This window comes from Brassica napus, chromosome C7, assembly GCF_020379485.1.
Source record: "Brassica napus cultivar Da-Ae chromosome C7, Da-Ae, whole genome shotgun sequence".
Classification (NCBI taxonomy): Eukaryota; Viridiplantae; Streptophyta; class Magnoliopsida; order Brassicales; family Brassicaceae; genus Brassica; species Brassica napus.
This window is the reverse complement of record NC_063450.1, coordinates 28149977-28222065: the sequence shown is the minus strand read 5'-3', so window position 1 is coordinate 28222065 and position 72089 is coordinate 28149977. Positions and strand designations below refer to the sequence as shown.

The 72089-nt window shown below is 35.6% G+C and overlaps 2 protein-coding genes, 1 non-coding gene and 1 pseudogene across 3 annotated transcripts; 1 reads left to right on the top strand and 3 right to left on the bottom strand.

Moving 5' to 3' along the window:
- Positions 1-8655: 8655 nt before the first annotated feature.
- Positions 8656-10391, bottom strand: LOC106398107 (protein SHI RELATED SEQUENCE 7-like). The gene is made up of 2 exons (XM_048762473.1): positions 9632-10391; positions 8656-9032 (listed from the first exon to the last, which is right to left on the bottom strand). Exons 1-2 carry the CDS (start codon positions 10302-10304, stop codon positions 8656-8658), a joined length of 1050 nt encoding a protein of 349 aa, XP_048618430.1. The 5' UTR covers positions 10305-10391.
- Positions 10392-19680: 9289 nt separating this feature from the next.
- On the bottom strand, positions 19681-22554 carry LOC125590527 (annotated as a pseudogene).
- A 15270-nt stretch (positions 22555-37824) lies between these two features.
- On the bottom strand, positions 37825-37931 carry LOC125590922. The gene has a single exon (XR_007326921.1). It is a non-coding gene; the product is annotated as a small nucleolar RNA R71 (small nucleolar RNA).
- Positions 37932-61129: 23198 nt separating this feature from the next.
- LOC106409625 (auxin-responsive protein SAUR50) lies at positions 61130-61943 on the top strand. Its single transcript, XM_013850224.3, has one exon. It carries the CDS (start codon positions 61322-61324, stop codon positions 61661-61663), a length of 342 nt encoding a protein of 113 aa, XP_013705678.2. The 5' UTR covers positions 61130-61321; the 3' UTR covers positions 61664-61943.
- Positions 61944-72089: the final 10146 nt, after the last annotated feature.

Here is a 72089-nt window from a genome sequence, read left to right as displayed (position 1 = left end):
AGAAATTCTATTTTATTTTCGAAATCTATCAAAAAAAATATACTTGTTTCGTTCCTATTTTCATTCTTTTTTAGAAAAAAAGTAGGTGGACTTCAAATAAAATAAATGATTATTTCGTTTCTGATAGTCAATACATTTATCGGTGGATGAGAGCATACTCTGAATAGAAACGAGTTACAAATAAAGTAGAATAAGCAGAATATTCCGTATAGTCATTACATCTATACGGAATATCGTATGGATGGGAGCATACGATATACCATATCTATTTAGGATATATTCCAAGTCGGTTTAGTATATTTCCTATTATCTTGTTGTCTAGTTTGTATATCTCCTATATATTATTTGTGAAACATTACAACTTCTTTTTGTAGCCACATGTCATCACTAGGATGATTCTTAGAATTATTAGAGAAATAGGTTGGTCCATCTAATTATATAATAATTTTTTTATTAAACTAACCATAAATTCATTATTAATGTCATTTATTATTTCCTTAGATAAAGATTACGGAATTACCTAATATGGCTAAAGTATATATGACAATTAATGATTTTGAATAATAAAGATCTGATAAAAAAAATGTATCTTCTATCAAATTTTTTTAATTTAAAACTATTAAAATAATTTTTTTTTAAAACACAATAACCATATTATAAAAATTTAGATTTTTCTGTATATTTTATATTTTGAATTTTAAAAAATGACTATAAATTACTAAAACTGTTAAAAGTCTCACATTCAAATTTTGCGATCCATGGTTTAAAATTTTTGTTATGACAAAATACAAATGATTACAAAATCATATAAATAAAAGTCTAATTTAATTAATCATTAAGATTTAAAATATATATGTATATATATCATTCTAAATTAAACTATAAACCATATTGAATAAATAAATATTTTAGTTTCAAAATTTACTTTGAATAATTTTTTTTGATAAAAGTTTTGAACTAACATTGATAAAAATTTTTAAATTATCAATTACTAAAATTATTAATCCCACAATGAAAATTTTGTTATCAGTAATTTAAAGTTTTTGCTATTAAAAATACACATGATAAAAAAAACATATGAGTAGAAAGCATCATTAAAAAAAAAAGACATTAATATTAAAAATATACTATGTATGTTAATATCATTTAAATTTAATTACATACCCTATCAAATTTTTTTTAAAAAATGTTTTGATTAATAAAATTGATTTATACGTTCTCACCAATTTAATTATATATGTAATAGTTACTGACTTTTAATTATTCAATATATATTTATTATTTCATAATATGTAAGAACATATAATACATAAAATAATTTATATATATAATGTTTATTCCGCGCAAGGCGCGGGTCTTAATCTAGTATACATTGTAAAGCACGTTCATTGTCAATAAGAAAGTCTTCTCTAAATCATTGAGACCTAGTTTTACAATCAACTCCTCTTAATCGTGAGGCATCTCGGTATTTCCTCAAGTGAAGGGCTTCTATCTGTTTCTCAAGATCGCCTTGTCTGCTTAAAACATAGGAAATGATGACTCTTTCATTAAAAGTACTTGGACGTGAAGGCGAAGGAGGACGAGATTCCCTTGCATTTGGTTCATCACCCAGCTCAGCTCTAGCGCTCGAAGACATCAACTGTGAGTGGCTTATACCCTGTGGCAGAGCCAGATATGACTAACCGTTACTATTTTCCCCAAACTTACTTGATGTATTCCTGCAACACATTCCATAAGATGTCTGACATTCACCAGCTTTAGAAATTCAAGTCTTACATACCTTCAGAAGCATTTGACATCTCTTGGGACTCCCAAGCAACATCCACAACTTTGACAACCATTGGCACACAGTCTTCATACTCAAATAAAACAGTAGGACTTTTTTTACCATTGGCCTTGACATGTCAGGTCAGGTAAGAACTAAGAACTTCTACATTATTTTAATGCAACTATTACAAAATTGAGAAAGCCTACATTTTCAGAAACTGGAGTCAACTTAGCTACATAACTATTCATATTTGTTTTCGGTGAAGTCAACTCTTCCAATTCAGACCCTGACTCTGCTGTTGATGTGTCATTAGCTTTCATCTGAGCCAAGAGAGAATATAATATTACAGTTTCATAAAATATTAACCCAATGAACATATGTAGAAACGTTTTGTTGTAACTACCAAAATAAAACCCTTACCCCATAATAAGTTGGATTATCAGATGATCTGGGAATCACTACTTAGGACATCACCAGCATGCCTACAGCACGTCCCACAACCGCATCCGCATGAAGGCTGAGAAAATCATTAGAATGATTATATGCATAACAGAGACATAACAAACAATCAAGAAGAAAACACTCCATCTTTAGTATCTCAGGGTCTTTCCACGGCTCTTTATCAGACCTTATACAACCTCCCTGGTCTGCACAATTGCAAGTACCACCGATAAAAAAACCTGGTAGCTGGTTAAACAATTTCCAAATATGGTCACATATGTTTAATACTATTCATGGAGATGATAAGGAAAAAAAACACCGATAAGATTTAAAAAAACTCCCTACCTTTCATCAATCATCTCAAGAAATTTGTTCTGGTACTTCTTGCCAATAACCTATTAAGATGGCATAAATGCAACTAAGTCTTGTACAATAAAAACACATGTAGAAAGTAGAAACAAGGGTTTAACTTTTAAGTTAAATGAATCTTGGAGACGGTCTTGGATCAACAAACGATTTCACCGTGCCCCCAAAGTAGCTTAAAACCAGGGCTGGATTAAAATGATGAACATAGGGTGAAGTGTCTTGAAACATATATGAGGAATCTTGAAACATACAACAAAAGTCTCAAGATTATACAGAAACGTTGAGAAATCAGATTTTTTTTTCATGTAAACTGAAACGGTTTTCACACTTTTGCAAGTGTTCTTTACACCACCGTGAATTTTACACACATATCAAATTTTTGGCATTACAAGTATACTATAAACATGTCTACTTTCTATGCCACAGATATGGGTGTATTATATGCCTAACTATAAAATGCCAAAAAACACATTTCTTGTGCTTCAAGAATCATGTCCTCTGTTCCATGAACAATACTATTAAACAACAAAGTCGTGCAAACGATGGCCATTGGAGAATCTGCTCTCTTGCTGGTTGTTTCCGCCAATGTAACGGTGATCATCAACACCAAATCCTTGATAGTTCATTAAATTAAAGTTCGTAATCTGCTGACCTGTTCATATGTTCTTGTTGTGGCTCATCTTCATTAGATTCTGATGAGAAGTCAATGTTTGTTGTGTCTGCAGATGTATAAGTGAGATTTTTATTGTTGTTGGTGTTGTTCTCCTGCTGCTGATGCGAGGATGAGTCTTCTTATTTCGTGCTGTTGGGTTCTTGAGAAGACTTGGAGATCAGTAACTCAGACTCATCACCAAACTCTTCTTTATACATCTCTTCAATCATCGGTTTTCATAGACGGACTCTCGCGTTTATGAACCAATTAGCAACCTAATTACATAGCAGAAACTATGTGACTCAAGCGGAACGACTGTACGGGAAGACAAAAAGCTCAGTTTACCTGGTTTTTGGACAATCATATCTGTTTTGCAGCGTCATTTTCTCACATTCTTCCGGGTATCTACAAATAACCATAAAGTCTCTTAAAATGATCTGTATAAACTGAAAAAGTTGTGACCTGTGAGAGAAGAAAACACATACGGATGAAGGAAATGTTCAAAGAGCCAAACGCGAAGAACAGAGACAGAGTTTTTAGGGAGACCTCTTTGAGGTCTGCAAGAGGGTCTAACCATTCTAAGCTGTTGATGTAAAGCTCTTTGCTGTCTCAGCCGTTGATCTAAATACCTAAGTCTTGGTTTGGTATCCTCTCTCCTTGTTGCTCATCCAATGACAACTTTTTTTCTTTCTCCCCAAGTTTCTCTCTGATCAACTGAATCTGTTCCTTTATCGTGTCGAAGAGACAAACTGATATGCAAGGCTTGGCTGATCCAACTACTGCTATTTATTTAAATAATTATTTATTATATAAATATATATAAATAATGGTATAAGTGTCTTTTGCCACTCGGTGAATAAGATATTTTTGAAAATTTCTCTTTAATGGTGGTAAACATGAATAATGATATTAAAAAAGTGGTAAACATGAAAATTTCTCTTTAATATCGAGGGATTGAGTTTTTGGAATGTGAAATTTATGATTCTAATAAATATATAAATAAATATTTAAATTTTTTAAAAAAAATTAAAAATAGTTTCAAATATAGTTTTAGAAAAAATAATTCAAAAAAATTATAGAAAAGTTCGAATTTGAAAAAGTATAATTCGAAAACATAAGTTCAAATTACTTTATTTTTTATTTTGTTTTATTTGTTTAAATAATTATTTATTTGAAAATATTTATTTAGTGGTGTTAAACATGAATAGTGTCACCAAAAACATTTTCTGATATAAAATTCATATCAGATTTATCTGAATCGTTCCATATGTAAATCTTTCTCTCGAATTAAATTTAAACAATTTAAACAATCTAAGAAATTGTTCTGAGAATTATTCCGTTTCAAGCAAGAATATATATTTGACTAGATGAGTTTAGTTTTAGAAAATAGGACTTTTAGCAATAGTCTATTAGGCCCATCAGAATTTTAAACCTTAGAAATCCGTCAGCCCGCCGAAGAAACGTTACATACTGCTCTCTAAATACCTAAAACCGCGAGAAATGCGACCTTCTGTAGAGTCCATTGATTGTGCGATTTTCCGATCCAAGTTGTGACTTTGACAGTGAATATCCTTCTTCTTCTTACTCCGAAGAGGAGGATTGTCATTTTTTGAATGTAGAGAACATTTTTATATACCTTTTATAGAAAAGGATGTGATAAATAAAATGTCATGTCAGGCATAGTCGAATTTTATACAAATGTTGTGTAAGATGCATATGCATAGTCTATGCTTGTGACTGTATGTCACTTCAAGCGATAATGTTTTATCCTATGTTTGAAAACACGTGCGCCTAGCCGATTATTCGTCCGACTAGACATTAGGCGAGAGCCAACCGCGATTATTTTAGCCAAATCGGCTCTACTAATCAAAGCCCGTTTAATCAGCAAAAAGATCGACTAGGCGCTTAACAATCGGATTTAACCGATTAATTCAACATAATAATTGGACTTGTATTTACAAATTGTGGGCTTTAAAACAAAGCCTGTTTGTCTGAGAATTATTGAGATTTTGTTCTTTTATTTATAAGGGACTCCAAGATCATTCTTCTTCATTGTTAAACGATGTGGGATAAATGTAAGTGTTTTTAATTTTTTTTTAAATATTCGCACTGATAAAAGGATGGCAAAGATACATTTCAGGGAAATCGAATCCTCTTCCTCCTATAGTATCATATCCATCTCAAGCCATTGGACCATGATGCTTTGACGTTCATTTGTCTCGTATATTTGTATATATAAGTATGTATAAAACTTTTATTATCAGGTTTGTTACATAAACATATTATAAATATATTAAATCCTATTAAAAACTAGGTACCGATTAATTCTTGATTTTTTTATAATTCGCTAGGCCTGGAATTACCGTCCGACTAGCGTATAACGTAGTTCCGAACAGAGATTTATCTAAAAATCTATTCCACTCATTTCTGTTGGGAAGTTTAACAATCAGCTGAAATAGATTTTAATTATATTTTATTGATTTATTCTGGCAACTGTTTAAGGAAAGGCAAAAGCAATTTTAATGGTTGAGTTCTCAAATTGAGTATCCGACTAATAAAATTTAAAAGTAAAAGTAACACTAATAAAAAACTGACACACAAGCAAATAGTGTTGGAGAGGTCTTAAAGGCATCATTATTGCAAGTCCTTCTGGTTAGGTCCTTAATTAAGGAACTTTCGATTTGGATTTCCGTAAAGTCCTTAACCCGCAATTATATACGCATATATAATATATACATATACATATATGTGTATTAAGTATCCAAACACAAGGACTTGCAATAATGATGCCCTAAGAGTACAATTATCGCGGATAAGTAGAAGGGTTTTTAGGTGATGGACCCCATATTTTTAGTTAAAAATTGTGATAAATGAGAGAAATTAAAAATCGACTTTGGTGAGATTTTTGTACTGTTTCTAAGCCCTACTGATACCTGGCGGTCCACGATTGGTTTTCTTTTTAATTTTTTTTCTTTTTAAATCAGAGAAAACGAAAAAAAAAAAAATTTAAGAAACCCAAAATACAGACCTAACGATAATCATGGCCTAAAACTGCCCTTATTAAGATACTTTGGACTTTTGGTCCTTCTCTTATTTACTTTCTATTTTCTAATTTTTTTTTTTTTTTAAAACCCCACTTCCTCATACACACGTTGGATAACTCTTTTTCATTATGGTTCATGAGGAGAAATCACTTATGCTGACACAGATTTTTATTTATTATTTTATTTATATCACTACCTTTTTTTCCTTTTAACTCCAAAACTTTTACAGTAAAAGTTTTGTCATATTACTCTATTCTAATTACTCTAGTTTACTCCAAAGTTTACCGATCACTCCCTATGTTTTGAAAACCTGTGGTCTTTTTTACTTTGAGCATCGAATTTTACTATGTTTAATCTTTGACCCATTTCTTTTTTTTTTCAAAAATAATTTTATAAGTTATTTATGTACTCTCTAATAATTTAAAAGTAACTGTATTTTTTCGTTTTCAAACTTTGACGAAACTCTTTTAATGGTACTTATTGATTAAAATTAACAAATTACTTATAAATAAACATGTCCACTGTATAAAAATGACTTTAAAAATAGAAGTATAAGAAATGCACATACAGTAGAACCTCTATAAATTAATAATGTTGGGACTTTAAAATTTTATTAATTTACAGAGATATTAATTTATAAAAAATTCTTATTTAGATTTTTTATTTTAAAATATATTTATTCTAAGAAAAGAAAAATATTAGATTTTAGTATATATACATTAATTGTTACTTTTTGAAATTTGACATTTATATTAACTTTATTATATTATATGGTGTATATAATATATATTCCATAGAACTTAAATATGGTTTTAGATATAATATTACTAAATCTCATCAAAAATATATTAAGTGTTGAAAAAATAGAAAGATAATCCCATTGTGAATAAAAAATATAATAATAGATTATTACTTATATAAAATATATATACATATAAATTATTAATTTATAATTTTAATGGGACATATATTTACATAAAATTTTCTAAAGAAATATTATCTTATTATTTTATTGGTTTATGTCAAATTTTGAGCTGTCCTAAGTTGGGACCAGTGAAATTTATTAATTTATAGAAATTATTAATTTATCGAGTATTAATTATAGAGGTTTTACTGTATATAACATAATTGGGAAGAAACCTATAAACTTTTTAATAGCACATATCAGTTTAGTTTTCAAATGGAAGGTTTGGCTGAATAATATGACTAGCGACATAAAATTCGGATTAAATTCATTTTTCTGATTACCAATTGAAGCATAGGCTAGCCAGTCAATTAATGCTGCATTAGTGAAACAAGAGATGAGGAAGAATGAATACGCAAAATTAACTAGAGGAAAACTGTCAAAGTTAATAGTCAAATACATGCAAGTAATGTAGAGAAGTAGGTATAGTAGATTTGAAAATACATAAAATAATCTCGGTTTACCTTCATTACAATAGTTAATACTTCACATATAATGTATTGCCCTTATTAATTAATTTGATGATTATTCTTCACAATAATTAACGGTAAAGTCAGATCTTCCACAATAAGTGGGCATTTCCATGTGAGAACGACTTCTTGGATCACGATGAGGAAGCCGGTCAACAAAAACTTCCGACTATTAGTATTTATCAGATTACTGGAAGAAACTTGTTCCAATTTGTTTCGGGGTAACCTTGTCTTATGCATTTTTGCCAGAGTTGAAAATTTCATAGTTAAAATTTCACCCAGACTTTTCTTTGGAATAAAAATAATATTACTGCATAAATATAATAAATGTCCAATGGGGTTTGTGAACTAATGTTGGTTTCTACTGTTTTACACTGCGGAAGTGGATTGGGTAGCATAAAAGGGACTTCTATATATCTAGATTTGAAATTGTTTGTTCAACTGAACACGAAGCCTAGTTAAGTCCCTGTTTAGATCCGGCAAACAAACGGATAAACTGGAAAAGGCAGCTTCGAGTTCATCACCAGCCAGAAAGATAATCCACTATCGAACCCAACCCTATTTTATACAGAAGATCTAACTTAATATATATACATATATATTATAAGAAAATGTTGATGTTAGAAAAAGATAAATGAGTTATGTCGATCACGTTGGGAAGATCAAACATTCAAAAGAACAAGCAGATGATCCAACTTGAAACTATGACATTATCTGAATTGTAATAATATCTCCTTTCTCCAATTTTTAAAATAATAATTCTCTTTTATTTATCTCTAATAAACATACCACGTGCATGTTAATCAGCACAAACCCTAGCTAGGTACGGAAAGTTACCATATTGTCCGACAACAACAAAAACCTCAAAATAATCATTTTTTTCTTACTCGTAGTACTCGAATAATTATAAGAGTTATCAAAAACGTTTTAAAATATTTAATATTTCAGTCTCAAGACCTAGGAGGTGGAAAGAAGGGGGTACCGGTGGTGATACAAGTGCTGAAGGGAGCCGCCGTCGGTGTGTAAAGCGATGAAGGATCAATCGAAGCTTTAGTATTATTTGTCGCTGTAGTTGAAGTGCTGGCTAAAGCGGTTGAGGCCAAGAGGTTAATATGGCGTTGACAGGCTTCTGCGGCCGTAGGGCTTGAGCTGTAGGGGTGATCTGATGGACCTTGGTCGTAGAGAATGCCTTTGAACACGTGTCCTCCGATGTCCACAACCGTTTGATATGCATACTCTTCGTCGTCATCGTCGATCGAGCTGACTCTTATACACCGAAATACAGCCGGTGAACTTATCTCGGGTGGTAAGTGATTACTTTCTAACCCTAATTTCATTAAAATAAATTATTACTATAAAATCCAAGCAAAACATATATAGTTCTCATGAAGTTATGGTTCTTGCTTGACGACTCATGTAATCGAATAAAAACTTTTTTTAAAAAGAATAGTTTTTAAAATAAACTAAATCTTATAAAGAAACACCAGTCTTTCTTTATTTCACAGAAAGTTTTTATTTTAATTAACATATGGAATATAATAGCGTAAAATAAAATCCAAACTTTGTCTATTTTACATAAACTTTATGACTTTTCAGTCAAATACAGAGTAAAAATTGAATCTTTGATAGCGGGTTTTAAGTATAGTTTAATGAAATGGATTAAACCCTTTGGTGTCGTCATGTTTACCAAAGAACAGTAGACATGACTGGAAAAATAATAATCATCGATCAAAATCAAACAGCTAAAGAAAAAATATAAAGCAAAATGCAGTGCATGGACATAATGTTCATATCCATCCATTAACACTCAAGTGACATTTGACAAAAAAAATCAAAATCATTATGACCCCAAGAATTTTTTGATCTTTAAAAATATTCCAATGAAGTCGATCAGTCATTGTAAGATAATTAAAATAACCGTTATACCTGAAGAGCTAGCGTTAACTACACGGATGCATGCAAGAGCCGATCCACCACCACCGCCTTGACCTCCATTTTCATCATCATCTCTATCATCATCATAATCATCATCATCACCACCACCACCGCCGGAGCTAGGCTCTCTACTCCGCTTAGATGGCAAAGCAGCTAACTGAGCCCGTCTCTCACGACGTTTAGCAGCCGGGACCCATGTGCTCTTCACGTGGGTTTGGCAATCAAACCCTCGGCTCTTACAACAAGTACGACATCTCATATGAGGACAATCTTTCTTGGCTTGATTCCCACAGTCTTGGCAATTCATGTTTCCTTGCCTTGTTACCGTAAACCTTCCGGGAGAGGATCTAATCCGCTCATGGTCGGAGACTACGTTGAAATACAAACTCCGGTTACTACTCCGGTCGTTATTATTACTGCCACCACTTGGGACCATACCAAAAGAGAGGAAATTTGTAGGAGGAGCCACGTGGTTTTGTTGTTGTTGTTGAAAATATTGAGATGGCCAAATCTCAAAACCCCTATTGTTGTTGTTGTAGATCTCTTCTTTGTATAGATAAAGATGATTGCTGCTCTTATCTTCATTATGATCCTTGTCCATATGATGATGAAGATGATCTTGTTTGTTGTTATCTCTCCCTCCTAGATTGAACATTCCAGCCATTACTTCTACCTCCAGGTCCTCCACATCACAAACACATACCGACTAAAAGAAAGAATATTTATGAGACTGTTTTAGGGTTTGTGAATAAATGACTTTTGGGGATTCGAGTTTACCTTCTTTTTTCTCTTCTTCTCCCTAGCTCATTAATTTCTAGACTCCAAGATGTGTTATATATTTTTGTAAGGAGCAGATTTGGGAGCGGATGAGAGAGTAATGATGGTGATGACGAAATTAAGGAAATTTCTGCAAACGCCCCCCAGGTTTATCGCTTCTCTCAAATGATTAAAAACATTATATTAATTGATCTATCGCTTTCTCATCAAGAACTCGAGCAATTTACTGCTACTGTTGGTTTTCTCTGTGGAGAGAGAGATAGAGGGAGAGAGAGGAGAGAAAGAGGGAGAGTACTATGGAGATCTTCTATGGGGCACTTTTCTCTACAGTTGCCTTCCAGTTTCAATGAATCCCCATCACAATAAATATCACATAGTATTAATATATAATTATATACTGTTATATATTAGAGTTATTAACACAATAGATCAGTTTATGTCTTTTTAGTACATTGAAGAGCAGTTATGACTACTGAGGTAGTTTCTTCTAACTAAAATGCCTGAGCTAACTAAAGTGGCCTCACAATTTTTAAGAACTGGTCACATTTCTTTTTTCTTGGGACCACACGTTTGAAACCTAAAACCATGTTAGAGAAAAAACAGAAATAATCAAAGATGTTTGACCAAAAAAAAATCATCAAAGCTTTTTCTTTGCATCGTTGCAACTTCTTCACCGCATCCGGGGTTTGTGCTCACCGCCGTGCCTACACTGTCGTTGGCTGTCACCGCAAAGTGAACCAGTGGTGGTTTGAGCTCGGGATCCATCGTTGCTCGAGATTTCTTTTTCTTTAGTTTTTACCAGAAACTCTCGATCCGCCGCAGCGTGCCTCAGCTCATCTTTCCTTGTTGTGATTCATCATCGCCGTGACGTTCCTGCCTCTCCGACGCTCTCTGAAACTGGCATGACAAGTCTGAGAGCAAGAATGGTTAATTTGGGCATTTTTACACATTTGGTCCTAAGCTTATTTGTTATTTATTTTGTAACCCAATACTTTTAAAATGTACAAAATGGTCTTTAATGTTGCCCTAAACTTCAGAAATTAAATTATAACTAGAAAAATGAATACATCTATGAAAATACAATAAAAATAACTCAAGACACACCTAAATTACCTAAATGGATAAAAAACAAAATATTAAGTATCAATAAATCATAAGGTATGACTAAAATCATAAGATAGGACTAGATTCCCAAATATCCATGTGTAAATAATTTTTTAAAAATGTTTTAGCTACACATTATGTAGAAACAAAATTTTGATTTGTAAAAAATATATCATGATTTTGATTTTTGTCTTAGAAAATTTGTGATGTTTTTGTCAACAAAACAATCGGTTCAAACAAATAACAAAAAAATATATATTAGAAAATGGTATATGTAAACAGTATCCATACATAAAATAATTCTTGTATATTTATTTTATATGTACATGATACTATGTACACAACTGTGTAATTAGTTGTTGTTTGTTCGGGATGTTTTGTGGAAAATGAGTACCATAAATCTGGTTTTAGTGACATCTTTATGTACTCATATGTACATAATATGTTGTACATACAGTTTCATTATCCACATGTACAATGATTCACATGTACACTATATTTTTCTATCTACGTGTACACCGGATAACGATAATCCATATGTACATTGATTTACAAAGATCTACTTGAATATTTTTTTACCTTAAGCAGTAGGCCAGGAACCATTTACAAATTCTATAGTTACTAACATTTCATTGTGACTAACTCGCTTATTTCTAGCTAATTTTTTTGTGATGAACTTCCAACGGAAGATACCATTGAGAAATTCTCTCAAAAAATTTCAACAAAAAAACAGAGGTCAAGAATTCCATGTGTTCATATGTACATATTTACATGTACATATTATTAAAGAAATGTACATTTGCATAATGTAAATAAACTCTATATCATTAGAACAATGTATCATCAAATCGTGTTTGTCTGTCAACCTAACGAACTTCTAGTTTTCTTTTTTGTCTCCTACATATGAAGCCAATGTAAAAAACTTAAAGATGTAAAGATCCATGGCAGGTTACAACATGGTCGGCATCTTCGAGCTTTTCCTCCACCTGCAATAGCACCACCGCCGACTGCTGTCACATCTCTATCTTCCGCATCAGCAGAGAAAAACCGCGACCTAGTTTCCTCCTCCGCATTGTCGTCGTCATGACCTCCTACTTTTCGTCGCAACATGCTCACATCGATGCAACATTACTCTCCGTGGTGGTCATGCAATGGTTATATGAACACCCTAATAAATTTGTTATATATATACCCGTTTAAATATCATCACTATGTAGGCATAATTTAATTGTCCACATGTACAACAGTCTCACAAACAATTACATGTACACTGATTCATTTGTACATTGCATACAAACAATTACAATTTTTTACAAAATGAATAAAAGAAACAAAAATATAACTTTAAATGCATTTGATGTGTACATTATGCTACGTACACAATGATTTTACTATCCACGTGTACAATGATTTATATGTACACTAATTAACTTGTACAATAATACTTGGACACTGGATAATTTTTGTACATAAACTTGTGAGTTTCATTATTTGTATGGTCCAAAAGATACAAAAGTTGAATCTAAAGTGCACATTTAGAAGTTTTTGGTTAATTCAAGGGATTTATACGCAACTTTGGAAGTTTTTAGGCAACAAAAAAACATTTAAAATCACAAGGACTAAAGGTGCAAATTAGTGAAACTTGATCTCAAGGTTCAACAATGGCGATCTCGACCGGATGCAATGACGGCTTCGCTTTATCGTCCACCAGAGGTCATGGAAAGAGGGAAAAGATCACAGCAAAGACGTAGGATATGGCACGACGTTGAAGCTTTCCACCGGACTTGAGACACTGCGGAAGCGAAACCCCGTGGAGAAACGGTATTGCAGCGGTGGAGAGCTTGTCGACTTACATCAATCTCGGCGAAAATGGTCCACAACGGTGAATCAGCCATTGTGACCTGAGGTTGTGAATCAAAGTTTGAAATCAAAGTTCCTCTTGTATCTGGTTCATTTCTCGTCGGAAGATGTCGAATCCTCTGATTTTGTCGTCGTATTGGATAAACCGATAGATCTCTGTCGTTGACATTGTCATCGTATACGCTACCGTTTTACTATCATCAAAAATATAGCTTGACTTATCTCTAAAGATACATCAAATAATAGAGACAATGAATAACAACAAGTTTTCTTGAAATAAAATTTTGAAGCAACATAATTCATTTTACAAACATAATAGAGAACTTAGAAGAAAGCACCGAAGAAGACGAAGAAGAAACACAGATGGACCCACTTTATTTTGTCTTTTTATTAAAAAGTAGATAATAAATTTAGTTAGTTTAATGCACACTTAGTTACAAAGTTATTTAGTTAGTTTGTAACTGGAAAGGCTTTGATTAAGAAAAACTACCTTGTTAGATAGAAGTTCTCTATGATGTAATAATAAACTAGAAAAGTGTCTCTTAGTGTAAATGTTTTACAAGTTAACCTATCATGAATATGGTTTGTTTACATAAAAAATGTTTTGTTTTCCGGAACCATTATTACACGCCGTTTTTAAGTAATTTCTTCTAGATCATTACACTCTCATCAGGTTTACCAGGTTTCGTCATCACCAGCAGGTTTATCAAGATGTGTTTTATATTTTTTAAATGATACTATCATTCAAATTTATATTGGGATCCCATCCTAGTTACTCTTCTCCTCTACATGTCTTCCCTAATAATACATACAAACCCACATGAAAAGCTGTAAATAGTTATTTTTTTCAAAAATAAAATGTAAATGTTTGATGGATATTAACTAACAAAACCCTAAACTACTCTTCCAAACCAATAAAAATTTCGGATTTACAAATTCTAAATCTAGATGTATTTTTATTTCTAGCAATGATCCGATTCTCGAGGAGGACAAAATAAAAAAAGAATTTAATTTAACTTCATAAGTTTTTATTTATCGAAATTCCATACTAATTTTTTTCAAAAAAAAATAAAAAAATCCTTACTAATAGTTACAAACTATCAGTCCGATATACAAGAAGTTCTCGCTTAATCACTTAATCCAGTTGACTGGCTTTACCTCCAAACTAGTTTTTTCTGCTTTTTAGGAAATGCTCTTTTGGGCTTCATTCTCTCTAATATCCCCTGTTCGAAACTACGCTAGGCGCTAGTCGGACGGACGATATTAGCCTAGCGAGTTAACAATTAATCGGAGAGTAATCGGGGATTAATCGGGGCCTAGTTTTTAATTTTTTTTTTTATAAATATATTATGCATCATTAGTCAGTTTGCATGACAATAGACAATTAGTCGAAGTAGCCTGGTGGTTTCATAATCTTTGCTCAGCGTAAGAACCCGGGTTCGACCCTGGATCCACGCGTTTTTCTTCTTTTTAATTATTTTTGCCTTTAATGAAGGGTACTATCGTCATTTCGTCTTCATCTTCCCCATCTGTCTTGGTTTTCAATTTTACAGTTTTTCCATGACCGTAAAACGTTTATAATCACACATATCATCAGATTTTGGTGCGTTTTCATGTTTTTATACTTAAAACCTATAGATCTGTCATAGAAATACAAGATTTTAAGCATTCAAAACCCAAAAAGAAATTTTTTTTTGTTGTTGCCGATTAATTGGCCGACTACAGCCAACTCGCCACGGCCAAGCACCGTCGAGCGCCTCCTCGCCGAGTAATCGTCCGTAGTACCCGCATTTTTTAAATTCTTTTGTCAAAGAGGCCAAACAGTGGTTTTCAAATCCTAGTGCGTTTTTTAGATTCTTTGCTTCGACCGGATCTGATCTATGTAAAAGAAAACCGCTGCCTCGTGCGTTTTTTACTCAATAATTAATTCTTAATCAAGATAAGACTATTAATGTAAATATACTATTAGGCTGAAACACAAGTTATTTACTCGTAAGACCATAATTATCGCGGTTTTTAAAACCCGATTCTGTGTGATTTTAACGTGTGGGCTCCATGTGTTTTTTAAAAAACGGTCACGAAAGTCGCGAGTGAAGGATCGGTCGTGGGCTGGTGTTTTTACTGTTTATGGGCCTCACCGACACGTGGCGGTCCGCGATCGGTTCAATTTTTTTTTTTTTAAAGACAAAAAAAAAATAAAAAAAATTAAGTACCTCATATCGGGTATCAAGCGATAATTATGCTCTAAGATCTACCAGGTTTTAGATGTTATTATCTCAGATCATTTCGGTATGTTTCTAGAATTATTTTCATTTTTCACATTTTCTTTAGTTTATTTTGCAGTACATTAAAGTTGAATACTTAAAAGAATTAACTTAACAAGTGGAAATCATCAAGCTTATATGATTGTTTTTAGTCTATGTATGATTGTTTTTAGTCTATGTACATTATATATTATTTTCATATTTTTACGATTCTTAAAATATTTTATATGAAATTTTAAAATAACATAGGGGTAACAAAAAAGCTAAAATAGACCCCAAAAAAATTGTGGCAAAGAGATAATAGGATTATTTTTTGTTCTATTTTAGAAAATTTATCATATAGACTATAACCAATTTTCGTAACTGAAACTAATTAACAAATGCTAAGAAAATGCGGTTAAACAAAATGAACATGTTAATGTACTTTTCATTGGCTTTTTGCTAGCCAGCAAATCCTGTAGTTGTAGTAGGTCACGGGTAATAATTGGCAACTAACGGATTGGATTCGTTCTCCAACCAAACTACTCCATGAAATGGTTCAACGGTTTTAGAAATTCTTAAAACGTACAATCGATATAAATTATAATTTATCATAGTTAGTTAAATACGTGAGTTTATTGATTCGTATAATTATCCCCCGGACCATATCATTGTCTATAAACTATGTGAGAAAAGGGAACAAACACTTTTTGATTGGCGTGAGAGTATAAGACCAGACACGCAAATCCACTCAGGGTACTTTGCTCACGAGGAACCGCGTGATTAGCTGCACAATTTAATGTTAACTACTCGTTATGTTTCATAATAGATGATGTTTTGAAATTTTTTTAATGTTTCAAAATATACGATGTTTGATATTTTTTTAATTAGTTTATAGTTCATTGAAAACTGTGTGACTGATTGTTTTATACTCTTTCCATTTCCGAAAATTTTTTTTTAGAGTATTCATGCATATTAAGAATATAATAAATATTTACAATTAAATTTATTATTTATTACTATACATTTTCTAATAAATATCAACCAATAGTATTTAACCAATTCAAATGTTTTCAATTAATATTTTTTTAAAGTATACAATTTTTTAACATTAACTAATAAAAGTATTTTAATTTTTTTAGAAAATCTATCATTTTGGAACAAAAAATAAATATAAAAAATCTTACTTTCCGGAATGGAGAGAGTAATATTTTTGATGATTGGCTTAATTAGACTTATTTTATATTTTTAGTGTTATTTTTTAAAAAAAATGTATATCTTAATTCTTATATCTTCATCCAAAAATCAACTATTTTGAAACAGAGAGAGCGTTAAGTAGCGTCATTTGGTATTTATTAAATATTTGTACACTCTTGCGGCGTTATTTAAATGTGTTAAAAAAACTATACTTTTGCGGCGAAGGTCAATAGTTAAAACGTGAGATATTGAGTGTGATTGGCAAAAGTGAGAGTAAAATAGAGTAAAATAAATAGTGAAAAAAGGAGAAAAATAAAAAGGTGAAAAGTGGGGAGAGAATAAAACCACGTGCAAATTTTATTTCTCTTTTAAGTTGTAGAGTGTGATTGGAAAAGTTAGCGCAACTAGGAGGAATTAAAAGCGGAGTAACTGAGTGATATAAAAAATAAGAGAAAAAGTAAAATTTTAATATAAGAAAGATAGAAAAAGTAAAATTTTGAGTAAAACTTTTACTCAACAAAGAAGATAAGAAAAAATTTACTTTACTAAGCATAAAGACAAATATATTTACTCTGGCCAGATTAATGGTTTTCATCTTGATTGGATAAATATTAGTGTAACTAGGTGAAACTATATTTACTCAACAAAAATTACTCTGTAAATATTTTTCAGTCAGAGCCATAGAGTAAAAGTTAGATAGTGTTTTACTCTGGATGCACAATGAGTAGCTGAAAAAGTAATAGTTAGTAGTCAACCCTGATTGATATGTTTTTGGATGAATATAGAGTAAATGTAAATTTAGAGTAAATATTTACTCTAAAAGTACAATAGAGTCAAAGCCATCATCGTGTAAAACAACGTATAATACAATACTGTGTTAATTATTAATATACGCAAAATTATTTTCTCCTTTGTTTATAATTTTGCTGCTAAACTGTTTACAGATAAATTTCCAATTTTTTTTGTCAACATGTACTTTTCATTAAAGCATGAGCCCAATGAGCAATGATTACAAACAGACTCAAGTATTACTTATTTAACCCAACAAAGCCCAAACACAAGAGATAATGTTTACATGCATAGAGACACTTGGCTAGACTCGTGGCATCGTTTCCTTGATCGAGAGAAAGCAAAAGGCGAAACCGGAAAACATGCTAGAAATCTATCTATCTCCGTCTCCGATCGTTTGAGGCTGCTTGCACATTCTTTCTTCCTTCAATATTTGATTAATAAGAGATCTTCATTCCCAATTGGTAGAATATGAGTGCGAAGAACGTTTAATAGAGACGAGTAGAGAATCTTGTCGGAACGCAATCACAATGGATGCTCTAACTCATCTAAATTCTGGATAAGATCTCCTTAGTGTGTTCCAAAATCTCAGCTTCTTGACCATTGTGGAGACTTGCAGAACTTTAAGCGAAAGCTTGATACCACCTCTGAATATAAAAAAACTAAGTTTTTCTGACCAAAAAGAGAAATCAAATCTCTCAATCAACCGGCTTATCACCATAACCCAGAAGGAGAAGAACTAAATCCAAACTTTATCTAGGTTCAACCTCAAAATCAGAGAAAAGATTAGAGTGATAAGCATCTATGATTTTGGTTGACCATAACATACAACCAAAATCACCTATTGCAAACCTTATATCGCCAATGAGAAACGATAATCGATCCTTATGATAAGTTGATAAAACTATACATGAAATAGTGAAATGGCAATATATTAAATATGTTATAAGAAAAAATAACTTAGCTAATTATAACAAGTAAAAAATAAGTTAAAGCTAAACACTATTGCGTTTTTTGTGTTTTCAATTTAAAACCAGTTGTTAATCTAGTGTCCATTCCACTTTAAGTTCTTCTAGGATTTTGGGTTAAAAGAAAGAGGACTAACTTTTTGTGTGTGAAAACTTGCTTAAAATAGTACTGTAGTTTTTTCATGTTTATATAACATCAGCATGCGTTCTATGTTTTTCTTTCATGTGTTCGATTTTAGTTTTTAGTTTAAAGTATATCCCATCAATAGTTTACTTTGTAAGTGATGTCAAGTAAGTCAGAATCTTAGGCAATGAGATTGTAATACATAGTATTGTTTTGATTCTATGGATTTTGGGCATCAGTACTCTATAATTTTTTTCTCTATTTTATTCTAAAATAGCGTAATTCTATTATAGAATTAGTTTTGTTCCAATGATTTATTCTATAAAAAATTATTCTATAATAGAGTAAAATATAAAGTAATGTTGTTTTTACTCTATATACCATAATGTAATTACTCTATATTATAATGAAATATAGAGTAATGTTATTTTTTTACTCTAAAAATAGATTAAAAAAACAACATTCATCTTCCACTCTATTATAGAGTAACTCTATTATATATTAAACCATTAGAGTAAATCCAACTATATAATAGAATTATTCTATTTTAGAGTAAAATATAGATTAAATTATAAAGTAGCATTGGAGATAGTTTTAGGAATCTAACTTCTTGTTTCCAAAATATTTGATGTTTTCGGTATATGCATATATTAGGTAAATGCACAACTATTAAATAAATTAATTTTTATTTAAAAAATATTATTATAATATAGATTGAAGTAATATAGTTAATTATAAAAACATATAAAATATTATTGGTAACATAGTTTTAAATAAAATTAAAATTTATATAAAATATTTTGCATATTTAAATATTAAGAATTTTTTTAAACATCATATATTTTGAAATGGAAGGAATACATTCTAGTGGGTGTTAAAAAAAAAGGAATACATTATAGTGGTGTTAGACATGTTATTTTGTTTATCGAGCGGAAAATCAACAACTTTTTTTTTTTTTTTGTCGTCTACCCATCTAAGCTAGATCAAATGGAGAACAGACGAGCCAATCCTCAGAGGAGCATTTCCATCTGTCCGGGTATGTTCTATAGCGGAAAAAATATAACCTCTGGTCCTTGCATTTTTTGCTAATCCGTCTGTCCGGCCATTCTGACTTCGAGGAATATGAGACAGTCGCACATCCTCGAAGTCTTCCTGTAACCTCTGGAACACCTCGATCTCTGTCGCAAAAGCTGGCCAGTCCATCGGGTTTGTAGTCATATCCACTAAGTCCGAGCAGTCCGTCTCAAACCATACCAAAGTGATCATTTTGTCTCTCATACATGAGGCTGCCCAAAGTAACCCTTCCATCTCAGCATGCAAAGCTGAGAGGCTCCTGTTACACGCCCGTAATCCGAAGTATTCTAAGCCCATTGGATCCTTAAGACTCCACCCTAAGCCACTGACACTGCCATTATTGATCCATGATGCATCAATTTGACAAGTAGGGATTCGAGGTATCCAAGGGGGCACTGTCTCAATCTCTGTAGTAGGGGGATCGTCATGATCCTCATTTACTTCCTCCTTTTCGTTAGCCTTCCTCCAACATTCCGCCTCAAGAGACGCATGTTGGAGGGTGTCAATGGGGGATACGTCTTTCCCATTGAAGAGTTTGTCGTTCTTCGCCTTCCAAATGTACCAACAGATCCATGGGAAGGTATCGAATTGTGGTCTCCGAGGAGCCACCTCTTTTCTCTTCCAAAAAAGGAAGTTCATGTTTTGATATATGGATGTACTCGGGAAGTAACCCGGAGTGGACGGATAGTCCGATAAAGCCCAAACCTGAAGAGCTGGTGGGCATTCAAAAAGAAGATGATTAATCGACTCCACTGGGCCAGCACATCTAGGATAACTCCTATCGGTGCCCAGGTGTCTATACATGAGCCTCTCTTCTGTCGCCACGCAGCCCGAGATAGCCTGCCACCAGAAATGTTTCATATTGCTCGGGGCCTTTAGCTTCCACACATGGCTCTGAAGTCTCGTGATACTCGAATCTGTAACGCCTTCTTGTGTAAGACTCAGCTTGGTTGATCGGAGTAGGTCGTAACCGGTTTTAACTGAATACACTCCTGATTTGGTGTGATTCCAAATATATCCATCCGGGGCAAGAGAGCGAGATGGTTTTAGCCCAAGTATCAAAGGCATATCATCCGGGTGAAAAAATTCTCGTAAAAGCTGGATATCCCACTCCTTGGTATCATTCCTAATAAAGGACTGAACAAGAAGTTGGGGTAGTCTGTAAACAATGTGGTTAGCAGGTCTAGGTGGTCGAGCCACTGAGTCTGGAACCCAGGCCTCACTCCAAACCCTCGTATCTCGACCCGTTCCAATCGTTTTCCGTAAACCCGAAATGAGTAGAGGTCTTGCTGCAATGATACTGCGCCATCCATAAGATGGTGAGTATGTTCGTCGATCTTCCAAAGGAGAGGTATGATTGTAGTACCTTCCTTTTAAAACACGTGCCAATAAAGAGTTCGGGTAATGAATAAATCTCCACAATTGTTTTGCAAGAAGCGCTATATTGAAGTCATGGAGATCTCAAAAACCTAGTCCCCCCGAATCCTTAGGGGTACAGATCTCGTCCCATGTTATCTAATGCAAACCTCTGCTGTTTTGTTTTGAGCTCCACAAAAAGTTTGAAGCTGTGCTCCTTAGTTTGTCGGTAATGCCTTGTGGAAGGAAGTAACACGACATCACAAATGTCGGAACTGCTTGAGCCACAGATTTGACTTGAACTTCTTTTCCTCCTTTAGAAAGGAGTCTCGATGACCAAGTGTTGACTCTCCCATTGAAACGATCTTGTACAAAGGAGAACACTTTCATCTTTGACCCACCGATTTGTTCTGGTAATCCAAGGTACATTCCCATGCCACCTTTTGAAGAGAAACCTAATACATCTTTTATATCTTGCTTACGAGAACTCTCCACTCGGTTTCCAAAAAACATTGATGATTTGGACGCATTTAGTCGCTGTCCAGATGCCTTCCCATATATATCTAGAATGTCCATGATCTCTTTGCATTGGCTTAGTTCCGCCTTGCAAAAGAAAAGACTGTCATCTGCGAAAAGAAGATTAGAGATCCTTGGGCTCGCCCTAGCAACATGGAGACCTAAGATCTTCTTTTCCGCTTCCGCTCCATTCAAAAGTGCGATCAACGCCTCCGTACACAAAATGAACAAAAAGGGGGAGAGTGGGTCTCCTTGTCTTAACCCTCTCCTTGGTAGGATTCGCCCTCTTGGTTGCCCATTGACTAAATCTTGATATGTGACCGACGTGACACAACACATAATGAGGTCAACCAGTTTTTCATCAAAGCCCATCTTCAGCATCAAAGCTGCTAAGAAACTCCACTCCACTCTATCGTAAGCTTTGCTCATATCTGTTTTAATAGCCATGAAGTCTTCCCTACATCGCTTGTTCGTCCGTAGGGCGTGAAAGTTTTCTTGTGCTATCAGGATGTTGTCAGTAATCAAACGTTTTGCCACAAAGGCGGATTGTGTCTCCGAGATCAAGCGCGGGATAACTCTCTTAAGTCTCTTGCAAAGAAGCTTAGATATAATCTTGTAACTAACATTGCAAAGACTAATAGATCTGAACTCAGTCATGTCTCGAGGTTTCTTCTTTTTCGGGATGAGACAGATATTTGTCTGGTTCAATAATGGGTCAAAACTACCTGTCGCAAAGAAATCTCGGACAAGTCTAATAATGTCTTGCCGCATTTCCCGCCAAGATTTCTGAAATAATTTACTAGTCATGCCATCTGGACCAGGTGCTTTATCTGGGTTGATGTCGAAGAGAGCTCCTCTAATTTCTTGTTCTGACGGTTCCTCTAAAAGTAACCTATTGTCAGTCATGGACACCTTTTCTGAGATAAAATGGAGGGATGCGTCTAGCTCCGTCGGCAAAGAGGTAGGGAAGAGATCTCGAAAGTGTTAAACAACCACGTTCTCCACCTCGATTTTACTCTCTACCAGCTTCCCATGTTTGTCTTTGATACTTATTATCCGATTTTGGGCTCTTCGTTGTTTTGTAGTGGCATGATGAAAATTTTGTATTCCTGTCTCCATCTTTGTGCCATTGATCCCTGCTTTTTTGTTCCCAAAAAGTATTTTCTTCTCGAAATGCCAAAATCAGTTGTCTTCTCAAATCTTCCAATTCTTCTGTTGTAGTGAATTCATCATCTTGTGCCAAGTATATCTTATCTTTTAACTCCTTAATCAATAGAGAAGAATTTGTAGGGTTTTTCTTTTTCCATGAGCTAATCTTATTTCGACATAAGGTAACTTTTTGATGAAAATTCCTTAATAGAATTTCATCAAATTGTCTCCATCCCGAGATTACTGCTTCCTTAAATCCTGGTTTTCCTATCCATCTCTTGTCAAATCTAAAATTCTTTCTTGTCCTCCTAACACTGGATTGGATCCGTGCTAGGACCGGTCTGTGGTCCGAGCCCCATAGTTGCAAAAATTCCACTGTAGAATGTGTAAATAAGGCGTGACATTCTTCATTTGCCACTGCTCTATCTAGTTTACATTTGACTTTACCGGTTCGTCTTTTGCCCACCCACGAGAAAGAGTTCCCTTTGTATGGGAAGTCAAGCATTCCACAGTTTTCTAACATGATTCAGAAAGGGAGGAATGAGCTCTCTAAACGACGCCTTCCTCCCCTCTTTTCATGATTTCCTGTGATCTCATTGAAATCTCCAGTCATGAACCATGCTTCACTTCGATTAGTACTCATGCGTGACAATCGTTCCCAAACCAAGTCTCGATGCCTAACAACAGGATCACCATACACAAAAGTCATAAAAATCGCATGTCCTTCAAGTATAGTTTCAATATCAATCATGTGTGCATCCGCATACAAGATAGTAACTGAAAGATCATCCATGTAAAAAAGTGCTAGGCCACCGATTCGTCCACGAGTTTCAACTGTACAAACTTGATCATAGCCATAAGGCACTTGCAAATTTTGTAAAACACGACGATTGTTTTTTGTCTCTGATAAGAATAAAAATCTAGGTAGAAAACAATGATATAACTTCTCAAGATGTTCTTTAGTAAGATTGGCTCCTACTCGTTGACAGTTCCACGCCACCACATTCATTTTACAAGATTATTGATTATTAGAAAGTTATATGTATACTGGACGCATAGAACACTAGTTAAAAACTAATGTAATGCGCCAGAACAAACTGCTTGTTGGTATGGACACCACCCCTATGCTCGTTACACCAAAAAGTACAGACTTTCAAGCTTTTATCGTAGCTCCTTGACTTTCTTGTAACTCTTTTTGTCTTATTCCTGTACAAAACTTAGCTTTGTCTGAAAGCTTCAAAAACAGAGGTCCATAGAGTCTTTGCGAGTCTCGAGATCAAGATGCACAGATCTTGTAAAAATGGGGCAAATGCTTACAAAAGCCAGAAACGCAGCCGTTGAGGTCTTGATGCTTTTTTTTTTCCAAAGAAAGTCCAAGATGTTGCTTCACGTTAAGAACAAAGGTCAAAGGTTTATTTATCAAACGTCTATAACCAATCTGTTTAAAAAGCCGGAGAAATGGGATGCAAGCCTCAAGACTGATGGAAGGAGTGATTCTTTGGGTTTCTAGAAGTAGTTGTATATTGGACTTATCAACACCAAAATAATCTAGTGTGATTAACCAAAAAAACCTACTATGAAGGTGTGATTGTCTATTCCTCCTTATGCTCAAAAGCGCACGTCTTGGTGGGCTCAGGGAATGGAGGAGATAGCACAGATCAGACTAAGGTCCCTTGACTGTGTAGAGCGATGAAGATGGAGTTGCAACAGAACTCGTCGCCGGTGGTAAGGTTAAAAGGAACTCTTCGAGCTCTTTAAAAGAGGAGACAAAGCACCGGTTGTACAAAACGCCTTAGGAGTGGTGTTTCTTCAAGCCGAGGAGAATCTCGCCGGAACAGAGTTGACATCACCGTAACAAACGTCTTCACCCAAGCCTTTCAACCAAGATACCCAGATCTCGAGAAGAAAGGTTCTTCAAGTTCTTTTTACTTGTTACAACCATATTGGCACCAAGGAAGAGCTTCTCCACCAACGATTGAAAGATGAGCCAAGACTTCGAAGCTCACAGCCGGAGCTTTGGAAGATCGGAGTTGGAGATGATGGAGTTATAAATAGGCGGTGGAGTCAAGAGATTCAAAATTTGAATCTGTGGCAGAAAGAAGAACGGAGATGATGCACTGGGAAGTGTGCCCGAGAGCATTTCTCTCACCTCTTTCTACATTTTTATCAACAACTTTTGTTTAGCGTAAAGAATCAATAACTTTCACTAGTGTTGTTCTTTCGACAGACCGGAGGGTAAATTTTGGTTTATACATTATTGTATTGTATGCTCTGAAATAAATTTTTTAACCTGTGTTATGAAATGAACGGTGATGCTAACGCTCCTAACTAAACCCTAAATCTTAAATTTTAAACCCTAAATTTTAAATCTAAACCCTAAACCTTAAATTCTAAACTCTAAACCAAAACCTATATCTTAAACCCAAATCCTAAACCCTAAATCCAAACCGTAAACTCTAAACCCAAACTCTACACTTTAAACTCAAACCCTAGATCATAAACCCAAACCTAGACTCTAAACCCAAATCTTAAACCCTAAAGAAACAACATCAACATTAACCCAAACCTTTAGAATATAGGATTTGGGTTCAGGGTTTACGATTTGAGTTTAGGGTGTAGGGATTAGGTTTGGATATATGGTTTGAGTTTAGAGTCTATAATTTAGGTTTAGGATATAGAATCTGGGTTTAGGGTTTACGGTTTGGGTTTAGGGTTTATGATATATGATTTGGGTTTAGGGTTTACGGTTTGGGTTTAGGGTTTAGGATTTGGGTTTAGGGTATAGATTTAAAGTTTAGGGTTTAGTTAGTGGCGTTAGTATTATTAAAATTGGCGTTATTATTTTTCTTTAATTATTTCAGATTTTTTAAATAAAATTAATCTATTTTATTATTTTAATACCGGTGAGACCGGGCAGATGATGCTTCTCTGATGGCTCATGGAAGGCAAATGATAACTTCTCGGGACAAGGATGGTATAGCACCTTACCAGGATTTGATGGTTTGATGGGTGCAAGAAACACCAGAGCTAGTCTTTCACCTCTCCATGTAGAGTTTGAATCACTAATCTGGGCAATGAAATGTATGCGGAATTTGCGGCAGTTTCGGGTCACATTTGCAACAGATTGTTCTCAATTGGTGAAGATGGTTTCGGAACCAGAAGAATTGCTAGCGGTTGCAAACTACTTGACAAATATAAAGACCCTTAGTACTGGATTTCAGAGCTCGGAGATCATCTATGTACCAAGAACGTATAACACACAGGCGGACAAACTAGCACGGAGTGCAAGAATTCAACCGTCGTTCGTCGTTCACATGGATGCAGAGTTACCCTCTTAGTTAACAGAGTCTATATGAGTCTGTTTTCTTTTGTTGATGTCAAAAAAAAAAAAAATTAATCTAGATGATATTTTAATTAGTAATAAGAGGAGAGGTGAATTTTAAAGATTCACCCTTATGGGTGAACCTAACTCTTGTTCAATAAACATATGTATTGTTAATGATTTAGCATATAGGCGGTTAAACTATAAATGATTGTAGGAACATGGTCACATGATGTTACCATGATTTGTCAAAACACACATAGGCAATTAGAGCTAGAGTGAAGAGATCATGACTTGTTTGGGGAAATTTGTAGAAGAAGAGAAATCTCAATTGTTATGTTTTGTCTTTCACTCTCGAGCCGTGTGCATACCTTTCGCTTCAGCGCTCTACGTCTCACTCTTGAAAGTTAAAACTAGAAGTCAATCATTATCCTACTTGCTAGTATATACCGGTATTTTAAAAACCATGCCGATGCGATGGTTAAACCAGATTCGACCATAAATCAGTTACATAGCCGGATTAGGTCTAATAAATAGTTCGACCTTGAACTGATCACGTAGCCGAATTAGATCTCAAAGTTATTAAACTGATAAAATCATTAAAACTATCAAAAATCTATAAATCATCCATTATATAAACATAAAACTAATTTATATTTATAATATTTTATGTTTTAAATTAATTTTTATTTTAATTATGTATTCATATTTATTAACATTACTTTAAAATTTATACACTAAAAATACATTAAACCAGATTATTGAACCATGTTTGACCCAATCAATCTATATTGAACCGTGATCCAAAAAGTATCCGGTTCAACTTCTGGTCCAGTTTTAAAAACACTAGTATATACATGTTTGGTTAGGATTAGGTAGCAAGTATTAATGACAAAACATGATACGGTAATTTATGAGCATAAAATCAGAAGGGCGATAAAAGAGATTGGTTTAGACTTTAGAGACAGAAAAAAGAGAAATTTTTACAAATACCACATTCATAGTACAACTTTTCATGTTTACACTAACCACTTTTACCTTCACTTTTAATGGAGGGTAAAAGACACTTATACACATGAGGTTAACTAATTTAGACTTAGGATTTAGAGTTGAGGGGTGAAATTTTTGGAATGTGAAATTTAGGATTCTAATAAATATATAAATAAATACTTAAAAATTTAAAAAAATAGTTTCACAAATAATTTTCGATTTTCAAAAAAAAATTTTGAAAAAAAATTCAAAAAAAAAAATTCAAAAAACCTTTATAAAAAAGTCCGAATTTGAAAAAAGTATAATTCGAAAACATAAAATATATTTTTTATTTAAATAATGATTTATTATATATATAGAACAAGGGTATAGAAGTCTTTTGTCAGTTAATGAAGAAAGTATTTTTGAAAATGTATCTTTAGTGGTGGTAAAGATGAAAAGTGGTACCATGAAAGTGGTAAACTTGAAATTTCCCAAAAAAAAGAGTTTGGTTTAGACCATCTCCATGATATTTCATTTTCTACTTTTTGCTTTATTTTTTTTGCTCCAACGATATTTCATTTTTTTTTTCAAATTTTAAAGAAAAGATGTTCAGTTCTTCATTTTTGTAAGATGAACTTTTTATTTAGAAACCAATCCTTAACTTTATCTTATTGTTATTTTGTACTTCAGTAAATTATAAGTATTGATGCCACCCAATAAAATTCAAAGTTTCTATTTTTATTTTCACTAATTAGATGTTAATAACATGGAATATGGAAATATTAATTTCCGACAATTTTATGTTTGATTTACAAGAATTTAAATAAAATAGGTTATTTTTTGTTTCGGAAAACTTTGGCTAATCACTTAACAAATATATATATTTGGTGTTTCTTTAGAAAATCTAATATTCCTTGTTTATTTAATTTTTTATGTGTAGTAATTGTATTATACCCTCTCTGTTTCTTTTTATATGATGTTTTAGTATAAACACACAAATTAAGAAAAATACAGTTTTGTAAAAAGTACTCAATTCAACAAAAAATGACCAAAAATAACTAATCATTTCTATTCTCAACAAATAAGACAAAAATATAAATTAATTTTTAATATTTTAATCAATTGCTTTAATAGTAGAAAGTATCAAAAAATCATATAAATTGAAATAAAATATCTTCTAAAACATCATACAAAAAAAACGGAAGGAATATAATAATGTTTAGCTTTAGATTACCGTTAAAACAAAATAGTTGAGTAAAATTAGTAAATTTGAAAAGTATAATATGATATTGATAATTAATTATAAAATTATAGAACATATTTAGAATATTTCTTTTTGAAGAAACCAATGAAGTAAACCATTTGAAAACATGTTGTTTTATTTTTTTGAATAACTTCAAAATTTGAAGAAAAAAATGAAGCTAACCATTTGAGATGTTCTTATTATATAGTTTCTTTCAGACGTAACATTTAACATTTTTATATAGTTGTAAATGGTGAAATTGGTGGATCGATCCGTGATTATTTATTAGTTACCTTTCTTTAGAGATCTTGCTAAATTTTCAACAAATTGGTTTTTCTTTCATTGTTATAAAACTAATCAATAAAAATTACAATTTTAATTCTATAACTAAATTAAATATTTTCTTTGAAATATCTTTCATTAGGCATAATTTGTTTATTGTTCAGTGTTCACGATTTGAATATTCTACGGTGTTATTGATATACATCCGAATGCAGAACTCATTACATACGTGATACATACCTGCTTGAATACATGTATTACACCTAAGGCTTTAGATTAACGAGGATAACACATGCGCTTTGCGTAGGGTGGGTTTATTTGTATATATTATCGATAATTTTTTATATATTTGATCATTTTATTGATACGTATATAATGTTTTTTGCTGTTATTATATAATTTCTTTCCGATGGACCGAATCAATTTTTATTAAAAGTTGTGGAACTAAACTATAATTAATATATTATGAGTTGATTGGATTGAACATTAAACAAATTATGAAACAACATCTTTATTTCTTTTTCACCGAACACATTCTTGAAAAAGTGAACAGTACTATTTCCACGGTTGAATTATTTTGACATTTATCTTTCATATGATTTTGACATTTATTTTAGATCAACCATCGAATTGATACATGTAATTTTAATGATTTTAGTCTCATATGTTTAAGGAAAACTTACATTTTTGTAATTTAAAATTGTTTTAAAAAATTGAAAATATAGCATATAAGAGAAAATTTAACATATAAGAAAAATATAACATATAAGGTTTTCTCATTTTTGTAATTTAAAATCATTTAAAAAAAAATTCAAAATAAAACATATAAGAAAAAATCTAATTTTTTATTATATGGTTAATGTGATTGTTTGATTTTTATTAATAATATAAAATTAAACAAAAATGCAAAAATTATTATCAAATCTTTATTACTCATAGTTATATATATGTTAATCATATTAGGTAATTCTGTAACTTTTATTTAAGGAAAGAATACATGTTTTTTATATTTTGAGTTAATATAATGTTCCCTAGTAACTGAATTTAGACCAACATTTTTTTAATTGATTCTTAAGCTGACACATAAACTAAATTGTCATCCTAATTAAGTGACATCTAATCATGGTCTTTTTTTTTTAATTAGTATAAACTTAAAATTACAACTTTTTAAATCCTCTATATATTAATATATAGGAGATACAAACGTACAAATCTAGAATCTATGTTATTACTGAAATTAGAGGGTTTGATCCCACCAAAATATTAGCCAACATTAAAGTTTTTCTCGCTAAAAATTATTATAAACGAGGGGGTGTTCTTTTCTTCTTAATTTGAATCACGTGATACAGTAGTCCACTAATTTTTAACGTCTTGTTAGTCCAAAATGTAGATTGGTTTTTGATCGATACACTTTTGTCTTATCGGCCTCTACATGACTGCGACGCTAAGCGAGATCTAAAAATTAGTTTAGGGTAGAATCTTTCAATAAACAATATAGCATCTGAATATTGAGATCAAATTCAGTACTGATGGATCCCTATTGGCACAGAAGCTAACTTCTCTGTTCTCGTCTCCTATATATTAATCGAGAAATATTACAACTTTTTTTTGTAGCTACGTATCATCAATAAGATGATTCTTAGAATCATCAGAGAAATAGACTGGTCCATCTGATTATATAATATTTTTTTGGTAAACTAACTATAAATTGGTTATTAATGTTCTTTATTATTTCCTTATATAAAATTAACCATAAATTGATTACTAATGTTCTTTATTAATGATTTTGAATAATAAAGATTTGATAAAAATTAGTGTATCTTCTATCATATTTGTTTAATTTTAAACTATTAAAATAAATTAAACAACCACATTAACCATATAATAAAAATTTAGATTTTTCTGTATATGTTATATTTTAAATTTTAAAAAACGACTATAAATTACTAAAAATTTTAAAAGTCTCACATTCAAATTTTGTGATCCATGGTTTAAAATTTTTGTTATGACAAAATACAAATGATTACAAAATCATATAAGTAAAATTATAATTTAATTAATTATTAAGATTATAAGATAAATATATATAAATAAATATATATATATATATATATATCATTTTAAATTAAAATATATACCATATAAAATACATAAATGTTTTAATTTTTTTAAAAAAATTGAACAATTATTTTTTATAAAATATTTGAACGAACATTGAAAAATTAATTTTTATAAAATTATAAATTACTAAAACTATTAATTCCACGATGAAAATTTTGTTAGTAATTTAAAGGTTTTTCTATAAAAGATACAAATGATAAAAAAAATCATATGAATAGAAACCATCATTTAATAGACATTAATAGTAAAAATATATTATGTATGTTAATATCATTTAAATTTATTTTTGTATCCTATCAAATAGAAACAAATATTATTTGGATTAATAAAATTGATTTATATGTTTACACTAATTTAATTGTATATGTAATAGTTAATAAATTTTAATTATTCAATATATATTTATTATTACATAACATGTAAAAATAGATAATACAGAAAATTAAGTTGATATATAATGTTTATTCCGTGCAATGCACGGATCTTAACTTAGTTAATTAGTATAACACGATGGAGAGAGATGCATGATAAAGCTCAACCCGTATGATATAGAAAAGTCAAATAAAATGTAAATTTTGTTAAAATTAACATATGATTTAAGGTTTCATTTTTTCTGTGATAGTTATGCTATTTGGGTACACACGTATTTAATATGCTTTATATGTGTTATATTCGACCAAAAAAAAAATGTGTGTTATATACAAATAGGCCAGCCAGGCTTAGATGACTTCAGCCCACGATTTTGTTTCAAAACGTATTGGGCTTTATGGCCCAAATTGCGGTTCGTTATTTTTTTTTTGGTGTGAGAAAATGTCACGGCTAAACTTTCATCCTATATGCAACTGTTAGTTGTTTGACACGAGCTAATCTTTCATTCTATTTGCAACTGTAGTTGTCTGACACGCTTCATGTCTTGGGAGACGTCCCAATTGATTATCGATCACACCGAGAGTCATCACATACAATGCGAATGCCATGATTAAACATCAGGTGTTTGGAGATATAATATCGGTAATTAGCTGTTCTTGAGGAGTAACTACGGGAGGTGCTAAAGATGTTGGTGAAACTAGAAACTACAACTTCTGCAGTTGTCATGTTTCTTATCGGAATGTTTATTGTGGATTTTGTCCTTTATTCCTTCGTCTTTCAGGGTGCTGGAGATTCTTTAAAGAACTGTGTCTGACATTTTCTTATGTATTTTTTTTTTTGACAAAGGGCTTACATTTTCTTATGTATTACGACTACATATACACTAGTACTATCACTCCATAGTTATTACGTATATTCAAGCGTGCGTACATCCAAAGTTAAGTAGAAACTACTAAACCACAACGACTAAAATATTTGCATCTTAGCTTAACTCACATTTTTGCGATATCCAATAGTTCACTCTATTTTTTTTTGTTTAAAATATAGTAATTCTAGAATTGAATTTTACTCAAATAGTACTATATTTTAAAATAAAAAAATAGAATGGTAAATAAAAAAATAAATAGATTACTCTATTAATAGAATAAACCTGTTTTGACCAATTATAAAACACATTTGAATTTTTACTCTAAACTCTATTTTAAAATAAAAAATAAAATGAGGTTGGAGATGTCGTAACATGACTTTCGTGTTATACTGAGCCATTACTTCTTAACTCAATTAAAATGACAAATTAGATTAAGTGAATACGCACTTCAAAATAAACAAGTTAAATCATCTACAGTACGATTTATCAATAATTTATCGTCGTTTCGGCCGATCGAGTTATACAACATCGATCTAGTTCTTCTTTTCGAATTGTATGTCAGCTATTGATTTTGAACAAAAGGATTCAACATGAATCTCTCATTTCCTGAACACAATAAATAAAGAGATACTAGTAGAAACTAGAAATAAATGAGATGGGCTTGGGGACGTGCATGTGCATCGTGGCAGGAACATTAACCGAGGAAGCCCTGGTTAGAGCATGATTATCAATGAGACTTAACTGGTGGTCCTTAGAGTTTTTTATTGTTATTTCTAGATTAGGACATTGTCAAGGACTTTTAATGAAAATGGTGATTATTGGTTGGATTTTTTGTTGGTTATTAAGAGCATGATTATCAATGGGACATATCATCACAAAAAAGAATCTACGAAACCCGACTCGCAGGAACTAGATCGAGAAACTGAATCTAATCTACCGAACAAATCATCACAACAAAGATTCTACGAAACCAACATGCGGAGGAACTAGATCGACAACGACATCCTAAGGATTTGAAAACGAAAGAGGAACACATACCTTTTAGATTGAAATCGGCGGAGAATGAGGTTGGAGACAGACTCGGGATAGACTCGTGAGGGATCCGGGAGAGATTCGGGATGAAATCGTCGGTGTACTTTATCGCCACATGCGTCGCCGTCGAGAGAGAATCGAAAGACGGTGAGATCGATTTGGGAAGAGAAAGTCGAGTTTCCCCTACACGACTTTTCCGCATCATCTCCACTCGACAGATGGCAAAGAAGGACGAGCAAAAATCAACCTTGGTTAAGGCCCATCCCGGAACATTATCACTATTTTGTATTTATTTTTGGGTCGAAAATGGGTTAGGACCCAACTTTAGGACCCCGATAATCATGGTCTTAGACTAACGTCCTTAATTAGTCCTTTGGCGTTTGCATTAAATTGTCCGTTCTACAATCTCATCGATATGCCACCGTGTTTGCTTACTAATTAGATGTTTAAATTGAAAATACTTACAAACAACACGTTATGGTTATCATTATTTGTGCATCTCTGAATAATTATTTACGTTCAATACTAATGTTATAAATATTAGCTGAGCACATTCCTATCTTTAGTTATTCTTTTCCTCTAGGAAAGTATGTACCTCAGGTTTTGTTTGTTCCGTATTGTACTATATTGTAGACACATGCAAACAAACTATATATTGTATTATATATATGGTTTTAAAATTCTTATATGTAATCGTGTGTGGGACTTATTAGGGATATTATATCCCGCATCGGAAATTCTAAGGGACGTTAAGTAATATATAAAGAGTTATGACCAATCCACTAATTACCAATTGGTTTTAAGTTGGAAGTCCACAAGAAACCTCAATCTAACTTGGTATCAGAGCCTATATCCTAAATACCATAAACCCCTAATTAATATAACCCTATCCGACTGGATATAAAAGTCGTAATTAACTCGCTGGACCGAGTATAACTAACTGTCTTAAAAAAAGTTCTAAGATTTCTGGCCGATAAGAGCCATCATCTCGAGGAGGGGTATTAGAGATATTATATCCCATATCGAAAATTTTAAGGGACATTAAGTAATATATAAAAGGTTATGACCAATCCACTAATTACTGATTGGTTTTAAGTTGGAAGCCCATAAAAAACCCGAATCTAACGGGACTCACTTTGCAGCTATATTATTCAACATTAAATTCAGTTGGCTATCAAAAATGTGTGTTCAGTATGTATGTATGTTGACACCTAAAGTGTATTTAGAGCAGTCTTATTGCATGACACGACACGAAAGTTAGAAAATTTTGCATTTTCGAGTCTAGTTTGAAAGCTAGATACATCCTCTAGTACTGCCACTATTGATCTTTATTCACCAAAGTTATTTAGTAAGATTTATATATGCTATCTTTCTCAAGCTAAACCAGATCAAGCCTAGAATCGTTTTTAGTTTCTAAGAGCATCACCATTAATGATAGACACTACTATGAATCTCTCTAAAATACTCTCTCCGTTCCATTAAAATAGATTTTTTAGAAAAAAAGTTTGTTTCACAAAGATGTATTTTTTGTGTTTTTATGAAAAATTGTAAACTTTAAAAAAATTAATTGATTTTATTGAATTACTATTGGTTAAAAGTTATTGAAAATTGAAAATTACAGAAAACGATACATTTATTATGGTAGTTTAATATGTTTTCTTAATATGTGTGAAAATACTAAAAAATCTATCTTTGTGGAACAGAAGGAGTATTAAAATATTAACTTTTAGTTACATAACTATTTTTTACTTTTTAAAAAATACAATTGAATCATCATATGGGGTGACAAGTGTAATATGAGTTTCTTATAAAACATGAAAGTTTATTTGCTCTTTCTCATACTTTTGATTAAATTTGGCCATTTAAATTGTAAAAAGCCATATGCGATACCATTACTAATGGTAGACTAAAGGAAATTTGAACAATGATACCAAATTTGATATTGAAATTATACCAAATTTAATTGTGGTATTGAACTTTAATTTTCATTTCCAACCACAATATTGTATTCTACACCAAAAATAATATTATAGTATATTATTATATTATAGTTTTATTAATTTAAAACATTAACTATTTGTAATTTATTACTTATATTTTATAAAATTTAGATTTTACGTTTATTTGTTAAAATTTAGTAATTTATGTTTTTATTATTTATTTTTTATGTTAACTAATTTATTTTTATTTATAATATTAGTTGAAATTAAAATTTATATATTTATAAATGAAAAATACAGAATAAATGTTTTAGCAATGTGAAAATAAGAAATTTATAATATACTTTTTAACTAAAAATTAAAATTATTAATAATACTATTATATCTGCAACTAAATTAAAATAGTAACATACATTATTTAAATTATTTTAATATGGTGTGATAGATAGTATTTGCTTCATTAAAGAAAATACACCAAATCTAGTGTTTTGTCTCACAGTTGACCAAAGATAACATGTATACATTGAACGTACAACAAATTGACAGATAAACACATTACGAACAACAAATATCTATTTCGTGTTAGGATTGTACGTCCCATCCCATCCCATGTCCAACTCTTTATTATCCGATTAAGTACGATATTGTTCATTTTGGACATAATTGGCTTGTCCGTATGGATTTTCTTTTAGGCTCATTCCCAAAAAATCTTGTATTAATTAGAGTTGAACATCTCTTTATATATTAGACAATCTTTGTCTAATTCTCCAATGTGGTACTTGATAGACCATGGATTTTACATACTTTTAACAATGGTTTATGCGTGTTTTAAGATATATTATTACTATATAGAGTCTATTTAGAGTAATTACAGGTTCAGGTACCAACCGGAAGAAAATGATTTGGAGCTATTTGGAGACTTTCTGAGCTTTAATGGATGGTCGATTATTTGTCAGAATATCGACCGATAGTTACCAAGGAATATCGATCGATGGTGAACTCTTCATATCGATCGACGGCGAAGCCACCCGAGAGTTAATGACAAATTAGAAGAATTAGAGTTTCACAAAAGTTTCAATAATTACATTTAAGTTCCTGACCGTCTGTTAGGCTATTTATTAGGGTTTTATATTATTTTAGAGGCATGCTTGCCTAGAGACCTTTTTAGACCTAGTTTGGAGGAAGCAAGAAGCCACCATTGAAAGGGGAGAGCTTAGAATTGGAGAGATAGATCAACACTGCAAAACAGAGAAGATCTTGAACTCCCTTGCTTTTATTCATTTTGTTGCTTACTCTATTTACTCATTTTATTTAAGTATTATTCAGACCATCATAACTATGTGTTCCATGAATATGTCTGAGTAATCTTTATTGTTAGATTTAGGTTTCTCAATAGGTTGATAAATGTATTACTGACAACAACAATTGTTAGAGTGTTTAGAAATATAATTCTTTCATCTAGTTATGCTTAAAGCTAAGTTTAGGATTGACAACCCTTTAAACTTAGATCTCAGGATTAATTGGGATCAAGCCATCGCTTGACTCAATACCTGAAAATAACTAGTATGATCTTACTGATTAGATACAGAAGAGAGTTGGTCTAGTGAGTTAGAGAATTTAGATCAAACCTATCCGTAAAGCTTTCTGGAAGAAGAGTCGATCGACGCATCCATAGCCCTGTCGATCGATATTTTGAAAGGTGTATCGATCGATATTCATAAAGAATTATCGATCGACACTTTCTCGTGATTAACATACGACAGTTGAAATCCGAGATCCAGATTAGATAATCAGATTGATTATATCTTAAGTTTGAATTCAAAAATGATTAATATCAATAAACCCGTAAAACCTAAATTAAGTTTTACTTATCATACCATAGAATATACCTGAATCTAGCTATTTCTCCCAACTGTTAACAACCTCAAAACAAATTAATCGAGTAATATACTTGCTTACCACTCCATTTACTACTTTAAAACTTATAAAACATTTAATCTAGATTTATTTCAAGACCATAATCTATTGTGTAATCCTAGAGTCTCTGTGGATTCGATCCCTAAGTACAACATCCAAACCTCTTATTTGAGAGAGTAATTCACTCCTTAGGGTAATTTGAGTGATATAAAATTTGGCGCCATTGTCGGGGATTCTTTCTTATTACCATTAGATTAAGTTTAGAATTTAATCTAGATTTTGTTACTAAATTTGCTAAAAAAATTTCTCTCATTTTCTGCTGACACAGGAACTTCAACATGGAAGACATGGATTTCGGCCGAGCATCGATCGGCGAATTGCAACAACATCGAGCGACGAGTCGACAGAGATATCGTTCGACACCGCACATCAAACATCAATCGACGACACCCCGCCGGAAGCAGGTAAGTTTTCTCTTACCAATAACGCTAATGAGGAAGTAGTCCTAGGAGAACCTAAAGGTCAACTAAGCAACACAAATAACCAAATTGTGAATGAACAGGGGACTGCAATCCCTGTTCAAATAAATACGATCTCAAAAAGAGATCATGAATGGAAATTGACTTTACAAGACTACTTAAACCCTGGCAGGACCTATTCCAATAGGTCCGCCATTAAACTACCAAAAGATGATACCAAGAAATCCGGGGTTAGCCTCGAATACTTACTCATGGTACGTCAAAACCCTTTCTGTGGGACCATCTCAGAGCATCCACACGATCACATCGAGTATCTAGAAGATATGATGGATGACGAATACAATCGCTGTAAACTCTTTCCATTCTCCTTAGAAGGCGACGCCAGGAAATGGCTAAACAACCTATCAACATGATCTTTGACCTGTTGGAAGGAAATAAGGGGCACTTTCATCAATCAATTCTTCGATGAGACGCGCTACTGGGATGTAAGGAAGAAAATCTCCACTTTCTGTCAAGGTCCACGTGAATCATTCAGAAACGCATGGGAGAGATTCAAGAGCTACCAACTTGAATGTCCCCATCATTGCTATTCAGAGCCACAACTCATTAATACCTTTTACGGAGGTATAAACTTACATTACCAAATCACGCTTGACACAACCAGTTAAGGGAGCTTCAGTACCAGGAACCCTGAAGAGGCAAAGCGTTTGATCAAAAATGTAGCTACGGGTAGATCTTACGAAATGATGAACGTAGAGCGAGAAAGGAGAGTTGTTGGGGTCAAAAACGGTTGCGACGAAGTTAACGTCCAAACCCCCGTAGAAGAAAAACGAAAAACCTTCTTCGACAAATACTTTTTTCAAAATAGATTCTTCCTTACGAAAAGCTTTGCGGAGGAAACGCGAGTCATTGGACAAGAGCTCGAAAAGGGTCGCTACGCAGCGACCGAGCGACCGAACGACCGAACGCGTGTTCCGCTCGGTCGCTACGTAGCGACCGAGCTCGAGCCAAAGCTCGGTCGCTGCGTAGCAACCGAGCTCTTCCGAAACGTCGATACGACATTAGTTCATGCATTCTATCCTACCCTTCGATGCTATCTCCCGAAGACCGTAGCGAACCCATTTCACTTTCCCCGCCATTCCAAGTTATCGATCAAACTTTACCGTAAAAACCGCGGAAAGTTCGTTCTTTATCGAAAGAAGCCGTAATAAATGCTTCGAGTCAGAAGACGGCCCAAAGGGACCTAAGACATGACTCGAGGCCCAACTTATGATTTCTTAACCAACAGCCCGTGAGCCGCTTAGCGGTTTACGCTTGGTTCGCAAGGAAAGATAAATGTCAAGTTTCCGCGGATAAGTACGAAATTTTGAAGATAGCTACGAAGATTGGAAAAAATGGAATATCTCCATTTTTATGCTATGGCGGCTTAAGGGCAGAAGGGGAGAAGCGTAAACCGACATAGGAGCCAGTATATAAGAAGTCTTAGGTGAGAGGCATGAGAGGGGACTTTTCTCAGAGCAAATTTAGCACTTAGAGCAATTAGGCATATTTCCGTTTTTGTTATTCGAGCTGCGACTCAACTAGGTTATTACCGTCTTAGGGTTTAGAACTAGGAATCTCGCCGACAGCTCTCGTAGCCCAGGTTCTTACCTTGTTGTAACGCTCAAACGCGAATTCGGAATAAGATCTACTTTGCTCTCTTTTCGATTTCTTATTTTATCTTTGTCATTATTGTGTTATGATTGCTTGGCGTATGCTATTAGCAGATATCCGGGACCTCTGGGAAATTAGGGTTTTTCCTAGATTCCTTATTTAAACATAAATCGACAGTGCGAATTTTGGTTCCCACAGTGCGAATTTCGGTTCCCACAGTTTGGCGCTAGAAGGAGGGGGGGGGGTACGGATCAATCTAACTCTTAACCACATCACGCTCAACCAGACATGTCAACTGACGACGCGGATAACGTGCAGACTCCTCTTAACTGAAGCAGTGGCACTGATCTCCACACTCCCGTAGCAGACGTATCTGCGGCCAACGCACCAGCTAACGCCGTGGCGCTTGAGGAGTTTAAAAAGATGTTCGCCACCGACGAAAAAAGGTCGGCAGAACAGGATAAGCACGTGAGCACCTTGACCAAACAAGTTGAAACTTTAACGGCAAGGACTCGAGCAATCCGCCCCCGCGGAACCACTAAAGTCCGCGGGAAAAGACTCGACTTCGCAACCCCACTCGACAGGCCTGGAGCTGCGCAGGAACGACCTTCGGGTCAAAACCCTAGCGAGAAATCTCCCATTGAAAAGGGAAACTCTGAAAGCCCTCCGCCTCCCGCGAAGGCTTCGGAGGACAACGGAGTCGAGAAAGTCGACCTGGATCCTAGCTATGTCTCCAACGATACTGATGAGGACGTCGACAGACATCCAAGGAGGACCAGAAGCCGATTCACTCGGGAAAGCTGTCCGTTCGACAAACCAATGACAGAAGAGGAGGAAATCCTCTATTGGAACGAAGAAGAAGAGCTGGTTGAAAAGCAAACCGAGCTCACTCGCAGTAAACGCCGACAAGCACGAAAATCTGCTAGCGAGACGTCGGATATACGCGATCTTCGTGACTATATCACCAAGACTGTGGCAGAAGTAAGAGCCGTAAAATCTCAAATCCATCACGCTACCAGCGTGGCCCCCGTGATCGACAGGCTGCTGGAAGGGGCTCGGAAGACCCCTTTCACCACTCGCATCTCAGATATGAGGGTCTCCGATCCAGGAAAAATTAAAGTACCGAAGTATGATGGTACGACCGATCCGAGAGCGCACCTTCAGCCTTTCCACATCACGATGGGAAGAGCGAGGCTGAAGGACGGTGAAATAGACGCCGGCTACTGCCGCCTGTTCGTCGAGAATCTAGAAGGAGCAGCCCTCGAATGGTTCGCACGCCTTAAGCGAAACTCTATCGGACGTTTCCGACAGCTCGCATCGGAATTTCTCAAGCAATACTCTATGTTCATAGATAGAGAAACTTCCGATGTCGATCTCTGGAGTCTGTCCCAGAGGGAAGACGAACCCCTCCGCGACTTCTTCATCCGATTCAAGTTGGTAATGTCCAGGGTCAGCGGGATAAGCGACAAGGTGGCCATTGATGCGCTCAGAAAGGTGCTCTGGTACAAGTCGAAATTCAGAAAATGGATATCCCTCGACAAACCGCGGACGATCTAGGACGCCCTCCACAAGGTGACGGACTACATCATGATCGAGGAAGAAACGAAAGTCTTATCCCAAAAACATAAGTCGGCGAGACCATCCTCGAAAGATGTAGATCCAAAAACGAAGAAGAAGAACCCTCGTAATGACAAGTACGTCCATCACGAGGGGAAGATCTCCAAGGAGCGCATAATTACGCGATCGGCTCGGACCAGGGCCGAACCACGGGTAATACGTGGACCAGCAATCAAGGATATGATGAAAACACCTTCTGCGAGTTCCACCAGTCCCGAGGACACTCCACGACTAACTGCAAAGTCTTGGGAGCAAGGCTGGCCGCGAAGCTACTAGCTCGAGAGCTCTCGGAAGTGACTAGCGTGAAAGATCTTATCCTGGAAACCGATCGCCCTTCGAAGCCAGACAGAAATCCTCCCGCGGAGAGATCTCCTCAAAGAAATCAATCTGGGGATAAACGCGGCAGGAGGCTAGACGACAAGGGGAACGATAACAATCGTCGCAGAGTCAACATGATCATCGGAGGATCGCAATTCTGCAACGATACGGTTTCGGCCATCAAGGCTTACCAGCGGAAGGCGGAGTCGAGCGGAAACTGGCCTACATGGTCGCCTACCCGAGATGATCAGAATTGCTCAATCACCTTCACGAAGGAGGAAGCCGGCGGGATCGATCAACCTCACTGCGATCTGCTCGTCATAGACCTCGTCATACGAGATCTGGAAGTCGGAAGAGTACTCATTGACATGGGAAGCACGGTCAATGTAATCTTCCGCGACACTCTCAATCGGATGAGCATCGAACTCGGAGAAGTAACTCCAACGCCGAAACCGCTAACAGGCTTTTCAGGCGAAGTATCGATGACCCTCGGGTCGATTCAGCTACCAGTCATGGCCAAGGAGATCATAAAAATCGTCGAATTCGCGGTAGTCGATCATCCTGCCATCTACAACGTGATCATGGGAACCCCATGGCTCAACGCTGTGCAAGCCGTTCCATCGACGTACCACCTGGGTGTCAAATTCCCGACCCCAAACGGAGTCGAAGCTATCTGGGGATGTCAGAAACAGTCGCGACTGTGCTTCCTCGTGGAGCACAAGTTAAGGCAGATGACGACCTCTGCAACGGCAAATCGCAAACGCATGAAGATAGATTAATCCTTGACCAAAAACGTTTCAAGAAAAGACGATTTAACATCGTCCGCTGACGCAAACGCTTCGGGTGTCGAAACTCAGCACGAGTCCGAAGCCACCACTATGACTCAACCGGAACTTCCAAAAGAGAATGCTGACCCGGGCACGGTCATCACTATCAAGGCGGTCAGCACGGCGACAATCACCGAGTAAAAACGTTGTCGGCATAAAATAGAACTACGAGATGGCTCGATCCTCGAAAGAGGTACGTAGGCAGCTCGTCGAAAGACGAGTTCAGCTATCCCCCTCTCTAAAAAGGGGGGGGAGTGAGTGCGTATACTCGTATACTCCCACATAGGAAAAGATGCGTTATTGTAATCGAGTTTTTTAGAGATTTCGAACATTTTTACTACAATATGCGTCGCTCCTTTTTAAGACACTTGCGCTTCAATTAACGCAAAAGTCTCGGAACACGTTTAAAAAATCTACAAACGTTAATACTCTTGTCAGCAGCCTCGTACGGCCCAAAATCGGAAAACATTCTCGCTTCAGCACCAAAAATATACGTATAGTCTTCGAAATAACTGCGAGACGTCACCAAGTTAAAAGTCAAGACGATACGAACAAATTGTCCGAACGCGACCACCAAAAATCTTACACTCCATTCATCGATTGGCCCCGACGAACACATCAGCCGTCTTAAACAAACGCAACTTGATCACTCTTTTGATCTTCGAACGTCCAACACAAGGACGAAAGCGCGCTACAAAAAAAAATCTGAAATTTTGGTCTAGCACTTCCAGTTGGCTTAAAAATTGTCTCTGGAAAGATGCTCTATTCGTACCATACAAGTCATATAAGCCGAGATCCTATCGCGGGCTTTAAATCGGTACAAATCAGGTAGAAATCGCAACAGGAAAACCGATAGCCGGCTAGTCACCGCACAAACCTTAAAACCGAGAGTAAACCTATGTCTTGCCCTAAACCCATCGCATTGGTCTCAGACATCTCAAAGACATGATATCTAAACGATACGAGATCCTAAAACATGTCTCTCCGTTCATATCTCAACGTTCCCGAAAGATCGTAAGAATAAATAATTTTTACGAAAACTCACGTCTCGAACAAACCAACAGATTGAACGCCTCAACGAAGTTAAATATGAGACGACAACTCATGTTTACTTCAAACCCACTCGAAACAAAGTAACTCAAACAAATATCCACTATATAAACCGCATAGCGGTAGGGGTTCAAAGCCACCAACTGCCAGTCCCGATAAAAATGGCCAAAACAGGCCCATACAAAGTTCGAAGGCCACACTCGGCCGGACATATATGAACAAAGTCCACACTCGGCCGCAAAATGCTAAATAAGGGAAAAACTTCTTCCTGTCAAAACGCTCACAGATCAAAGTTAAAATTCCTGGACAAGGAAGCTCCGAATGCATCCGCGGGATAGTTCACTTCCTCATCGTCACGGGCAAAATCCGTCGTGGTTTCTACGGTATCAGGAGAAACCGGGATCGGATCCCAGAATCTCTGAATCTTCCCATCGATCAGAGGAATGAGTGTCTCAGCGTGAGCATGATTCTTCATGCCACCCTTCATTAACTCCATCTTCCTCTCGAAAACGTAGTCATCCGCCCGCGTCTTCCAAAGGCTCCCGACTGAGCCGCGACACTCACGGAAGTCACCCAGCGAGTTGAAAGCATCCTTGAGATTCCCGTACTCAACCTGGAATTGAGAAGCGCGAGTCTTCATCACCTCGGCAATTTCCCTCTTGCCCTTCCGTTCCGCCCTACGAACAGCCCTGGCATGATCATTTTCCGCCTTCTCCGCTTTAAAGCGATAGATCATAGCCTGTCTATGGCTCGCCTCAATGGCCGATCAAGCAAGTTCAAGCCCTATAAAACCGATTGACACGTTATAAGCAAACAAATAAAAATAAAATAAAGATCGTCAAAATTCTTAAAGCTTATACCCTGTTGATGATACGAGATCCTTCCGCGACGACTTTCGGCCTCCCTTCGGCCTCCCCGACTCGCTCGTAGCCGGAGGAGCATCGAAGACCGACGGAAGACCAGCGAAGAAATCATCGAAGTCCGGAATAGGGACCTCGCTCGTTCCGCTTCCATCGCTGAAAGCAAGGTCCAGATCCCATTCTGGAGGCATGCAATCGTCCACCGAAAACTCCAGGTCACCGAGGTCAATATCTTTCCCCTTTGAAGAGTTCAGCCCCGTCGCAATCGTGGGAGCGGCGTCGGGACCTTGGTCATCAGGCTCGGAATCACTCCTTGTTTCTCCGCCCAAAGCAGGACTAGGATGCACAAACCTCAGCGCCTTTCGAACTCTCTTCGGCGTAAAGGAAGTCCAGAAAAAAGGACCGTTCCTGAGCAGATTCCTCACCGCAATAATGTCCTCAGGAAACGGAGCAAGAGGATTGATGAAGGGACGATCGTTCGGTAACCTCCAGAACAATGGGATACAACTCTCCTCAACGGACGCGGCGTCTACACGAAGAAAGAAGAAAAACTTCTTCCACGAGTTGAAGTTAGAAGTAAACCCCTTTACCACTGACATGAAGTTCCGAGGAACCAGCCTGTACGTGTCCGTATCCTTGATGATCTGTAACCGAAGAAGCACTTCGAAGTGATCGACGGTGAGGGAGAGACCATGCTCGTAGCTCAGGATCAGGACTCCAATGAGGTGCTGGATGCCAAGAGGATTCAGTTGGCTTATCTCCACCCCGAAACTATCCAACACACGGACAATAATTTTGGGGATCGGGAACCACAAACGACAGTGCACTACGAATGCTTCGTAACAGGTAATGTAACCCTCCGGGGGACTACTAGCGCGCTCTCCTTGACGAGGAACCCTGAACTCCACCGCATCCAAAATATGGTAGAACGACCGCATGACCTCGAGGAATTCACTAGTGCTCCTACTTGGTGCACCTACCTCCACCGGGCAATGGTTCATGACCGGGAACGATTTTTCTTTGGGAGGCGTGATCGAACCGTAACAAGCCACCCACCATGCCTCGTTCTCGGCCGGGTCTACCGAATGAGGAACGAATTCCATCTTTGGCACACGAAGCTCTTCAGAAACGTTCGCGGGCAAGGACCCTTTCTTCGAACTCCTCTTCTTACTCGACATCTCGTGTTTTTCTTTTTTTATCAAGAAAGAAATGATAGAGAGAAAGAGAAAGAAGAAAGAATTTTTCAAGAAACCTCTCTATGAGAATGAGTAAGTGTAAAGATTGTGAAGAAATTACCTGCCTTCTTATAGGCATGAGAAATTACTATTTACTTACGAATTTTTGGACACTAACTTCGCCCAAATACACCAATCTCGTCCGAACTCGCCATACCGCGCATTGGGATCTCACTAGAAATCCACGCTCCCAACGAGCTGGGGGGCTAACTGTTGGGGTCGAAACCGGTTGCGACGAAGTTAACGTCCAAATCTCCGAAAAAGGTCGATACGCAGCGACCGAACGCGAGTCATCGGACAAGAGCTCGGAAAGGGTCGCTACACAGCGACCGCACGCGTGTTCCGGTCGGTCGCTACGTAGCGACCGAGCTCGAGCCGAAGCTATCTCCCGAAGACCTTAGTGAAGCCATTTCACTTTCCCCGCCATTCTAAGTTATCGATCAAACTTTACCGTAAAAACCGTGGAAACTTCGTTCTTTATCGAAAGAAGCCGTAATAAACGCTTCGAGTCAGAAGACGGCCCAAAGGGACCTAAGACATGACTCGAGGCCCACCTTACGATTTCTTAACCAACAGCCCGTGAGCCGCGTGGCGGTTTACGCTTGGTTCACAAGGAAAGATAAATGTCAAGTTTCCGCGGATAAATACAAAATTTTGAAGATAATTACGAAGATCGGAAAAAATGGAATATCTCCATTTTTATGCTATGTCGGCTTAAGGGCAGAAGGGGAAAATCGTAAACCGACGTAGGAGCCAGTATATAAGGAATGTTAGGCGAGAGGCATGAGAGGGGACTTTTCTCAGAGCAAACTTAGCACTTAGAGCAATTAGGCATATTTCCGTTTTTGTTATTCGAGCTGCGACTCGACTAGGTTATTGCCGTCTTAGGGTTCAGAACTAGGAATCTCGCCGACAGCTCTCGTAGCCCAGGCTCTTACCTTGTTGTAACGCTCAAGCGCGAATTCGGAATAAGATCTACTATGCTCTCTTTTCGATTTCTTATTTTATCGTTGTCATTATTGTGTTCTGATTGCTTGGCGTGTGGTGTTAGCAGATATCCGGGACATCTGGGAAATTAGGGTTTTTCCTAGTTTCCCTATTTAAACGGAAATCGATAGTGCGAATTTCGGTTCCCACAAGAGTTGACTCAATGGATGAGTCACCTTTAGTCAAAATCAAAGAATATCTAGATTCGCTTCATTCGGCTCTGGAGGGACAAAACAAGTTTGGGATATACCAAATTGACGATGATACCCTTTCTGAATTAGAACAACGAGTAGACTTCGTAGATAATTCGACCTTAAAAGATAGGTACCCTATCCCTAACCCCGATAGATTTACCCAAAATTACGATGCTACTGTTGGCGCACGCCGAGGCAGAGAAAAGTTTATATTAAACCAAGCTTTCACGGGAAATCGCAAATTACCCACTGACCTGAACGGAAAAATAGACATAATATACAGTGAGCTAATGAGGAAGTTCGATGCCTTAAGTGAACACATTAGGAGACTGGACGGTCAAGTCGCGGAAAACGTAACCGCCATCAAAAGAGAGGCAGGACGTCTCCCTGGGCGGACTGATGCGAACCCGAAACGTTAGGTTAATGCCGTGTTACTAAGAAACAGAAAACGTCTAATTCCGAGCACAATAGAAATTAACAACGCAGAAAAACATGCTGTAGTTGAGGAAACCGGTGAAAATAGGTCACACCCAATAATCCTCGATGATCCCAATACCGAGTCAAAAACACCTTGAGAGAAAGAGCTGCCCAACACTGAGGAAGCAGCCATCGACCTCGAGGAGGAAGAAGAAGAGTTGGAAGAAGATGTGGAAATCGATCGACAAAAGAGAACCAACGTCGATCGACACGCTACGGTAAATATCGATCGACGATGTGGAAACAATGTCGATCGATGCTCAACTCCTGCTGAACCAGTCATGGAAAGAGTGTATAGAACTTTATCACCCTTCCCTCCTAACGAGACGCAAACTAAGCGAGAATTAGATAAAGCGATCTGCAAGAAAGCATTCGATAAGATCACGTTGGAGATGCCATTGAGTGATGCCATAAAAGTATCACTTCAATAAAAAATATGTAAAATACATGGTATCCAACAGCTTTCCAGCCGCTGAGCGCAGCGTCATGATGGTTTCAGAGGAGGTAAGTGCAATAATCCAAGGCGAAACTCCGATCAAGAGACCCGATCCGGGCTGCTTTGTTTTGGATTGCAATATACGGAATAAAAGTTTTCCTCGATCCCTTTGTGACCTAGGTTCTAGCGTGAACCCCATGCCGATTCTGTCGCGATATCCCTAGGATACGATAAGTTCAAACCTACCAAAATAACTTTGGTTCTGGCCGATAGATCCGTTAGATTACCTGAGGGAGTGCTTGACGACGTGCCGATAAGGATTAACGATTGTCACGTCCCAACAGACTTCATGGTGCTGAAATACCAAAATGAACCAAAGGATCCCCTCATTTTGGGTAGACCATTTCTAGCTACAACAGGAGCGATAATCGATGTCAATGAGGGTAGAATATGTCTAAACATTGGAAACATTCCGATGACCTTCGACATGATTAAGCTGATAAGACGACCTTTAATCGATAAACAGACTTCCTATGTGGATGATATCTGTGAATTGACTGAAGAATCTTTCATAAACCTGTGCTCAGATGATCCCCTGGAGAAAGTACTCACATCTAGTGAAGAAGAAACATTTAGTGTCGACAATAGAGCTGAGGAATACACACGATTAATGGACGCAAGTATGGAAATAGCGAACGTTGATGACGTAGAGGATGACACTTCAGAAATCAACATCGATCGATATTTAATGAAAGCTGTCGACCGACAACCATCCTCCTTGGAGGAATGGGATCCCGAAAAGGCACCAAAGATTGCGTTAAAACAGCTACCCGCTGGACTCAAATATGCTTTTCTCTATAAAACTTTCTACCCCGTAATCGTGAACGCCAACTTGACCAATGGAGAACTAGCGCTGTTATTAAATAAACTACGCAAATATAGGAAAGCCCTCGGATACTCTCTCGAGGATATTCCTGGGATTTCTCCATATCTGTGCATGCACCGGATTCACCTAGAAGATGGTTCGAAATCGTCAGTGGAACACCAAAGGCTACTGAACCCGAACTTGAAAGAAGTTGTTAAAAAGGAAATAATTAAACTTCTAGATGCCGGAGTCATTTACCCAATTTCAGATAGCACTTGAGTTAGCCCCATGCATGTCGTACCAAAAAAGGGCGGAATCACTGTAGTGAAGAATGACAAGGACGAACTCATTCCCACGCGAACTGTCACTGGACATCGAATGTGTATCGATTATAGGAAGCTAAACGCTGCCACCAGAAAAGATCATTTTCCTTTACCCTTCATTGATCAAATGTTGGAAAGATTGGCAAATCACCAATACTACTGTTTTCTTGAAGGATACTCTGGATTTTTCCAAATCCCTATACATCATGACGATCAAGAAACGACCACCTTTACATGCCCTTATGGAACATTCGCGTACCGCAGAATGCCATTCGGTTTTTGTAATGCATCTGCCACCTTCCAACGATGCATGATGTCGATCTTTACTGATATGATAGAAGATTTCATGGAAGTATTTATGGACGATTTTTCAGTATATGGATCCAGTTTCAAAAATTGTCTCGATAACCTATGTAAATTTTTGGCAAGATGTGAAGAAAGGAACCTCGTTCTAAATTGGAAAAAATGCCACTTTATGATTAACGATGGAATCGTCCTAGGACATAAAGTCTCTGCTGCTGGTATAGAAGTAGTTCAGACAAAAATTGAAGTAATGACCGGTCTGCCGGCACCCACAAACGTAAAAGACATGAGAATTTTTCTCGGACATGCCGGATTTTACAGGAGGTTCATACAAGATTTTAGCAAAATCGCTAGACCTCTCACTTCCCTCCTCTGTAAAGAAGTTAAATTCGACTTCACACCAGACTGCGTAAAGTATTTTGAGGAAATAAAGAAAACCTTTATAAATGCCCCCATCAACAAGCACCTGACTGGAATCTTTTTTTCGAAATCATGTGCGATGCGAGCGATTTCGCTATAGGAGCAGTTCTAGGCCAAAGAAAAGACAAAAAGCTACATGCAGTTTACTATGCCTAGTCGAACACTCGACGAGGCACAAAGGAATTACGCAACAACAGAAAAAGAACTACTTGCTGTAGTTTATGCATTTGAAAGGTTTCGCCAATACCTGGTCGGTTCGCGAGTCATCGTCCATACTGACCACCCTGCAATTAAATATTTAATGCAAAAGAAAGATGCGAAACCACGACTCCTGCGATGGATCCTTCTACTTCAAGAATTCGACATCGAGATTAAAGATAAAAAAGGAGTAGAAAATGGAGTTGCAGATCATCTTTCCCGGATAAGAATAGAAAATGATGTCCCTATCGATGATTTCTTACCAACTGAAACGTTTACCAAACGGATTCATTCATCGGGAATGTATGTCTCACTTCCGAGGACCTGTCGATCGAAGACAACGATGCCATGTCGATCGATTACGAGAGTACCAGGTCGATTGATGACGACGGTAGTATGTCGATCGACACTTCAGATGATCTAAGCAAAAAGACGAATCCAGCCCTCACCTTCGATATAAAAGTTAATGTCGCTTACAACGAGCTGTACCCAGACCGTGATTCCCCCGTAGATGAAAGTCTGCATCAGGAAGTGCACACGGTCGGGGAATGTTCAAAGAGCAGACCTTGATACGCTGATATGGTAAACTATTTAGCTGCTGACATAGAACCCGAAGAGTTGAGAGGCTATACAAGGAAGAAGTTTTTAAGAGAAGTTAGGAGATATCACTGGGACGAACCATATCTCTACAAACACTGCTCTGGCGGGATGTATAGACGCTGCGTCGCCGAAACTAAGATACACGATATTTTGTTCCAATGCAATGGATCTGGTTATGCTGGGAATTTTGCGACCTTTAAAACGGTATCAAAAATCCTTCAAGCAGGATTCTGGTGGCCAACCATATTTCGCGATGCTCACACATTCATAGCACAATGCGACATATGTCAACGGAGAGGAAAAATCAGCAAAAGACATGAAATGGAACAAAAATCTATTCTAGAAGTAGAAGTATTTGACTGTTGGGGAATAGATTTCATGGGTCCTTTCCCTTCCTCCTATGGGAATAAATACATCTTAGTCGCTGTTGATTATGTGTCAAAATGGGTCGAAGCAGTAGCTTCCCCAACGAACGATGCATCCGTCGTTATTAAGCTTTTTAAAAGCATTATCTTCTCGAGATTTGAAATTCCCCGAGTAGTCATAAGTGACGGTGGATCCCATTTCATTAACAAAATTTTTGAAGGACTACTCCGGAAGAACAGAGTATACCATAGAGTTGCTACACCCTACCACCCGCAGACGAGCGGGCAGGTAGAAGTCTCAAATCGACAGATCAAAGAAATCATAGAAAAGACAATAGGAACATCTCGAAAGGATTGGTCTAGAAAATTGGACAACGCACTTTGGGCATACCGGACTGCGTTCAAAACTCCTTTAGGAACAACCTCTTTTCACCTACTGTATGGGAAATCATGTCACTTACCGGTCGAACTGGAACACAAGGCAGCCTGGGCTATTAAATTATTAAACTTCGATATCAAACCGGCTGCCGAAAGGAGGCTCATGCAGCTTAACGAGCTGGATGAGATTAGACATTTACCCTATGAGAGTTCGAAGATATACAAAGAAAAGACGAAAGCATATCACGATAAAAAGATCATTTCCCGGCACTTTGAACCAAACGATCAAGTACTGCTGTATAACTATCGGCTAACACTGTTCCCCGGAAAACTCCGATCTCGTTGGTCAGGTCCTTTCATTGTTGTGAACATAAATCCTTATGGAGCCATTACGCTTATAAATAATAAAGGAGACGAATTCACGGTAAATGGCCAACGAGTAAAGCACTATTGGGCTAAACCACCAAATATCGGACCTATATACTTGGACCCCCTTCCTGATAATTAGAAAATCGAACGTCTAGTTAAGCTAAGGACTTGAAATAAGCGCTGAATGGGAGGCAACTCATTTTTAGTTTTAGTTTTAGTTTTAGTTTTAGTTTTCAAATTTTTAGAATTAAAAAAAAAAAACACTGCTGCGGAAAATATAACGTCTGTCGATCGACGAAGACCATCCGTCATCGATTGATATTTAATGAACAGACGCGGGCTCAGATTAATTCGACACTTAAGTCGACATTCACACAAACCCGAAAACCCTAACAACACACTCCCATCTCTTTTCTCTCTCGTTTTTCGGCCAATTCCGACTATTTCTTCGCTCAATCCACTCGATTTTCGACCCTCTATCTGTCTAGATCGCTTAACTCACACATCATCATGGTATGAACATGAAATTTTCTAAATTTTCGTTCTTGCTAGGGTTGAAATAGAGAATGAGCTAGAACCGGGATTTTCGTGCCCTTATAGATCGATTCATGCTAAAAGAGTGATACAATAGGGATTACTGATCGATTAAACCGATTATATATGCCATGCACCTCGAATTGCATCAATGGGTTTTTGCAGGTTCCCGCGAAGGTGAAATCGACCGATGATACACACCTTTCATCGATCGATTGTCACACCGAAACATCGATCGACATCCACTAGTTTCGTCGATCGATATTGCTCCAAAACATCAAACCTAACTGAATTCCTATTTTCATTTATGGTTTTTGGTTACAGATGTATGAAAGGAGGACGAAGCGAAGTTTCGACGTAGGTGGCAGTAGCGCAGCTCCGCCACCACCACCGGTTCGCGACCAGTACCCTTGGCCACGCGAGCGTGAAGACGAACCTATCCCGCTCTTTGACCACTTCGACAACACAGACAAAGCGGCGAAGAGCGCGGCATGTAGAAACCGTGCGATCGAGGACATGTGGGACGACTATGACAGCATATTCTACAATGAGTGGCTGAAGGTCTCCATCGAGCCAACGCGGTTCGTTGACCCTGACGTGATCCGGGCTTTGGGCATCAAATCGGACCTCGACGACTTGTTCGTAGAGCTGGGCATGGGGAACTTGACCACTAACCCACAGGTTCTCTACCCATAGCTGGTCCGTCAGTTGATGGCCATGGTGAATGTCTACTATGCCAATGAGAGGGCAAAGAGAGCTAACGAAGGTATCTTGACCTTCTTCATTCGCGGTATTCGCTACAGAGTTCCTCTCTCGACTCTCTGCACTATCTATGGCGAGAACGAGCGTCAGCATGCCATCGTACCCGAATTGCCAGGGATTTCGATCTTTTGGTAGCACATAGCCACCGGCTACTTCGAGTCCGCCAAGACTTTAGACTGACATCCGTCACCCGACTCTGCACTACTTCATGAAGGTCCTTGCCAACACTCTGTTGTGCAAAATGGAACCTAATAAGGTTTGGGTGCACGAGCTCACATTGGCCTATTACGCGGTGAGGAGTTTTGTTCACATGGAGGATATCGAGGAGCCCACGGACGACGTGTGGCCCAACATTGGAGTCGTCTTTGCTGAGCATCTGGTCAAGCTGAAGATGAAGCCGATCCAGTCAAAGGGAAGGAAGAAGGAGATGGTCGGGAGCCTACTTACCCTGATCTTCATACATTGCGGAGTCCCGTTAGACGATGCTGAGATGGATGACCGGATCGTCTACATGGATGCAGCGCATTTCACGAGCACTCAGGGGCTCAAGGAAGACCGTGACTAGTGCTTCAGGAACGAGAACGACACACACTTGGTGAGGCTGCCACTTCGTACACTCACCGATTTCGACCACGGTCTTGTTAGCATCCAGTTTCGACCTCCGAGCCCCAGCTACCATGCCGCAATGCTACACGGTCCAGCGACCTGGAGGACCTCAGCCGCATCAGCCCGAGGCCGCACTCCCGCCATTCCCACCTATGCGAGACATGTTTACACGCCCTGAGAGAGATTTCCAGCGCGTCGTAGTCAATGCTCTCACTACCATTTGGGCCAGAGTGTCGAGATGTCGCTGTTCGAGCAGGAGGAGTGTGCGAGCCAGCTCACCGTTGGCAGCAGGACCATCATGCCAGCCCAGAGGCACCTCCAGCGACGACACCACTGATGAGGACTAGTCCTCATATCTCTATCCCTATCTACTTATGTTTTCTTTTACTTTCGTACTATTAAGATTTACTTTCGAACTTATTATTCTATGTTATGACTGGAGTCTATCTATTTTGCTGACCTTGCATGTGTTTGGATTGTCTAACAGAGCTAACCTAGCTGACTGATCCAATGAGTTAGACACACTGACACGATGCGGCTAGCACATAATTTTTCTGTCTCCGCGCTATCGATCGACGACGAGATCCTTACGCCGATCGACTGTGATGCGCTTATGTCAATCGATCAAGTGTTGTATATATCGATCGACACTCGAGATGGATGGGTACAAACATTTCTTTTTCTTGTCTAACATTTTAACTTAGTAGTTGTTATTTATTTTCTAACCAACCAATCTTGGACTGAATATCACTGGGGACAGTGAAGTTTAAGTCTGGGGGAGTAGGTACTTACTAATATTAGTTAATTCATGAATTTTTAAAATCATATTTTGAAACAAAAAGTTTTATTGAGTCAAGAAGGGGATAATGATCTTATTAGATTTTTGCTTGTTATCTAACCACTCTTTAGCACCATTTTAGACTTTCTGATTGCACATAGTACTAAAGATACTAAAGTGGATCAACCTGTCAATTATCCACACTTGATGAGATTGTTTGAAGGAACCAAAGCTGATCTCCAACACTAAACTTGATACAACTGCTTGTCTTGGGGTTTGGTATACATGGGATCGGATTCTTCAAACAAGTCTGGAAGGTAAAGCCTTGTGTAGAGTTTTTACTTTTTTTCTCTCTATTTCGACCCTAGATTTATAGGTATATTGATCCAAAAAAAATTATATATTAATTAGGTGTTAGTTAGGTGGAATCCGAACATGACTTGGTGGCTACAACCATTAAGGCTTACTTCCTAAGGATTCCAACAAAAAGAATTCGAACGGGACTTGGTGGCGGCAATCATCAAGGTTTGATTCATATGAATTCTTGGATATTGGTCAAAAAGAAGTGAACAGGACTTGGTGGCAACCACCATTAAGCCTTGATTCATGGAAGTCTGTCCAATCTTGGTCAATGAACCTGCAATAAGCAGACTTTGACTAAAGAGAGAAATTAGTAGAGAGAAAAGATAGGAACTAACTTTTACCTGCAGATCCAGATACTTGTTTGAGAATCCTTGCATCCTGTGATCGATACTCCCAAGGTCAAGCTTGCTCTTTTATTTATGCAAAGAAATGAGGTTGGTAGAGGGGAATGTCAGACAAGATTTGTTTAAGTTGCTGGCTAGATGAATTTTGTTGCTAAGTTAGGATATGGTATAAAGTGCTTTTGTGATTAAGACTTTTTAGATATGGATTGCAATATTGTAAAGGTAATGATTCTAAGTTTTAAATCATGTGAGTCCCTGCTGTTTTCAAACCTCTCTCAGAGAGACTGCTCTGTTGTGTTTTGCATGAGGACAATCAAAAGAGTAAGTCTGGGGGAGTTGATAGACCATGGATTTTACCCACTTTTAACCATGGTTTATGAGTGTTTTAAGATATATTATTACTATATAGAGTCTATTTAGAGTAATTACAAGTTCAGGTACTAACCGAAAGAAAATGATGTTTTTGGAGCTATTTGGAGACTTTCTGAGCTTAGCTGGATGGTCGATTATTTTTCAAAAAATTGACCGATAGTTACCAAGGAATATCGATCGATGGTGAACTCTTCATATCGATCGACGGCGAAGCCACCCGAGAGTTAATGACAAATTAGAAGAATTAAAGTTTCACAAAAGTTTCAATAATTACATTTTAAGTCTATGGCCGCCTGTTAGGCTATTTATTAGGGTTTTGTATCATTTTAGAGGCAGACTTGCCTAGAGACCTTTTTAGACCTAGTTTGGAGGAAGCAAGAAGCCACCATTGAAAGGGGAGAGCTTAGAATTGGAGAGATAAATCAACACTGCAAAACAGAGAAGATCTTGAACTCCCTTGCTTTTATTTATTTTGTTGCTTACTCTATTTACTCATTTTATTTAAGTATTATTCAGACCATCATAACTATGTGTTCCATGAATATGTCTGAGTAATCCTTATTGTTAGATTTAGGTTTCTCAATAGGTTGATAAATGTATTACTGACAACAACAATTGTTAGGGTGTTTAGAAATATAATTCTTTCATCTAGTTATGCTTAAAGCTAAGTTTAGGATTGATCACCCTTTAAACTTAGATCTTAGGATTTATTGGGATCAAGCCATCGCTTGACTCAATATCTGAAAATAACTAGTATGATCTTACTGATTAGATATAGACGAGAGTTGGTCTTGTGAGTTAGAGAATTTAGATCAAACCTATCCGTAAAGCTTTCTGGAAGAAGTGTCGATCGACGCAGCGATAGCCCTGTCGATCGATATTTTGAAAGGTGTATCGATCGATATTCATAAAGAATTATTGATCGACACTTTCTCGTGACTAACATACGAGAGTTGAAATCCGAAATCAAGATTAGATAATCAGATTGATTATATCTTAAGTTTGAATTCAAGAATGATTCATATCAATAAATCCCTAAAACCTAAATTAAGTTTTACTTATCATACCTGAGAGTATACCTGAATCTAGCTATTTCTCCTAAATGTTAACAACCTCGAAACAAATTAATCGAGCAATATACTTGCTCACCACTCCATTTACTGCTTTAAAACTTATAAACCATTTAATCTAGATTTATATCAAGACCATAATCTATTGTGTAATCCTAGAGTCTCTGTGGATTCGATCCCTAAGTACTACATCCAAACCTCTTATTTGAGAGAGTAATTCACTCTTTAGGGTAATTTGAGTGATATCAGTACTTAGTTTGATATCTCACATTCTCCCCCTCAAACTAAGGACTACATTCATCTCGTGTCCCACAACTGACTTTCAGGATCTTCTGACTTGATCTATGCCACGTACCTCTTAATCCTAACTTCATGGGTCCCGTTCCTACTCGAAGGGTATTTTGGTCTTCTTTCAGATTTCTCGTCAACCTGGCTCTGATACCAATTATTAGCTTATCGTATAAAGTATGAATTCACAAGATTATATAAGAAAACTCTTCTTATTAGCTTAAGAAAATCACTGAAAACTTAAGCTCTCACAATAATCTCTAATCTCATATATTCATGGCACAACTCACCATCTTCTTATATAGAGATCTAAATTTCCTAAACTCATTAGACTTTAACTTATTTAGATAATTCCTAAATAAGATGAACTTCTTTTTTTTTCTATTAAACTTAGTTTAGCTTGATTCCCAAGCTATCTTCAAGTTTACTTCCAACATTTTCCCCCCTTTAAACTTGAATCTCTCTTTCTTCACTTCATTAACTCCAATCAAATCTCTCATCTCTTTTAATTTGATCATCCCAAGTACTTTAGTCAGTATATCAGCTTTTTCCTCGTTTCCAAGAACATGTTGAACTTTTATTTGCTCGTTTTCAATACACTCTCGTATGAAATGGTATCGTTTGTGTATGTGCTTGCTCCATCCGTGAAAGAAAAGGTTCTTTGTCAACGCTATTGCCGATTTGTTGTCAATGTAGACAGTTGTTCTCTTGTTCGTCTCCTTACTGATTTCTTCAAGTAACTCTTGCAACCATATTTCTTGCTTGGCAGCTTCGGTGGCGGCCATGAATTCTGCTTCACACGATGAGAGAGCCACGGTATCTTGCTTCGTTGAACACCACGAAATCAAGCAGTCATTAAGGTAGAAAATGTGACCAGTGGTGCTCCTTCTATCATCTTCATCAATATTGTGTCCACTGTCAACATAACCTACAAGCTCTCTTCTGCTCTCGTTCTTGTACGTAAGACCATGCGAGAGCGTTCCTTTTAGATACCTAAGTACTTTCTTAAGTGCTCCTGCGTGAGACACTTTTGGTTCATTCATGTATCTGCTCAATACACCCACATCATAGGACAAATCTGGCCGTGTATGGATTAGATATCGCAAGCAACCAATTTGTCTCATGTACTCCTTCTCATCGACCGGTTGCTCGTCCTTTGCAATTGACAGCTTAAGTCCTGAATCCATTGGAGCTTGAACCGCGTTGCATTCACTCATACATGATTCTTCCAATATCTTTCTCGCATATCTTTCTTGCACAAGTTTAATTCCTCCATCATATTGAAGAACTTCAATGCATAGATAATAAGTTAACAACCCGAGGTTGCTCATCTCGAAACGTGCCGACATCCCCTTCTTGAACTCGACTATCATCTCATTACTAGATCCAATGACTAGAGATCGTCTACATAAACAGCCACAAGCAGAAGATGATCTCTCTCACGCTTCTGATATAATGATGGTTCCTTCGAACACTTGATAAAGTTCAGCTCACCTAGCATTTTGTTTAACTTGTCGTTCCAGGCTCTCGTAGTTTGTTTTAAACCATAGAGCACCTTGTTTAGTTTGTAGACCTTATGTGCACTTCCTTCTACTGTGAACCCTTCAGGTTGTGTGACGTACACATCTTATTTTAGGTCTCCGTTTAGGAAGGCGGTTCTAACATCCAAGTGATGTATTTGCCATCCGTGAGATGCAGCCAGAGTAATGATGAATCAAACAGTTTATATACGAGCCACTGGAGCAAAAACCTCTCGAAATCAATCTCATGCCTTTCGATGTATCCTTTAGCCATGAGTCTTGATTTATGTTTATTTATGCTTCCATATGAGTTACGTTTAATTTTGAAGATCCACTTGAGTCCTATGGCTTTAGCTCCATGTGGTAAATCTACTAGATCCCATGTCTTGTTTTTGATAATTGATGACATCTCTTCTTCACACGCATCTCTCCACACTTTCTCTTCTATAGCACTGCTAAAACCCCATGGTTCCATGTTTATTAGAAGCAAAAATCGCTCTCCTTCTACCTCTACCAGATAAACGTAATCACCAAGGTAGCTTGGCTTCTTACTTACTCTCATTAACCTTCTCATCTCAGTTATCTCTGTCGCACTTTCTTCAAGGCTGTCGGGTAAGATGGGTTCTATATCATCTACTTTGACACTCTCATCGCTGCTCTGTTCTGTTTTTTCTTTATCTTCATCTTCTCTCACTCCTCTGTTTCCATATTCTCCAAACGAGATCTTTAGCGTACTTGGTTGATCATCTTCCGAGTGTGATGACGTCCATTCCCATGTTTTCTTCTCGTCGAAACACATCCTTGTTTACTACCAACTTTCGATGAGAAGGAACATATAATTTGTAGGCTTTAGAGCCCGACTTTGTGCCTAAATGTACCAATATTCTTGATATATCATCGAGTTTCTTCGGGAATGGGGTATCAACCTTAGCATATCCTATGCAACCGAAGATACATAAGTGCTCAATGTTAGGTTTTCTCCCCTTCAAAGCTTTGTATGGAGTCTGATCAGTTAATACTTTTGTACCAATACGGTTGATAAGGTACGTAGCATGTCGCACAGCCTCGCCCATTAGATGATTTGGCACCGACATATGCTTTAACAGGCTTCTTGTCATCTCCATAAGAGTTCGGTTTCGTCTCTTGATGACCCCGTTCTGTTGCGGAGAGTACGGAGCAGTCAAGTGCCGTATTATTCCTGATCCTTCACAAAAATCATTGAACTCTGTAGATGTGAACTCACCACCCCTACTGGTTCGGAAACATTTGATCTTTGCTTTTGTCTCAAGTTCCACGATCGCCTTAAACTTTCGAAATTTATCAAACGCTTCTCCTTTAAGAGAATAGACCACATGTACCTGGAATGATCATCTATAATGACGAAGATGTATTTGTTTCTTGTTGCTGTTGGTCGGGAGATCGGTCCACAGAGGTCGCCGTGTAAGAGTTCTAATATTTGTTTAGCTCGATATGAAGTGGCATGTCGAAATGGGCATCTGGTTTGTTTCCCAAGTAAACATGATTTACATGTTTCATGTTCAACCATTAGCTTTGGTAACCCATTGACAAGCTCCTTCTTGACCATCGTCTTCAATGATTCCGCTCCGATGTGTCCAAGACATGCATGCCATATTGTAGTGCAGTCTTGTCCAATAGCTTGAAAGCATTCGGTCTCGACTATTTCCATTCTAACTTTGTACAAACGATTATGTGACCGTTTTGCCTTTGTGATCAAGTTACCATCTTTATCATGCAAAGTAAGATATTCTTCTTTTATACGAACATCACAGCCTGCCCCAGAATTATGATGTTATTTTTAAGATCGGGAATATAGTACACATCAATCAATGTCTTCCAGTCACCATTCTTGCAACAAAACAGAATTGACCCCTTTCCTTTGATGTCAATACATGAGTTGTCTCCGAATCTTACTTTGCATGTGTTGGTCTCATCAAGAGCTCTGAAATAGTGTTGATTACCTGTCATATGATTGTTTGCGCCATTATCCAAGTACCATATGTTGCCTCCATTCATAGCTGCTTCAAAATCATTTGGTTTAACATTTTTTTTCGTTAAGGTACACAACTTTGTGCATCATCAATGCATCTGCCTCATGTGTGTCGTCTCCTTTAGTCTCATACGCCTCTTGTAACTTTAGTAATCTGTCCAGACAGCTAGACGCAAATTAGCCTTTCTTATCACATCGAAAACAAGTGATCTTCGACATGTCAAACTCTCTATACGATCTACCACGTCCTCATCCTCCTCTATTATAGTAACGTCCTCCTCGACCTATGTTTCTATAATCTCCTTGATAATCTTGATACTCTTGGTTTGGTTGATTTTGCGATGTCTCACTATTGGCATACATCAACTTGTCTTGATTATTTTGAACATCTTCTTCTTCGTCTGCACATACTCGCTCCTCATAAGCTTTCAGTCGACCAATAATATCCTCGAAACTCGTTGTTTTGAGATCCAAGACTTGTTCAAGCGAAGCAACTATGTGGATATACTTCTTTCTTGGGAGGGAAGAAAGAAACCTTTTCACCAACTTGGACTCTTCAATATTTTCTCCTAATGTGTTGGATTTTGATGCAATCTCTGATAACTTGCCAACAAAGTTATCAATCGTATCATTATATTTCATCCTTAGGCGATCAAATTCAGCCATTAAGGTTTGAAGTCTAGCTTCTTTGACTCTATCTGCTCCCATATGTCTCGCTTTGATTGCTTCCCACACCTTCTTAGCATTGTCTATGTCTCCGACTTGCAACACCAGAGTTTCAGGTATCGACTGGAAAATTAATGCAATCGCCATATCATTCTTCTCGATTTCCTATGTTCCTTGCTCGATCACATCCCATGCTTTGTGTACTTTCAGCATAATTTTCATTCGAATAGACCACACCGTGTAATTAGTAGCATTCAACATTGGACAGTTGATCGAAGAGGCTCCTCCTTCTCTTGCTTTTGCCGTCGAACCATAAATCGTCGTGATATCTCTCATTGTCATAATGGCTCTGATACCAAATTGTTGGGATTGTACAGCCCATGTACAACTCTTTTATTATCTGATTAGTACGATATTGTCCACTTAGGCCTAATTGGCTGTCCCGCATAGATTTACTTTTGGGCTCCTTCCCAAAAAACATCGTACTAATTAGAGTTGGATATCTCTTTATATATTAGCACTCATTGTCTAATTCTCCGATGTAGTACTTAGTTTTAGTTTGATACCTCATAGTTCGTAGCAGACAAACACACCTTGTTTTACCCCACGCCTCTAATCACCTCTCTAAATGTATATATGCACAGATGTCCATGGCTAAAATAGTTGTGTATATACATTTCATACAGAGATGTAGCGATGGGATAATCAAAACTTCGCCAGATTATGTATTGGTCCAGCCACGTAGCTACACAAGCATAAAAGCCAACACACGATTAGCAGTTACTAGGTATAGTAGAAAAAATGATAGATTTGACGGATCTAGTTATATAATTGCCTTTTTTTTCTTTCAAAACCTTTAAAATTGTCCCAGTCCAATAGTAGGATGATAGGATTTCTAGTGACTTTCGGCCCATATCAATATCTCTGATTTTTTTTTTCACATCAACTATATAACTATATTATGAATTATGGAAATCTATATGTATTTCCCTCTATATATATTTAAACCATCCATAGCTACCAAAAACCACAACTCAACAAACCCTTCTTCACTCTCTCCACACCCCTAAAGCCACCCACAACAAGAAGATAAAGATTTTTTTTTATAAAGATCTTCACACAAAACAAGAAATCTTGAGATTATATTCCGAATCAAATAAGAACCCATTTCATTCTGGAGGGAGTTAAAGACAATGGCGATTAAAATCCGGACTACCAAGTTAACACAAACGACTATCATCATGCAAATCTTGAAAAGGTGCTCAAGTTTGGGGAAGAAACAGACCAATGAATATAAAGACGAACAGGAACTGGATGGAGAATCTCTTCCTTTAGATGTACCCAAAGGTCATTTCGTGGTCTACGTAGGGAAGACTCGGGTCAGGTACGTTTTACCCATTTCATTTTTGACCCGACCAGAGTTTCAGCTTCTTCTACAACAAGCTGAGGAAGAGTTTGGCTTCGATCACGACATGGGTCTCACTATTCCTTGTGAAGAAGTAGCATTCGACTCGCTTGTCGCCTCCATGTTCTGATCAACAGATATCTAGGTTTTGGGTTTTTAATTAGTCATTTTCTAGATGAATAAGCTTTGTTAGCCAGCTTTAACTTTAATACTTTGGGGTAGAATTGGGTTAGTGTTTCTATTTGAACGAAACTAACTCTAGTGATACCTCTAAGAGTGAATCAATAAAACCATTCTTTCGTTATTATCTTGGATTTTTGTTGGGAGGAAATAAGCAAATAGTCTGAAAAATTATCCTCATGGTGTGTGATTATTATATTATATATAAGTGAATGCCTTTTTCTTGTCCATTCAAATAATCTCTTCAGATAATCTATATATTTTATTCTGATATATCTTCTAAAATTTCTAGATTTTTGTTATATTTGAGTGAATAGAGACACATATTACCAATTTAATTGGTCGCAAAACTTAAATCTACTTCAAAGAAAACAAAAGAACGTTTACTGTGCGAGCTCGTCAAACAAAGTAATCCCATACTTAGCATACTGCCATTAAAAAGACAATTCTTAAGTAGTTTGAGAAAATAACCAAAACCAAATCATAATAATTATGTAGCATTAGCTAGTATGTCTTTTTTCTTAAATAAATATAGCACGATTCGTCCATCTTCTGTAACATCCAACTACTACTCATATAGTCATGAATTAATATCACCGACTACACTCTGTCAATCTAGTCTCTTTTTGTCAACCTGTAAATTTAGTCACTTGACAACTTTTTCATTAGTATCACTAAGAAACAAACTTTTATCACAGAAATGTATACATTTCTTAAAAAGTATTTTAATGTGACCGGTTTGTGACGACCCAAATAAAATTGGTTTGTTGATGAATATACTGGAGATGTCATATCAATGTCTAACACTGAGAGAAGCACATGCAACTGGTGCCCACACTGCAAATCTGATAAAATTAGATCCCTACAATTGGTCATGGGAGTTATGATACTACACTATCAACTATACCTTTTTTAAGTTTTTGACGGCTTAGATTTTAACGTACACTTTTAACATATCGCATGCGCCTTCATTTATTTTCCACCTAACAAATGCTCTTTCCTCCGACCGTACGGTACTTAATGGACGATGGAGTTTCCTTAAAACCAGGCCCGGCTCATGTTTTTTACAGACCCTGTGCAATTTTTATTTTATTTTTACAAGACCAATAAAAATAATTGGTAAATAGGGCCCTTAAATCTGTAAGAAGAAGACCCTAAATTCTACCTTGTGCAGATGCCAAGGGCCGGCACTGTTTAAAACCTTACAGATATAAGAGCATGATTAATGGAGATTCTTAAAGTAGAGTTCTTAGCAGAATATAAGAAATCGTCTCTGCCGGTTCTTAGATTTTTAGTTAAAAGTCAAGAGACGGTTTCTTATATTTCGTTAAGAACCATACTCTAAAAATCTCTCATTAATCATGTTCTAAGAATTCTCGTTTCTTAATTTTTTTCAACATCTTTTAACGACAATACTTACTGATTAAAATGTCAAAATTTGATGAGAGGTCTCAAAGTATTTTTTGATAAAAAAGCTAGGGTTTTATCGACCACTAGATCATCATTAAAATAGTAAATTGTAAAAAAAAAGTAATTTGTTCCAAGATATTGCATAATGTATGAGTTTATACCTAGCTTCTTTTGCCATTGCATCAGCCATATGATTTTCATCTTCTGAAATATTCAAGAAATTGTAGTTAAAAGTCTCGTTGGCTAGTTTATTCGTATATAAAAAGGATAGCCTTAACAGCAGAACAATTGAGGTTGGCTTTTTATCAAAAAAGATTTCAACGTTTTCCACAACATGTGTAATTTTGCATATATGATCTTATTAGAATGTGATATACTTGTTAGGACTAATTAAACAAATAGCAAAAGCAACAAAAGAATCCTGGTATATTGACAAATAACAAAAGCATGATATACTAAAAAGTGTAAATCAATAATGTAATTATTAGTGATGAGTTTAATTCCTACCCAAAAACTAACTAACTCAAAAATAGAAGATTGTCATATCATTAACATATTTTCTTATGAACTTTATTATCTCTGATGTAGGACATTAAGGCTTCGAATGATGTAGTGGAAAAGTGTTGTTCATTTGCACATGTATTCTTTTCGTACTTAAAATCACCATTCAACATTCAACGTTTTTTGTTTTCAAAATGCATATTTCGGTAGATCTCCGTACAGTTCAATATCTTTTTATATTTTCTAATAAATTAGATGAAGTGCATGCATATCTCGCTTGCTGTAAATGATGTGTGTTAAAAAAAACTAATAAATGACATTGTTACAAATAACTAATTTTAAAATATATATATGCTTTTATAAATATAATATTTTTATTATATTTTACTTACAACTTTATAATACAAAAATTTCCATTGTCTATTCATCTCTCTTTTTATTTTTTCATATAATTTTTGCATTTACTTAAATGATTATATTTATAAATGTATGTTTTAATTATAATATTTATTATGTAAATATATAGTATTGTAGTTTAAATATGTATACTAATGGAAAAGAGATGTATGAACTGCTTGCTCGAACTCTTTTTACCATTTAAAATCCAAACATATGTTTTGAGATGTTAATGAGTAACGATCCAATAGAACAATCCGAACCTAACATTTTGAAAATACCACGGCGAGATTGACCACTTATACAAGATACATAAATAAATAAAAAATCATTTATAAACTGTTTAAAATATAAAACCCTTATTATTGTGAGGTTGACCACAATAATTTGTTGGTCAATATAAAATATTTATGTGAAAAATCATTTGTTGGTCAAAACCCTAACTTATACCGTATTTGTAATGACTAATGAGTATAATTACTACTTCACTTATTATAGTCCAGAAAACCTTATTCTACCAATGTGGGATATTTAATAGTCACTCATATAAGTATTTTTCAGAATTATGTTGGGCCATTTTAGGTATGAACTTTTTGTTGCTAATTGTAATCGATTATTAAAAAGCTGTGGTTCGTTCACATTATGATTTTATTAGAATAACATCAACATATATTATAAAGATTTGGACAGTAATTGTGATATATATCGTTTAACCAAAGGAAATCTATGTTATATAATAGCGATACACTAGAATGAAATGTTTTGTTTTTCCAGAGGATGCAAAGTCTCCCACGTATGTAATGATCCAAAACAAAAAATAAAGCCGACGTATACTCTGAGCTTTCCTCTCAGAAAGGACGGTCTACGGTCGTTGCCATGAAAGTGTCCATAAGTAGTGTTTAATACACTGGATAGCCATTGAACGTGCATTAGCCAAAACATTATTGAATTTGTAATCAGGCCAAAATTTCGCCTGTTCAAAACCTCATAAATTTAATACTTAAATAATAATATACAAACTTTTGTTGAAAGCAATTTCCCTACTTCTGCAGAACCGAAAATTTAATTTCTATAAGGTTATACGGTTATATTGATATAGTTATGTTTGTTCAAGAAAAAGATGTAGTGATGTAGATATATACTAGTACTTTTTTTTTTTTGAAAAAGGGCTTCTTCTATTTACTAGTACTTGATGCCTGCGAAAGTGCTATGTTACACATACGTCAACTAATGCATAAATGTATTTGATTTCTTCCAGTGACTTGGCCCTTGTCTTCATGAAACGTATAATGTTTTAAAGAAAATAAGTTATGGACCTTATGGTATTGACTACTAAGTTGACAACGCATATGGTTTTAGTGGATGGATGCAAAAAAAAAAAAAAAAAAAAGGATGACAAAACAGAGATTAACGACAAAGGTATCCACGAACGCCACATGCATTCCGTAGTACATTTATCATAATTAATATTTTTACTATATATGGTTGAACAAATCACAATTAACAACGCAATATATATCTATGTAGGGCTAATGATGGTAAGATAGAAGTATAGAACCCAAATATCAGTATTAGCTGTCTTCAATGACAATGATTTAACAATACACACATAGATACACTTTTCCGAGCTGAAGAAATAACTAATTACGATTAAAAACGATTGAGGATTTTAATTTGTCAGTTTACTTGGTCCATATATTGTGTAAAATTATGAATTACTTGGCAATTATGTGATCAATAAAGTCTACTACACTAGTTGGTCTATTGTATTAAAACATGAATATTGTTTGAAACTAATCTTACTCTTTCGTACTCCCTCTGTTTTTTAATATAAGTCATTTTAGAATTGTGCACATAGATTAAAAAAATCATTAATTTTTTATATTTTCTAAACAAAAACATCATTGATTATTTACCTAACCACAAATCAACCAATAATAAAATAGAAGGTATAATATTATTGGTCGTATAACATTAAGTGTTAATAAATTTTACATAGAAAACCGAAAACGTCATATAATTTGGAACATAAAAATTTTCCTAAAACGATGTATACTAAAAAACGGAGGGAGTATAATTTAAGAAAAATGTCAATGTTTCTGGATATCTCCTATTTACTGTAGCAAAATCTTATAAAAATATTTAAAGCTCTTATTATTTAAATAACTAATTAAATTCATAATTATCATTAAAATATTGTTTCAGTTTCAATTTAAAATGAAAAGAAAAATTCTATAATATTTTATATGAAATTGCTAAACTAGAAATGAACTATCTATTATACACCATCATAACGATTTTAAATTATTAAATTAAATAATTCATTTATAAAAATAGTCAACATGTATTAAATTTATATAAATATAATTATATATTATCGAAAATCAATAAATATTCAAAATTAAAATTTTATTAAATAATATTTATGTAAAGTGATGATCAAAACCTAATTCATAATTTCATTTTAAAAGTTGTATACAATTTAATATAAACCGTTGTTTAAACTAATTATTATGTTTATACTAGAAATATATGAGATATAGGTGAGATGTAATAGAATGATAGGTTGAATTAATATTCGGATACATTAATTAAGCTAGCTGTTAAAACATCGATGTTGTTAGACTATCACTAATTATTTTTTTTGGTAAAATATTTTTTTTTTTTAGAACATGTTAAGTAGATTATAACTAATTGCTCTAAAATAGTTATAGTTTCAACCAGGCATGGGCGTTCGGATTCGAGTTCTTCGGGTTTTCGGGTTTTCAAATGGAAAGGTACATAACCCGTTCGGGTTATTTTATACTTCAGATCGGGTTCGGGGTTTTAAGGTTCGGGTTCAGGTTATTTCGGATATAACCGAACTGTGTAACAAATAATAAAAAAAAAATCTATGTATCCTTGATTGACTTTGTGAGACCAGAAACAATATTGTTGAAGTTAGAAGATTGAACAACTTAATATAAAATTTATGATCTTTCTGATTTGTTATTACATTGAGGAACACGAGTCGGTATTCTTTTTCTTCGTGTAATTTCTATTTGTATTATCATGAATAGAAAATGGTAAAGAATCCATCTATTCATAAATCAAAATCAAAGAGACATCAAAATCAAACAGAAATCAAACCTGGATAATCACGAATGTTTGAGCTCATGCCTGTGTAAAGAGCAAAGAGAAAACAAATCGCAAATCCTACTTGTAATCAAACATAAATCAAAATCTTAAAGTATAGTGATCCATACATGTAATCGATCATAAAATGAGTTTAAGCATGTATTGAACATATACGTTGAAGAAGGTGAAAACGGAAAGATGAATGAGAATGGAAAATGTAAGTTTAAAGATAGTAATATATATATATATATATACTAGGGTCAGCCCGCCTTACGGGCGGGATATATTTTACTTGTGATCTAGGTTATTATTTTTTGTGTGATTTAATAGTTTGTGTTTTAGGTTTACATTTGCAATAGATATGTATGATATACTACAAAACAAATTATATTATATCACATAAATAGTATCAGAAAAACAGATAATATATTAAATCTTTGTTAAGCAAGTGAAGATCAGTTAAAAGATATATTGTATTTTCATATACGTGTAAAAATATGTAGTTTACTCTAAACTTTAAATGATTTTAATTTTTACTATTGTTTCTGTTGTTCTTATTAGAAATCGAAGGTTTGATAAATTAATAAAAAGCTTTTATTTTTTTCATTAATGTAATTATTTTACATTTTTAGTGTTTGTTATATTTTTATTATAAAACTAAGTAAAATAAAAATACTTGTACAGTTGAAATTCTATACATAAATTATGAATTATTTTTCATTCTTATTATGAATTATTTTTTATTCTTATATATTTGTTTCGAATGTGTTGGTACATTTTTATACATTTTTAAACCTATTGATTTAGATAATGTGAAAAAATGAATCAATTTACAATTTGTTTTCTGAAGTTAGTTAAATAACATAACAATCTAAAATTGATTATTTTAGCATACACACATTTTATTAAAAAAATTTATCAAAATGAAAATGAAAAAACATACACAATATTTTAAATTTCTTATACATGTTTAAAAATATTTAGTGGCAAAAGAGCATAATTTCATTGTTATTTGAGTTTTTTTTTTTTTTAACAATTGGAGTTCGTGTGGTGCATTCTGTAAGATATAGTCCTTGATAAGATAATTTGTGGAGGTCAATATTGGCCAACTTATTAAATGCATATTTAGAGAATTCATTTAGTTGAGATAGAATATTCATAAATAAATCGTATATTGTTGGCTATTATACAAAAGAACTGACTACATCTTCATAGTTATCACCTTGTCACTCGTGCCCAGAAATTAAATTAATAGTTGTACATCTAAAAGAATACTTAGAATTCATGATGATGAGCCAGAAGGAAAAACACCAGAATCAATCATATATCAAGAGATAATACATACTTCAATCATCATTTGAGCTTGTCAGCCAAGATCTTCACTGAAAGCTATATCATGGTATCTTGTATTGAATTTTTGCACTTCTTTTTTTGGGAATCCATGTAAATCTATTCTTGGTTAGTAGATCAACAAAACAGAATAAAAAATAGAGGCAGAACCAATATCAAATATAAACATATACAGATGAAAACGCATAAACTACATATAGAATTTAGACTCTAACTTGCATGAGACTATGGGGAAAAAATTATATACATTAAGCAGCCAAACTCCTGCAATAGAAAAATGCTGCACTTTTAATTTCTAAGAAGTAAGAGAAGAAAATAAGAAGTTAACCTTTTCCCCCAGATTTGGCAACAACGAACTCAGACTGTTGTATTAAGATGTTACCATAGGTGCTCGAAATAGGATCCTCTCGAACACCATAGACTTATCGCGTGGCACCAGCCCATTGAGGAATCCAAGCTTTACTTGCTTTGTTGGATCAATAGGCTACTCATGTTAAAAATGACAGCTTATAAGGCTATTTGCTTAAACACACAACTTGGAAAAGTAAAACAGTTGCATATCTCGTACTTCCTGCAGCAAAGGAGCCTCAAGGACGTCTATGGGCTGAAGCAAAAAGATCACCAGCCTAAAAAACTCACAACAGACACATGAATGCATGAGATACATATCTGACGCTTTAAGATAACAGTTTAAATACGCAATTCACGGAAAGTCATTTACATTCATTAAAATTGTGCTGACCAAAGATCATTTATAATAGTATATTTTAAGTAACTACAAAACTGTCAAATTAGTTATGAACCAAATGAGGACTCTCTGTCATATTAACTTGTCAAGAAGGAGCTTGTACTCCACAAGTTCATTGTAAGAGCGCTGCAGCTTGTCATTAACAACAATGGTTTCGGAAAGTTCAGCTTCTAGCTCGCCAAGCTTGACCTGAAAAGGCGAAAGAAGGAAATCAGTATAGCGATGAAGAAATGGGAAGCAATGGCCGTGCCAGAAATTAAAAAACAAAAAACAAAAAAAGAAGTAAGTATTTGGGTTCACCTCAACATCAGCCAAATCCTTATAAACTTCTTTGTCTATGAACTCTTTGGAAGAACTCCAACCTTTAACATTTAGTCTTAAGAAACATTTCTTTCGTGCCATCCCTCCACATCCTTTTATCTTCATACATATCAACAATGAGTTATAAGAAGTGTCCAATAAACGTAAGATATATTTTCTTTCAACATACAAAATTATAACTTGTGCCTCACCTTCTTGTCAAGTTCTTTTCTCTTGCGAGACCGATTGTGCTGGCTAGCAGCTCCTGCTGCAACTAAGACCTCGGAAGCATCAAAGGTAACTGAATCAATTCCGCTACAAGCTCTGGCCACAAAACAGATAAGATAGACACTCAGTAAAAGAGAGACCACGCTACTACATTACATCAAGAGAAGCAGTAGAAGGGAAGAAAGAACTGACCAGAATGGCGTTGGGCTTACAAATAGCCCAGAGATTGACCTGGTGATCTTCCCCACCAGTGACCAGAACCCTGGATGATTTCCTTCCGATCTTCAGACAGTTGACAGCAGCAGAATGTGCCACACACTCCTCTTCCTATCACACACAAAGTCAAAGCCAAGGCTAAGCAAATGCAATTAGATGAGAGCCAAGGCTAAGCAAATGCAATTAGATGAGGAGACGCTAGTCAAAACTCATTTTACTGATAAGTCCTAAATTCAAACAAACACACGTCTCCAGAGGTCTTAAATTAGTCCACGGGTAGGAAAAAAACAAAAGAAAAAAACAGATCTTCCTAATAATAGAAACAGCAGATCCAGCACAACAATTGTGTAGTAATCCATGAGCAAAGACAGGAAAAATAGAATTTCGAGAAAACTTGGAAATGAAGAAACTTTCTGAGAGAAAATAAGGATATGTAGCTTGTAGGCTCGCTTGGAAGTCATTGAGGAAACGAAACTACGCTGAGATGAATCTGTCTCACCAGGCTCAGTTTTAACGCTTTCCAGATTAGAGTTGGAGTTAGAAGGTACCAATCTCGTAATAGTAGTTTCACCTGCCTTACTTCTGCTCATCAACAATCACAGAATCAAACTGCTCGCTTCAAGAGGGCTGAATTAGAAAGAAGAGTCAATGCCCTGAAGTGAGAAAACTATATTTTATATATATACTAGGGGTATACCGGCGCTACGCGCCGGGTTCGGATCTTTTGTTCTTTGTATATTTTGTTTTCTAATAAGTTAAAATTGGTCCGTTTAATCCATTTGATAGTGGTTATTGTCAGTATTATGTTACTTTATTTTTTATCTGATTAGGCGAAAGAGGAGTACCGTAAGTGATTTCATATATTAGTATAATAAGAATATAATATATAGTTGATAGCTGGACAAAAGTAAATGTAGTACAATGTAAAAGATTAACTAAAGTCAATGTTCCAAGCTGCACAAAAGTAAATATAGTATAATGTAAAAGGTTAAGTAAAGTTAATGTTCCAAAAGAAACATATAAATTCATGTGGTTGTTTGCTGTTTTTTTGTGCTAATGTAATCAACAAATTTGTTCATCCTCTTAAAGTAATAACAATCTTCGCATGCACTGTCCATGTCATGATTGTGGCAATCAGTTAGGGGTTCCATTGTGGCTGTATTTATTAAATATTTTGTCTTCAAAATGACTCTGATTTCTTTTAGTGAATTCTTAATCATGGTCAAACATTGCGCAGTTCTGACTTGATTAGTTTTCCAGGATAACTTATCGAGGTACTTTTTTCCCTCACCGAAATCGCCTCTGCACAACATTAATATACCATAAATATATGTACAGTTGTCAAAGTTTCCATCTGCAGATTGACGAAGATGGTTGAGTCCTTCGATAGATTTGCGGTGCTGGAAGTATTGAAGTAACCCCTAGATGTGATCCCTTGGATGGCTAGTAGCCAAAAATTCATTCTTTAAAATTTTGTAACTATTTAGCATAGTTGGTGGCTCTTCTACAAAATATTGGAGGTCGAGGTTCCTGAAATAGATGGTTGGGTCTGTGTGTGAGGAGTTTCCTTCACAGCTACCAATACTTTCGTCTGAGTTATAATTGTTTTCTGAATTCGCTGATCCCATTTTGTTTTCTTTTTTTTTTCCTTTACTGGTTTTCGAATATGGTGGATGAATTGTATTATTATGTTTGTTACGGGTTGGAGGCTAATATACTGTGTGCATAGTTGATTTATTAATTTTGTGGAAGCAGTTTTGTCTAACTGATGTTACATTTGACTTTTTATTTAATTTTTATGATAAAATTTTAATGAGCTATTAGATTACTAAAAATGATTGTTTTCAATAAGTTATGGTGAATTGTTCAGTAACGACTAAATAATTTTGTTGGGTTATTTTTGTTTGTTTGGATGTGAAATTTTCGTTCTCATATAATTGTAGTGTTAGATTTTAACAATAAATAGAAGAAGGCTTATTTGTTTTGCATTTTTGTATTCTTAAATGAATTTACAATTTATTTTATGGTATTAGTAAATTAAAGATGCTTATAAATTTGAAAATGAAAATTTCTTGAAAGAAAATGATATTATTTTTGAGATCATTATACC

Excerpts from the sequence above, each read along its gene's own strand:
- LOC106398107 (XM_048762473.1), bottom strand. The coding sequence starts at position 10,304 with ATGGCTGGAATGTTCAATCTAGGAGGGAGAGATAACAACAAACAAGAT. Across the intron at positions 9,033-9,631 it reads AGTTAACGCTAGCTCTTCAG|GGTTAGAAAGTAATCACTTA; the intron begins GTATAACGGTTA and ends TAATGAAATTAG.
- LOC106409625 (XM_013850224.3), top strand. The coding sequence starts at position 61,322 with ATGGCGATTAAAATCCGGACTACCAAGTTAACACAAACGACTATCATC.